Source organism: Ciconia boyciana, chromosome 3 (genome assembly GCF_034638445.1).
Source record: "Ciconia boyciana chromosome 3, ASM3463844v1, whole genome shotgun sequence".
Lineage (NCBI taxonomy): Eukaryota > Metazoa > Chordata > Aves > Ciconiiformes > Ciconiidae > Ciconia > Ciconia boyciana.
In genome coordinates, this window is record NC_132936.1 from 4,166,708 (window position 1) to 4,237,194 (window position 70,487).

A 70,487-nucleotide genomic window follows, 5' to 3' on the forward strand; every position below is an offset into this window, starting at 1 on the left:
TTCCACCTTCCCTGATTGAAATTTGGCTGGCCAACAGGTCCAAAATGTATAGGGGGCAGAAGGCCCAGCAAGTGGCAGGGAGATTTACAACGTGAGCTACATGACCCCGTATGTTTCACTCTCTTAGGAAACCAGGCTATAAATATGGTGGCTAAGTGTCCCCCAGATAAGAGGCATGAATCACGAACTTTGTGGACGGATGTGAGAAATAAACTGCTTTATTTGGAAAGGCGCCTTGATTTAAAAGCCTGCCTGTGCTATACGCGTACATCAACGTGCGTCGGAGAGCTAGGCTGGATCTGGGGAGGAATTTGGCTCTGGGTTCAGCCCCGTCTCTGTTTTCAGTGGCGGTTCCCAAGCCAACAGCTGGCCCTGGGTAATCCGGCTCTCCTGATGGTTCATCCAACTGCAGGGGATCTCCAGGGGAGCGCTGGCGTCTCCCTGCATGCGTTGGTGTCCCGGACCGTGTTGTGATAACCCAAGGAGAATAGCTGGGCTGCTCACGGGAGAATGGAGTCACTCAGATGAATTAATTGTTGGACCTCTGGCGATGGGTCCTGACCCTGGTGAGGTCAATGGGAATTTTCCTGTTTGATTCATCACAGCAAGAATTTCATCTCCCAGGGAGGACTTTTCCCTGGCTCTGACCAACACCTCGGCTAATTGGCATAGCTCTCTCATTACATCATTGTTTTCTTGCTTTCACAGAAACGATTGGCCCGGAGAGAAATATTTTACCTGGAAAGGGAGACCAAGAGCAAACTGACAAAGGCAGGGGGGTGTCAACATTTCATGCTGAAAGAACACAGAAGGGCTAAGAGTGGATCTGGACAGCTACTGGATGTAGGCTGATGCAGCTCATAGGCAGAAAGCTGTTAGGTGCAAACAGGCTAATTGCTTTGGGATTATTGCTGGGTGGTTACAGAGGAAAGGAGGAGCACCAGAAATGCATTCCATGGATGAGGAGAACAGCCTGTCAAGGGCATTGGTACACAACTTTCAGATCCCTTCCCCACCACGTTTAAAACAAGCAAGACTGGGCTCTTCCTTGGTCTTGCTGCATTGTGGAAGAGGGACGAACCTGGGACAGCCCTGCTGGGCTTTGCATTTTCTGGTCTAGGTGGTGGCTGATGGACAGCACATTCCTGCTATGAACCTCATGGGCAAAGGGGTCTGTATGCATGTGGGGAATCCCTGCTCCTTTTCTGTGCCTTCTTTCTCTGGCCAGCCCTTTCCAGTGCCTGTAAGAACCTGGCACAGCCTGGAAAGGAAGGGTAGGTATGGAGGGGCTTGCCTGAGAAACACAGACCACACTTGCCTTTATGTCAAACCGGTTAGCTTTTGCACCAAAAGTGATGGAAAAAAGGCTGCCCCGATTGCAATTGTTTTCTCTGGGAAGGGAAATAAAGGGACAGAGCCACCCTGCTCTGCTGGGATGGTGTGGGCTGCTGCGTTCGCTCCTGGTCAGTGGGAGAGTGTGCATCCCACCACCGGCAGCTTTGCTGAGAATCAGCAGGAGTCACAGGCAGGCACTTGCTGTTCTGTTAAACGTCAGGTTTATTGCTTTCAGGTAAGAGGAAAGGCAATTTCTCATGTGTGTGACAGGTAACAACCAGATGCCAAAAGGGGCAATACATAGTCTGGGTGGCCCCAATTTCTTCTTGTCACAGTGTTTCCTAGAAAGTCACAGCAAAAGCAAAAAGCAACAGGTTCAGAAGTCCACGAGTGAATCCACAGCCATGTTCTCCTAGGGGAGCAGCAGTCACAGAAAGGCACAACATTTCCTTCCCAACCACAGCCTGTTCTTTGTTAGTGGAGCCTGCAGCTCTCCATGTGCTGCAGTTTGCTCCTTTGGAAATCTTCAGCTCTTTGCAGTAGTGGGGGATAAACTTTTACAACAGAGAATGATGGGTTCAAAGCAGTACCGAGCCAGATATTCACCAGGAATGCAGTTTCCAACTCGGCATAAGCCCCCTTCATGGTTACAGCTGTCTGGTCCATGAGCATCTCCTGTACAAAGAAGCAGCAAGTTGGTGGGTAAAATGTGTGGGGCTTCCTCTGGCACCATGTGCATGGCCAGCCAAGCCAGCACTGCGAGTGTGCATGGAGCCTGGGCATGCACGGCTGCAAAGAGCACACCGGGGATCCCTGTCCCAAAGGACAGCTTCAGACATCTGTTAAAAAACCCCAGTTGCAGAGCCAACCTCACTCAAGGAACATTTTATCATGCGGGGTTTTTTTCAGGACGTTGGCAAAGACCGTGCACGGGAGGTCAGAGCGGTTGTTCTCGCCCTACCAAGGAGGCAACTGCAGCCTGAGAAAAGGCAGAAACATTTTCCCAGAGCACAGGACATCTCCTGTAGGGCTTCTCCAACCAGTCTGCTCCTAGAAAGCCAGGGAGGTGCCCCATTTTCACAGCTTCTTCCCTGCTCATTTTTGCATTACCCCAAGGGTAAATCATGCATTTTGCCAGTGTCCCACTCACCCACTATCTCATCCAGAAACCTGAGGACACCTTTCCCCCTCGGTACCTATAATATTTTTATTTGATCATACAGCAAGGAAAGATTATTCCTGTTCCCAGATACCTCTGTTTACCACCCTCGGCCTTCCTGGTCTTACCGTGACTGGTCAGGGAGACGAAGATTAAAATGAACCAAAAGATCCCCATTGCTTTGGTCCTGCTGGAAAGTCACAGGGCTCAGCGTGAGATTTTGCAGAAGCCTCTGCGTGCTGCTGGCATGCTGGATGGCATCCGGGAAGAGGGAGGGAGTAGGCAGGAGTTAATTATATTCCAGTCTCGGGAGTAACATTTACTGCTGAGAAACCCTCTGTGTCGTTCTGACCCAGTGCTGTGGCTCCAAACAATGTTGACTTGCTTCACGTTTGCTGGTTATCGGCGTCCCTGATTCCTCTCCCTGGCAGCTGGCATTTTGGATGGGTAGATTGCCAGTTGCAGGCAGCTCCGTGGAAAAAGAGGCTCAGGGGGATCCTCTGCCCTTCACCTGCAGACAGCAAAGTCCCCAGGGAGCTGATGGGTGGGAGGGTGGCAACCTGCAAGGAAAGACTCCTGAGGAGCTGCAAGGAGGAGAACTGTGCAGGCTAGGAGTGATTCATTTTTTTATATGAGCTCGTGTGAATATTTTCTCCAGCTGAAACCTGGGTGTGATTTTTTCCTGCCAAAAAGGCCATTCCAGCTTTGGCTTCCGAGGAATTTGGGAGGCTTCATTCCTGAGCGTGATGAGCACACAACACTGGTGGAGGAGGTAGCTGGTTAGCTCAGCAATGCACCACTTGGTGGTAATTATGCGAGAGATATGCAGCTTTTGCTGTAAAATCAGCCTGTGATATTCCAGCTACCCTCGCCTGGCTGCTGCCCCTGCCTGGTCCTGCTGTTTGCTGTCCCTTCAGCTGTGTTAATATAACAGTTCGTGTGTATACATCCAAACAGGATAGTTGAAAGATGGAGGTTAAAAATTCCCTTCCCCCTCAAAAAATGTAGTTTGGATGCACTCGGTAGAGTCAAAGTTTGCTGTCCTGGATCAGCAGGCATGAAAAGCTTGATTTATGTCCCTCGAGATGCCTAGGTATTGGGGATTTCTGCATCAGTGACAGTGGCAGACAAGACACTCTGGAAGGTCAGCATGGTACCCTGGGTCATCTCAAGTGACACCAATGTCCAGCTGTGGGCAACTGAGTCTGGGCCTAAAGCCAAGAAGGACAAAAGACAGATTTCATCTGTCTCTAGGCTCAGATGGGTTAAAGCATCTTGTTCAAAGACTGACCAGTCGTAACCTAGGGCAGTCAAGTGCTGGCAAACCCCTCATTTTCCTTGTCCACTTATTATTCTCATTACTCCATTACTCCATGGTCTCCTGCTGGACCACAAACAGGTCCAACCACCCTCTCGGAGTGAGAACTAGTCCCTTAGGAGTGGGACTGTTCCCTTGGGTCTACACGGCAAGGAGCTGGTCTGTTGTGTAAACCTTTACACAACTGTTTGCACATCGTAGCGTTTGGACTTGCCCCTCTGGGCTATGTGGTGGGCAAACCTGCAAGGCAGGTCTGGCAAAAGAGCTCGCAGCTCTGGACCGTTCCGTGCTAGAGAGATACTGATCTCAGAGGAAGAGCAGAGTCAGCAGACTGCCTGCTGCAGTCTGATAATCATTTCCAAGTCGGCCTGCTCAGGTTTTGCAAAGGAGAGGATTTTTCTACCTGCTCTCCCCAGGTCATTTTTCTGGATGTGTTGCTTTTTCAGTGCATTTCCACTCCAACAGAGTGGTGTGGGCTTGATTTTTCCCTGTAGCCCCCTCCCAAGCAACATTGCTCCCCTCTCCTCATCCTCTTCACGCCTTATAACTGATGGCAAAGCTTGGCTGGTCCCACACGTCGCTGTGTGCTGTATCCTCATCTCCCTTGTGCGAGGGTGAGATGTACCCTCTCCTGTTGTAGGACTGCTTGCTGCTCCTTGCTGTCTCTGAGACTGGAAGGTGCATGGTAGGTCAAGGACCTTTGCGTGCTGCCTCACATGCTAGTCCACTCACTAAAGATGCAGGGAAGTGAAACACCCCTGGAGCTGAAAGAGCTTTCTTGCCTGTGGCCCATGACCGTGTGGATCAGGGCAGCCTTGCAAAGACAGTTTGGAGGGTCTTGTTTGATCTAAAGAGGGTGCACATCTGGACATCTTTTGTGCCTGAATGATGGGGCAAGAGCTTGCATGGAAGGGGCGGGATATATTGTAGTCTTGCCAAAAATGAACGCCTCACCTCTTTCTTTTTGCCTGTGTGAAATAATTTGCTTTTTGAGACAGCAGTTCCCAAAAGGGACTTGTCCCACTGATAGCACACACATACCCGCAGCTTGTTAGAATCAGTTAAAAATCAGGTTTGAGAGGACTTCTACAGTCCGTCTCCCTGCCTAAAGTGTGGCCACCTTAAAATCTGCATTATCCCTAGGACATGTACACTATCGATTTACAGTGCACCATGCATACACTATACACCTGTGGATATCTAAGTACTATCGCTGTTAATAGCATCTTCTCTGTGTTCCCTGGGCCAAGTGGTGTGGACAGGCTCATCCCCACGGCGTGTGATTCTGCGTGTGGCTCTCCATACACAAGCACACAGCTGGTTCATTCCAGAGTGGGAATGGGGTGTAAATGGTTATGAATGCAGTACAGACAATCCAGTGCCCAACGTCTCCATACAAAGCAAGGGGTGGACCAATGTGTTAGTACAGATGTACTGTTGTGTTAACTCCAGGGGCTACTAATGCTAAATTTTGTAGCTGGACTGGGGAGAAACATTTCTTCATGAAAACAGGAGCAGCAAAGGCAGGATACTCAGCGCCAGGGTTTTGAGGGCAGTAAGTCTTCACTTACATGGATAAGCAAGATCCTTTCCACCTCTTTGGCACAGTTGGGGTATACACCTCAACTAGCTCCTTCTCCTGCCCCCAGACAACCCCGGTCCATGGAGAACAACCAGCAATGGCTGTGTGTGTCTTAGGAAGGCTGGAGGAACATGGTGCTGGCTTTAAAACCACCTCATGACATAGCAGTCAGTGGATGCACACCATCTGCAAATCTGAGCGCAGCCCTTTTCATTTGGCATTGACCCAGGATCTTCTGAGAAATGATAAACACTTGACTGGACAGCTGCAGCCGCTGGGACCTTGTCCTCCACCAGTCTATGTGGCTACTGAGCCATGGGTCTCTTTCACACCCCAAGGTCACCCCATGTTTCAGGTTTGCAATGTGGCTTTGTGGGTGGGTGAATTGCTTTCATGGGACAGTTTTTATCCATGGTTATGGTGACCTCGGTGAGTCCCTCGATGAGTTTCTTTGGGAAATGTGCAGACCATGTACTCTTTCCTGCATGCTTTATCTGCACATAAGCCTCAATTTGGGGCTAATAGCAGGCTCTTTATTCTTTGCTGACTTATATCTGATGGCACCTCAGTGAAATCTTCTAGCAAGCCATTAACTTGCTAGTTACAGTGCCTCTTCCCCCTGTACTAAGTTGAGCATTGCCCTCCTTCATGACTCAAGGAAGCTGAGATCTTGAATAAATTAGCAAACAACTACAAATTGCCACTACCCAACCAAAATCAGCTAAAACTAATGGAAATAAAGTGAGGAGAAGAAAGCAAATGAAAGTAAGGCTCAATGGTGAGAGTCCATATGTAAGACATAGGAAGTCTTACGTCCTACTTCTGATCTAAACTTTCTGGATGCCTCTGTACTGTCCTCTGGAACCAGTGTCCTGGTTCATCAGTGTCCTGGTTCACCAGTGTCCTGGACCGGTGTGAGGACAGTGTCCTCATATTACCTCACATTACCTCTGGAAGAACCTTCATGCTCAACATGGGAGTAAATCACACTTTGATCAACATCAATTCACCTCCAAGTCTCAGATGAAAAAGCATGCTTTAGAAATGAATGAGAGGCAAGCAAGACGTGCCAAAGTAAGAAAGCAATTTCATTATCACTGGCATTATGTTGATTATGGACAAAGGAACATTTATTGAAGAAGATCTGAGGTTCCCATGGCTGCCATACATGCTGGAACGGGACATTTTCAGGACACCACACCTTCTACAGTTCCTCCTAATATATATATACCAGCAGCAGAGCATGGTGTAACCTTGGCCAATCCTTATCTATTGTTGTGCAGGACCACAGTCACAGTGTTGACATATCCTACCTCTCACCAGGCACCCAAGCATAGACCGAGTTCTGCATGGGCACATCAGGTGGGAAACAGGCCTACAGAGGCACCAGCCGTGTGTCAGAGGAGCGGACAAGACAGGCGGACTCTGGTGTGGTAGTGGGGGTGTATTTACATGTGGGAAAACTCAGTGGGAGCAGAAACTAAAGCCCATTTATTGACTTAACTTAATTTCAGTGGGTCATGGGGTAGGCCATAAATCATGTTATTTCATGATTCAAAAAAAAAATATTTTTTTAATTCTAATTAGAAAAAGAATGTATTAATCTCCTCTCCTGCATTTTCCTTTTATCCGGGCTTGAACTCCTTGGATATATCTTTACTAGTAAACAAAACAAGGCAGGACACAAGCACTGGGATTTGATCATCCAAACTGTGAAATGCTTAGCATATCCCTGGAAATGTTTTTGTTCAGGCTAACTATTTCTCTCCCAAACAATTGCCAAGTGTGTCTGGGATCAGGGATTGCTTCCACCAGGCAGTCTGGATGTAGCCATCTGTTTCTGGAAGAGAAGAGAGGATGGACATGGCCAGATTATGATATTTGGCTTCAGGGCTAGGGAAGAGGCCCTGAGCCTGCTCAGTTTACTAGAACAGTTATAACAATCCAGATACTAAATGGGCATGAAAATGTACCAAGTTTTCTGAGAGTGAGTTGACAGTTTGGAAGATAAAAGGGTTGGGGAAGATAAAAGGGTTGCTCTTGGGCTTTGAAGTCATCAGGAAAAATCAGCAGCTTAGGGCTACACACATGCCCAAATGCTTTGGGAAAAGCAACACACAGTTGTTTGCCCAAGGGTACCTCTGTCCTCTGGTTATTTGTGCATCTGGGTTTGATTTGCAAATGATTTCCCTGCTATCTTCCCTCCCATCTTCTGTCTGATCTAAACATGTTCATCGATCCCCATCTTTCCAAAACACCCGCCCCCACTCCAAAAAAAGGATGGAGACAGCCAAAACCATGTCAAAGACCACACTGACAATTTACTAGCATGGACCATCCAGCTCCAACACCATAGCCTGGCTTTACTTATTTTACAAACACAACATAGCCTCAGAGACAGCCAGAGCAAGCCCAACATTTGCTTTGTGTCCACAGTTCAGTAAAGTGCCTGAGTGGTGCAATGCACGTCAGGACTTCGTCCTTGACATTTCCCAAAGGCTTGTCTGATGCCTGCACCTCTAGATTTTGAGTTGGATTTGTGCTGGGAAAAGACCACTGTGGATGTAGACATGGGGGGTCCCAAGGGGCAGTCAGTGTTGCGGTTACTCCTAGGCACACTGAGAGTCTTTCTGTTTGAAAGACGGTGAGATGTGCAGATGCTGGGTGGCCAGATAGAAACACCTAGGCTATTAAGATTTTAAAATAAATTCTTCCTGGAAAATAACTTGCAACGGCACAGGGGAGAGGCGGGGAACAGGGGATCAGAGAAGCAAAGCAGAAGGAGCTTTGTACCCAAAAATCCTTCTAGCAGGCATTTCTTCTAATGAAAACAGAACTACTGTTTTATCAAGCTCAATCTAAACTCTCAGGACAGCTCTCCAACAGGTAACTCCTTTGCTATCCCCGAATGTCTCTCTCTCTGTGCAGCATTTTAGTGCCTGTTGATAACGGGTGGCCATCTCATCTTCCCTGTAATAGCAATTACTCCTGAGGCTGCTGGACCAGCTATCCTGGTTGGGGCATGACCTGTAAACAGCTCAGCAGGGCACTCAGAGCCACCACTATTGATTAATTAAATATCACTTAAATACTCCTAGCCTGGAAAAGCCATGTAACTCATGGGGAGGAGTAGGCAGTGTTTGTGTCTGGCGTGGTGTATGAGGACGGACATCTGGATATCTGAATGCCTGAGTCAGTGGAGAGGTGGTTCCTGGCTCACTAAACTATCTGCTTTCCACAGACCATCAAGGATGTGTCAACAAGGTATTTTTCTCAACTTGCATCAACCTTTGGAAGAACCACTTCTGTTTCAGATCTGGATAAAGACTTTGTGTGCTGAAACCTGCCCAACTTTTCCAGCTGTGCCAGTTGGCTTTCTCTGCATATAGACCTTGTTTTGCTTGTGTCATTCAACCATAGTGAAATGGTGGAGTGACCTGAGAGCAGCCTCTCACCTGCAAACTCCCTCTGTGCTTCACTTCTTTATTAGCTGTTTCCTTCAATAAAAAAGGTTAATTGTCCTCAATCCTGTAAAGCAGACAAGTATAACAACAACATGATGCTGATAAGTAAGATTAGGCTCATCAAGAAGACTGCAACAGAGAGGTAGCTCTGCAAGTAGATGTTTCCTTTTGATGACTCCCCCCAAGGCACGATGTCTGGTATTGGGGTGAGGCAGAAAGCCAGGGCCAGCAGCTTCCTACAGACATAGTCACTGTCACAGTTTTCTCAAAAAAACTCAGTTTCTTATGAAATTAAAGAAAATTGGCTTCTCCTACCCACTTCTGAAGCAGACAAGCCATCTACAGCATTGCTTCTCTTTCCATGTCTTTCTGTTCTTGCTCATCCTGCTGAGACTCCTCCAGGAAGTGTTGTTGACACTAAAACCTCCTGAAATAACGCAGATCAACTGGTGTAGGCAGACCATAAGCCTGGGCTGGCATCTACTACATAATGCTTACATATTTGTGGGTTTTTTCCTCCCTTGAGATTTTTTTTCCCCTGTGTGTAGTTGCATAAATTACCCTCCCTCTTCTCTAGCAAAAAATATGAAGGACAGACAACAGTCAAAGCCAAAATGCTTAAAAAAATTCTCAAATAATTTCTAAATTTTTGAATTTTTCCCTAAAGGGGAAACCTTTCTTCCTGTTTAGTAATCCATCCTAGGTAAAAAATGTGGCTTCAGGAAGGGTTCTGCTGTTTCCAGCTACAAGCAGCGCACACCTGCCTGATTTGTGATACAAACTCGGGGAACACCTACATAAAATAGTCCTTGAACTACCAGCAATAGACATGGCAGAAAACACCCTCAGAGATATTAAAGGAGTGCAAAGAATTTTTTGCAGCATGAATATTCCTAGGAGAAAATGAATTAAATTAGTTTGAGCAACTGATTGGAGGTCTCACTTAAAGAGCGTTCATCTCCAGTTACTAAGAATCCCTGTTAAGCTCTTGGTTGGTTACATAGACGGTCACATGGAGCGGTGATTCTGCTACGGAAATAAAGTTTTCCCATTGGCAGAGGTCAATATCATTTTACACATCTTTAGAATGGAGGAAAAAAGTGTTAGACCAAGGTCATCTCACCTGTCTAAATGCTGGCTGACTAAGAGGGAGGTCACTCTTTGGTCAGTGAAGGATGAATGTGATGACGTTGCCAGTGGATCTATTCCTCTCTGTAGACCAGGAGAGCAGCCTAGGATGACTAGGATGATGGCTAACACACTGATTTAGAGAATGACCTTTCTGAAGTGTGTAGTGGGGATGTGAACAAGACATCTGCATTAGTTCAGGCCAGAGGAAAGGTTATCATCTCAGCTGTTGAGGAACAGGATGATGGAAGTTTTCTGCTGCAAGGGGCTTTCTGTCCTGTGTGGGAAGGGTTTGAAATCCTCCCATCCAAGGAAGGTGCCACAGCTTGTGCTCTGAGGGTCATTTTTAGGTGGCTGGGAGATGAATGCCACCCCTTCTCATTTTCCTCTGCAAAGATGTCCAGCTACTCAGCCTTCAGCTGAAGAAATTAGAAAGCCAGCAGTCATGACTGGGAGCTGCTGAGCACATGGAGATGACACTGGGAAGCAAACACTTTTTTGTCTACACTTTGAATGAAAGTTCTGCAGTTAATAAATTCAAACTTACCACAGAGGGAAGCACAGACTGCATAAAATGGTTTTAGATAGACGGTTTTAGATAGATTTGCCCAGTCACACATGAAGACTTCCCATAGGTGGTACCTGTGCTCAAGTGGGTGCGGTTTATTGATAGAAATAGGGAGGCAGGGAAGAGCAGTTGACTGGCATCCTGCTTTGGAGAGTGGGAGTTGAGTAATGTAGACATGGCCTGACCATGCCAGTTGGACAGTCCTTATTTCTATCACTTCAATAGAAGGAAAAGACATTATCTTTCCTTCTATTAGGAAGGAATGGAAGGAGGGAAGGAAGGAAGGAAGGAAGGAAGGAAGGAGGACAGACAGAAAAGAGAGGGAGGTGAGGTTTGGATTATGACAGGATGTGGTTTCCAAAGACATTACAGCAAAGTTTCTGTGGATTTCTGTGAGTGGGTGTAATAGAGAGACATTCTGCCTCTTTCCATACATATATGACTGTTATACCTGTTTATTTAGTATTTTTTGCCTTTGTTATATAAAGAAACATGTCACCTCTGGTTAATTATATGTTGCATGTTGAGAAAAACAGACATCTTCTCTGCAACGCTAGGAAGAAAACTTGTTTGTTTTCTTGTCCATGCATTTCTGTGGTTTTCTGCAATTCCATGAGGTCTTTATTACACTTCTGTGCAGCACTTCCATTCTCTGTGAGGGCAAAGTCCCACTTGTTCTTGCAGACATTTGATTTGTGGAGGTACACAATGACCTCCCTCGTCTTGACAAGTATGGAAGTTTGATGTCGTGTCTGCAATGAAGAGGATTTAAGACAAAACAGAAAACATTGCATCACCATCTGAACCAACTCATACGTAGACAGCGTCATGAAGTTCTGTTACTGTGTCTCCAGAAGCAAGGACACAAAGAAGGACTATGGGGGTCATCAGAGCACTTCTGTAAAAAGAGGAACTTGTGACCCACCAACTTGGATAAGAAACAACTGAAGGAGGGATATTGTAAAGGCATGAAGGAGGTGGATGCAGAATGACTACAGTTCATTTGCAGTACAGAAGTAGGTGGTACTGAATAAAATTATGAGGGTGAGGTTTTAAAACAAACAAGGAATTCCTAATCTAAGGGGGGAAAATCCAGTAAGGACTTTTAAACACAAAGATACTTAAATCTAAAAGTCCTGAGATGCAAATTCATGAAAGCCAGGAGAATATATAAGGAAGTGTAGTTATATTGTTCTAGTGTTCACTAATAGTCATTTTACACACACAGAGTAACTGTATAGAAACATCCGCTTCTGGCCACAGGCAGGTACAGGATGCTGGATCAGGTGAACCTTAGGTCTGATTAGCACAGTTGGCTATAAAGCATGTATTGACTTAATGATATATGTTGACTATTGAGGAGCTCCAAAAATAAGCAAGTGCAGAAGGTATTAGATAAATCTACAGGGAAGAGGTCAGCTGGCACCTATTAAACATAGCGGTGTGGATGCAGTAAGCAGTTCCCCAACAGATGATTATAGGAAGATAAATCAAGGAAGGAGGACTCTGTGCACCACAATTTTTGTTTTCTTTCCCCGGGCATCTGTTCTGTTGGAGACATGGTATTTGGCCAGCCCAAAATGGCAATTCTGGTCCTGTGCTCCATGCTGCCATTAATGGAAGAACAGCCAGGTCCATCTGTGTAGATGGGAGGAGGTGGCTTAGGCCATTTGGAGACAGAACAAGAGTGTGTTTTGCTGACTTTAGTAATCTCCTCTCCAAATGATGCCTGCCTGGGCAGGGTTTCCACACATACCTATGCAGCAGGTTTTCTGACGCCGAGAGCAAGTCCCAAACGCGGCAAATGGCTCTGGGCAGGATTTTGAATGGAAGCAGAAGCCATGGTATCCAACACAACGTAAGGTGTCTTTGGGCATGCTGAGACCTATAGGAAGAATGAGATTCCCAGCTGTGCTGCAGGACCAGTCCATTTCACATGGTCTTCCTCCTGCTGAAAACTCATGGGCCCCAATTAGGGGTCTGATACAAATACCCCCAAAGCCCAAGGCAGCTTTTCAAAAACTTTTGGGACCTCACAGGCCTCCAAGGAAGGCCTTTGTACGACTAGAGAAAAACATAGCTGTTGATGGCAAGTTTCTGAAAATGTCCTGGTCATGCATGTTGTAGTGGGTAGGGACAGCCCAGCCTTTGGATGCTTCTAAGCTCTAGGACTGCAATGCTGCAGGCTGGTCATGTAAGGAGCAGCATGGTGCTCATATGCCCTGAGATGTACCTATGACTTAAAAAAAATCAAAAGCTGGGATCTGCTCCAGTTAACAGGGACAAGAGGTTTGCCCAGTTCCTTCCTTCTCTGAAAGACTTACTCCAAGGTGGGGAGTTTCATTAAGCATGAAGAAAAGGTAGGCTAAAAGCACAATCAGTAAATGAATCAGTGCAGCAGAAGGGCTGAGGAAGGGGAACCAGCATATTCAGAGAGCTTTAGTAAAACTCACTGGTGTAGTTCAACTTGAGTAGTACAAGGGAACACCTCTGCCGTTCTTCTACCATAAATGAAGGAGACAATTTATGACCCTGGGGTAAGAAAAGGCAGATGATTTCCATGGTACCATCTTCCAATAGTGCCACAAAGTAGCATAAAGAGAATTCAAAGAGTCATAAGGAGCCAACACCTCGTAGTGGCTTCTGTGGGGAGGTTTTGATTTGACATCTGGTCACCATAGATTAATTTTTCACTTCTGCTTCTAGACTGAGAAATAAGGAATGGCTCTAATGGTAAGAGCTGAAGAGCATGGAGGAGTACAGTCTGCACCACTGCACAAGCTAGTTGTACCTCCTACACAGGCAGACCCCAGTTTGGGTCTTGTCCCTTACCTGGAACAGCCTGGAGGAGGAAGAGGAGAAGAGCCATGAGGCAGGAGAAGAGCTTCATGGTGGAAGGTCTCAGCTGCAGCATGGAGACAGGGCCGCAATGCCAGAACCTTTGAGTAAGGGAGGAGGGAGCACTCTTGCATTTATAAGGCTGTGGGAACAGACCTGGCTGTCCGGGGGACCTTGGCAGTGGTGAGTGTGGAAGGCAATGAGTACAGCTTGACCGCTGCACACGGCTAAACCTGAACAATGGCAGAGAGTCACAAAAGCAAGCGGAGAAGTAACTATACCTCCCTACCCGGCCACTGGGAAGGCTGCTTCTCAATACCAACTCACCCGGAGAGCATCGTTACTTGTTGACTTCAAAGATCAAGGTGGTTGGTAATGGACCACCCAGAGAAAATTAGCCATCATTCTGGTGGGAGAGAAGGCACCTGGGAATATCAGAAGACTGTCGATGATTTTGAGTATAGCAGAGGGTCCAAGGTGCTGCTGCAATATTTGCAGTCTCCATTCATCGGTGCAAAGAAATGATTTTTTGCCTCATTTCCCTAACTGAAAAGTAAAATTTGAACCAACTAAACAACCAATTTTCTTTCTGAAAATATGAGTTGGTTGATATTATGGACTCATTTCAGTTGCCCAAATATATAGACCTAACTCCTGTGGGCTGCCCTAGGGTATCCAAAGAATCTCATGGGACTACCTGGTAAGACGCAGGACCTCTGAGACAATCTGCATACGAATAGAGGGGCAAATGGATGGCCATGTGTATGGTCTAACTTATTTAAAATTGCACTGGACACTCATGTGTGGTCAAGTGACTGAAGCTTAATGGCGGTGGTCAGTGCTACACTCAGATACTGAGGTGTGAGCATCTACAATGGATGTGGCTGCATGGGCAGGAGATGTTTAATTAGTGGTTCTAGGACTAACGTCATCTGTTTGGCTATAGCAGGATCTTAGGAGCCAACACACATGGAGAAACCTGTGCTGTAGGTACTTGTACTTGGCTGGCCAAGTGCAGAGCTAAGACCATCTTCTGTCATTAAAGACGCCTTAGGGATCTCATCTGCCCTCCAGCTGCTGCTCCATGAGGGTGCAGATCCCCCGTAGCTCCTGTATGATATCTGCCAGTCCCAGGCAGACTATCTTTTTCTGCACCCTTGACCTTCTGAACCCAATTCTACCATCCTTCTAACTCATGCCCTAAACCACCAGAAATACAGCCCAAATTCTGTGCCCTTTACCTCCTCTACCCCCCTCTCTCCCCACCTATCATGACGCAGGCTTCCTATCTTGCAAGCCAAATCTGCCTTAGACCCTGATCTCCAGGCTGCAGTTGAAAGTACAGAACTCGTCAGTGGCTAGGTAACTATGTCTCCAGCATGCTGCACTTGCTCATTTTGCTTTCAAACACCCTCGGAAAATATCCAGACGGTTAATTAACCCATTCAGGTCAAGCTACCACAGACCATGGGTCAATTCCTATCTCCACTCTTAGGTCACGCAGAGCAAGCATCTGCATATTAAAGAACTGAGAAGAACTTAGACCTCAGAGGTAAAGTAACAGGTTATTAAGGAAAGCTGTGCAGATTAATTAAGGTTCTTCTCACATGGTTTCAGTTTGAATGGGTTGTTATCTTATGGAAAACATATAGGTTAGTCAGAATGCATCAACCTGCACTTCTGCAGGGAGCTCATTTGGTTTCGTAATGCATTTAAATAAAAGCATGTGGAAGTTGCCAGAAAGTCTTCCCAGGGCTGAGTCAGTATGTCCCACTGTTCTCCCATGCCTCAGTTCCTCAAATGTTAGTGCCTTACTCCAAGAACAAGGTGTTACAGCAGTCTGGAATTAACCCGCTTGGTTTGTGCTCAGGCTGCCAGGACTTCATTTCCATGAAACATACTGTATTATAAAAAATGCCATTTTTCTGCTTAAAAAGTAAGATCTTGCCATCTTAGAAGTGATCAGCACTGCAGGTTCCTGTACCTATTGCCTGAAGCCATTGTTCAACCCTCAAGTGCTCGTGCTGTTCTCTTAAACAGGATCAAATGCTTTCAGGTTGCCCATAACTAGAAATGAGTATTTGTCCACTTTCTGCTCCAGGGAGTCCTGAGGAAATGCTTTGTCACTTTTTTGGCTTTTCAAGGATAGTTTGACCAAAAAAAAGGACATTTTTTTCTTCAAAGCACCTTTCACAGAACAAAATAGAATTATTTGCTATGTCTATGGACGGATTGCCTATTACTCCTTATTGCTTTCTCTTGGGAACCAGTGTTGCATCGCAGGACATACAGCAGGGTCATACATGAGGTCCAGATTATCGCAGTTTGCAGATGTCATGAGCAGCACCCTCAGTTTTGCAGTGTACAAAGAGCAGAGGACAAATGAGATTCGTGATCCAGTTTCATAAGGATCTGTCTGTACAGTGTTTGAACTGTGCTATGGTCATACTGAAATGGCAGCTGACAGCACAGGTTCTCCTTCAGAGGAGAAAAAAACAGTGTCACTTATTTGAGCCCGCTTCTGTACATTATATTTACTGATGTTGTTCTGACCCAGTGGCCTTGACATCAACAACATAAACCTTCCCCTTAGTCAATGTGCATTGTTCTCTGCATTTCTGGTTTCTTTGTTAGCTTTTAATTTCAAATTTGCAGGTGTCATTGAGTGTCCCGTGCAGCCGTGTGGCAGGAGAGCTGTTCATGTCCATTTTCAGGCACTCCAGGGAAATGGATGAAACAAAGACCTTGACAAGAAAACTTCAGTTGGCTCAGGTTCCCACTGAAGCCAAGGGGAGTATCTCAGCTCTCAGACAGGGCCCAACATTGTACTTAGTCAGACTGGAGCAGGAACCCAGCTTTCTAATTCTGCAAAGTTATTTTTAAAATTGCAAAAAGTGGACCTGTTCTGTTTAATGATGGACTGGAAATGTTTGCCTTTTTTTTCATGGGAAGTGAAGGACAAATGCAACACCTCAAGTGTGTTAATAACCTGGCAGAAGAGGAGTGCTTGTCCAATAATCTTACATTCAAAATCCTTCCCTATAATTTCCAGCCATTGCACAGACAATGTTCTCACTGTCAGGCTATAAGCATTTATATGATCATTATTCCCTTCGAATTATAATAAAAAAAATTATCTCAGAAAAAAACCTTTGGATTTGGAGTGAAATTCACTTTGGTAAAGCGTTTCCCTCCAGAGTCCCTGTTCCTTGGAGCAGGTCGGATCACCTCTCCTGACTCAGATATGACCCTGTGATTGTTCAGGGAAAGTGATGCACAGAGGTGTTTGCTAGCAATTTTGGCCAAGGGTTGCACTATATACATTGAAGTAAAATCCCTGTTTCAAGTCCTTCTTGCTCCCAGAAGACCTATGAACACTGGAACTCTCTCACCACCTAGCAAAGAATTGCCATCTTATTCTGCTTTGGTGCCCCTGCATTTCATTTGCTCTTGTTTATTCTCCTCCTCCTCTCCCAAGTTATTCCAGGTAAGAGACGTGTTTTGTATGGATCACAGAAGAAATACTTACACAGGGGGAAAGCTCTGCCTCCTGCCTAATGACCAGTTCTGCAGCTGACCTACAGTCGGGGCTGGAGAAAGTCACCAACCCTCCATATAGTCAATAGCTTCCTCATGCTCAGTGTTGCAATGGTCACAGGAAAGACCTGTTCCCAGTTCATTCCAGTTTACCAGCAGACAGGACTGCTGGAGATTTTTTCATGCATTTCCATGCAGGGTATGAAAATGCAAACAACTGCAGAATTCTGAGCAGGGTTGTTTTAATCACTATTTTAGTCATTAGCATTACTAAGATGAGTCACCCATGGTATGGGATCTTCTGTTTTGTGGGTTTTGGTGGAGTTTGTCTCACATTAGATACATGAAAATTACAAGTGGGATTCCCCTCACCCCACTTGAGATGTCTACAGTTTAAAGCCTGCATTGGAGCCAGTCATGTAGCCAGTGTCACTTCTACAACATGATATTCTGGCAGACTCACCCAGTACTTGCTTCTCTCCGTTGACTATGAAGGAAATGCAGAAGACTAGTTCAGATGGAGGCATCTGTACTGTCAACCTCCAAAAGAGGTGGGATGAAACCCATCCCAGCTGTCTAGTCTAACACCATCTACTAGTTTCCCTTGGAGTCAATGGAGACACAAGGACTTGCAGAGGAGACTTCAACACTGTCTTGAGGTATGTGTCTGAGGCAGGTGAGATACACAGTCTTTGGGAGATGGTTGTTTCTCTTTCTTAATGTGGGGTATAGAGATAAACCCTTTAATGATCTTTCTGCTGTGGAGTAGATCTTGCTAACCTGACTTCCATAGCGATATAAAATGCCCATATAGTAGCGTCCCTACCCACCTCACCCAGTTAAATTAGCTAATTAAACAATAGCCTGAAAAATGTACTCTATGGGTATCAATCCCACCAGAAGGTGGGATTCACCAGAAGGTGGGATTCACCCTACGGGTATCAATCCCACCTTTTCTGATGGGTGCAAGGGAAACAACGAGTAGGTATTTACAGGTATTTTCAGAAGATGCCTGCATTCCTGCTGCAATTGGTGGGGAAGCGTGCAGCAGTATGAAATACAGGATGAAAACTGGGTGACCTAATGGATTGACTTCTCCTAAAGTTGCAGAGGGTCTGGCCACAGAAGAGCCCTCCAGTGCTGCAGCGAGTTCCTCAGCCATGGGCCTGACAGCCACAGACATCTCCACTAGACAGTTCTCAGCTTGAAATCACCATGATGGCTCCTGAGAAGTGTGTGCCAGGTGGAATCATTAGAGCTACATGTCCTCGAGTAGGGATATGCTGAAGAAGATGTAGATCCATCTGAGTGGCAGATAGCAATGAGGGAGAAGCTTCTACCATCGTGCGAAATGTCTGTTCTCTCCTTTCAGTAGGCTCAGAAAACTATGAATCTTTCCCTGGGACTCACATCCCAGGGCATGAGGGCATGAGGAAGGGAGTATGCATGAGAAAGGAGGACATCTCTTTAATTTAGAATTCGTTAGTGAATGGGCCTGAGCTAGCTCTGAAGTAACCCGGGACACTAAAATTGTGGGAAACATCTGCTTCCCCCAAGCACTTATACAGGTTTGTGTTATGGCAATGTAAATCAGAAGAATTTGACTGCAGTTGGGGTGCAGTGCTCCTCAAACTAGCTGAAAACCAGACCTTATTTATAACATTGTAAGGGGTTGGAAAGGGGTCTTGGGGGAGAAATGGGATGTTCTGCTGAGAAATTTGAAAATTTCAGTTCTATCAAACTCATATCGTACAGACATCGATATATTCTGCTTAAAAATAAAAATGAACACAGCAAAGCCAAGTGTCCAGAAATATCTCCTGCATCTCTTCAAGACATTTTATGGCCCTAGTAGTGTATCATCTGTCTAACACACAAATATACCCCTATGTGGAGACACCTGCTTTAATTGTCCAAATCTTTGAGCTGACTCCCACCCCCAGGAAGGATTTGGTTGCCTGAACATAGTATCGGTATAGATGTCCTGGAGCATCCAAGATATCTGCATGGGAAAGAGGTCTATGGGATACTCAGACGCTTCTGGAGAGGCAAATATAGACCAGGCAGCATGTCCCATAACACAACACTAGACGCGTGAATTTAGGCAGCTGAATCTCTCCCATTATGCCATGCAGTTGGAAACTAAGCAAGTACCAGAGTGGGATAGATGAGGAGAGATGCCACTGCGAGGTGGTTGGCGAGGAGCGGGCAGCAGGTGAAGCTCCCCGTGACCACATCTGAGGCTGCACTTCTAGAAAACTGTGTGCTGATGGTGGGGGGAAGTCTAGCAGAGACCAGTGGGACTGAATAGCTAAAAAAAATATGGGCTGTGGAGAAAGAACTGTATTTCCAGGAAGGAAACAAGCTGAATTTCCAGCCTGGCCTAGGGATGGATTGTCCTTCGCTGAGCAAAATGCATCTCCAGCCTGGCTTTGCAGCTTGTGGAGCCCATGAGCTAGTTCATGGCTCCCTCTTGTGGGAGGACATGCTGGAGGAGGAAGGGACAGCAAAGCCCTTCTTATGGGTTTGCTCGGATGGAAAGATAGGTGCCTGCTTCTTTGCTCCATCTTCAGCATTAATAATTCACAGAGTAAATACGTGACTACTGTTAATATGTCTGGACAGCAGGGATGGCTTTTGGTTGCAGACACCAAATTTTAGGGCCCACATTCAAGATAAGTGTATAACTATAAAGTTAGGCTTTTTCTAACTTCATATAATTTTATATAACTTCATAAAACTTTCTAACTATAGTAATAATCGGAGCTCTGCTGCCTAGGGCGCAAGCAGGCATCTTCCTTGTAGACACATTCAGGTGTCTAAAGCAGCATCCCTCCCCAGGAGACCTTCCCCTAGCACTTCATGCCTTGCTAATCAGTGCTACCTCGTACAGTTGGAGAGCAGTAACCACATGATGCCAGTTATTTCTTTTAAAAATAAAACTCGTTTCAAAAGCTTGAAAATGAAGGATTTCAGAAAGTCTTCTGCTGAGATTTCTCTTTTCACAAGTGAAGAACATTTCCATGTAGATAGGTACCCTACTGCTAGCCCAGGTGAGATTGCTGTGACTTACTTCCAAACAATTATCCACAAATAGAAATCTAATAAAGTTCAGCAGCGGACTTTGTCTCCAAATGAATATTGTGTATCATCTCATGTATTTGTATACAGTACACACATATGGTGAAGACGTCGCTCATTGGCTATGCAATTCAAGCAAACTGCCTTAAGTGTAGCTAGATAACTATATCCACTGAAGAAAAAAATGCATTTATTAAACTAGCACTTATGCCATTCCTCATTTGGTTGCTGTAGTTTTTATTTGCATTTGTTAATCATTTTCTCATTTTTTATTCTCATTTCTCAAGGATTTTCTGAAATTGATCATTCTTAATAATAACAATAAAGTCTGCTTTACATCACAAACTTCTATACTTATATTAAATAGTTTATTTTCTTTAAAAGGAAAGAGGCATATTAGTAATGGTGTCAGAGCTCCAATATTTTCAACATGAGCTCTGGGGCAAGGAGGAACTGAGTGCAAAGATGTCAGAATTTGTGACACTAGGAAGAAGGTAGAGTGGTGAGGATCAATGTCGGATGAAATGGTGGTGGAGGAAAGCAAAGATGGGTTGAGCAGGAAAAAAAAAATGCTCTGAAAGAGAAAGGGGATGGGACAGATGGAGGCGCAGCCAGGAGGAGTCCTGCAGGAGGTCCGGATGAAATGGGACATTCTTGAACAAGGTGTGACAACAGCTGTTTTTGAGAAAAATGCCTGATGGATTTCTGATAGAAAAATGTCTTATTGCTGGCAGAATACATGACAGAGCAAGGGAATAAGCCAGAGCCAGGGCAATACGCAAGGCTGGTTACTCACCACTTCCAGAAGGACACCAGGGCAGCCTGATTCCCATCACCTCCACCATGGCCAGGCTGTGGGCAGGGTTAGGTCAAGTCAGGCAGGACTCAGCCCTGCAGTCTCCTGCCGCATTGTTCATTGCACCACTGGCCCCAGCCCTTTGCCCATGTGGTGTCCCCACCATGTCCCTGCCGCAGCCAGCCTAGTACCCAGCAGACTTCCTCCAGCATGCTGGGGTGGGCATGGAGTTGGAGGGGAAGAAGGAAAGTTTAATCTCCTCTCTGACACCTTTGTCCATGACAACTTTGTACTAACCACCCATGGGGAAAGGACTGGGCAGCCAGAGCTGGCAGTGAACCTTGCCAGCACTGTTGGTGGACCTCGCCTGCACTGGTGAGATATCTTGCTGTCCTTGCAGAAGGTCCAGCTGCCATTCCCAGCCAAAACAGGGTTTGGTTACCTACATCAGGAGCTGTAGTGTCCATCTGTGACTGGGCTGAGCCCATGGTCTGTCTGCTCTTCACACTGTCCACCAGCATTTCTGGGTATGTACTCAGAGCCCACCTCAGGTTGTGCTGCAGGAGGGGACCTGGTCCCTTCTCTGTGTTCTGCCCTGGACAGTCATCCTCCCTCAAAGCATCCCTGAGCCTGCACTGACCCTGCAGATCACCCCGTCCCACCCTGCACGTTCATCCTCCAGCCTGGACTCCTCTCTGCAGCCAGGCCTTGGCCATTCTTCCCCTCCATAGCTGCAGCTGAGGGGTTCCTGGACACCCCGGGGGTGCTCACCATGGAGAAGACATCCCAACTGCCCAGGCTGGGGTCCATGCCAGGGAGCCATGTCCCTCCATCCCGACCTCGTGGCGCAAGGGCAGCGCGTCTGACTCCAGATCAGAAGGCTGTGTGTTCGAATCACACCGGGGTCAGCCATGGGGCACCACTGGCCACCTTCTGTATTGCCCCTGCTTTTCTCTGGGGCTGGTCTGGGTGAGGGGCAGGGCTCCGCAAGGCATTGGGCAACTATAGGTGGGCCCCTCAGGAACGGCTGGGCGGCAGGGAAACTGATGCCCAGAGCTTTCCTTTGAGCCAGGCTGTGCTGGTTGGAGGTTATGGGTCATGAGCAGAGTGGAAGCCATGCCCAAATGAAGGAAAGACATGAAAATGACTGGAAACAGTGATCATGGATTCACCAAAACCAAACCACTCTTGACCAGCGTGATAGGTTTCTTTGAAGGGATGATTTCCTTGGTGTTCAAGAGGAGGCCAAGGAACATCATTTAGCTTGACTATGATTTGCTCTCTGACAGGGTCTCCCAGACTTACCACTGTAGCAGGACACAGGCAGAGTGCCTAAGCTGAATCACAAGGCAAAGCAAAGCGGCTGGACCAGCGGGCCAGGGGGTTGCGGTCAGTGGCTGGCAGTCCAGCTGACGTTCCTCACTGCTTGATGCTGCATTGGATGTTACTTGGTGTCTTTGTGATGGGCGCAGAGCATGTTCTACAGAACGAAGGACATGGGCAGCCTGTCGGGGGCACGGGGCTGGTGAGGGGCTGGGGCCAGTGGCGCAATGGACAACGCGCCTGACTACGGATCAGGAGACTGCAGGTTCGACTCCTGCCTGGCTCAACACTTTTAGCCTGGTGGCAGCTCCTCCTGCTCCCTCCCTGAGGGCCTTTCTTCTCCTGCCCATCATCCATCCTCCTGGGTCTTCTGCAGGGCAAAAGTGCTGGGGCGTCCTCTTGCCCTGCAGGAAGGAAAGAGTTCCTCCAGACCTGTCAGTGGGGCTGGGCACCTTGTCTCATCTCTCTCCTCTACTCACTACTGACATCCCTCTATTCCTACTGCTTACTCATGTTCCACACTGGGAATACTGCACACAGCTTTGGGGCCCCCAGCTGACTGATCAACTGGACATTGATCAACTGGAACAAGTCCAGTGGAGGGCCACCAAAATTGCCTGGTGTTGGTTCCATGGCTTCTCCTCATACTCGCTGTATGAGGAGAAGCCATGTGAACTGGGTTTATTTCGCCTGGGGAAGAGGAGGTTTTAATGAGGACCTGATAGAAAACTTCCAGTACCTATGAGGAGGTCGTCAAGCCAGGCTCTTCACAGTGTTTCATGATGAAAGGATGAGACACAATAGCTATAAATTGAAATGGGATGTTCTGTCCAAATATGAGGTAAAAGTATTTTCCCAAATTTTTTGTCACTGATGAAGGTGGGAAGGAGAGAGGGATAGAGAGAGGGAGTGAAAAAGGGAGGGAGCTGCAGCCAAGGCATGGGAATGGGGACTCGGCAGATAAGTTTTCAGTTGGTGCAAAAGGTGCCTGGTGGGTGCCAGAGTTAATGACTGAGGCTGGGGAGACATCTCACTTGCCCCGCAGGAGGCTCAGCTGTAATGCCCAGCTTATCAGGGTTGGGGTCAGCCCTGGGTCTCCTGGGAGCTGTAGTGGCCAACTCTGGGGTGGTCCCCATGGAGAGCACATCCCCACCACCCAGGCTGGGTCCGTGCCTGGGGGCTGCATCCCTCCATATCGACCTTGTAGCACAAGGGCAGCACGTCTGACTCCAGATCAGGAGGTTGTGTAGTTGAATCACACCAGGGTAAAGGTTCCTCATTTCTTCAGGGTGCTGTTGGGGTGCTTCCTCCCCACGTGGCAGGACTTTACTTTTGTCCTCTGTAAGGTTCATGAGGTTCCTATCAGCCCATTTCTCCTGCCTCACAAGGCCCCTCTGAAGAGCAATCCTGCCCTCCAGCATATCAGCCTCTGCTCCCAATTTGATGTCATCCAGAAACTTTCTGAGTGTGCACCCCATCCTATCATGCAGACTGATGAAGACATTTAAGAGTACCAGTATGAGTATCAACACCTGCAAACTCCATTACTAACAGGACACTTGCTACATTTCTAACTGGTGATCCCAACACTGGGTCTGGTGGTCCAGACAGGTTTTCACCCACCTTCTTAGCCTCTCATTCAGTCCATATCTTTTCAATCTGGCTACAGGAAGAAGACTCAGAGACCCTATTTAAAAGTTAAGATAAACAAGTGTTTCTTTCCGAGGTTCCAGCAAAGCAGGCAGTTGGGTAGGTCAGGTAGGACCTTAGTAAATCTATGCTGGCAGTTTGCAACTACTTTTGTGTCCTTCATGTGTCCATTTTGCTCAAGTGATTCCTGACTTGATCATCCTCTGCCATGAATAATCCACTGCCATAGGCTCTGTCAGAAGGCAAAGGGACGTAAAGCTGAGAGCAGACCTCATGAATAAAGACAAAAGCAGAGAAGGCATTGAGTACCTCAGCCTGCTCCGTGTCTGCTGCTATTTCCCTCCCTCACTCAGAAGTGTTCCCACACTTCCTTTCAATTGTCTTTTGCTGCCGATGTGGTTCTAAAAGCCATTTTGTTGACCTTTCACATCCCTACCAATCTCATCTCCAGATGAGCTTTGGTTTTCCTGTGTCAGCAGCTAATTCTAGCCATCAGATTGAGGGAATGATTATCACCCTGTTTGACAGTTGTGGGACTACATCTGGAGTCTGTGTCCAGTTTTGGGATCTCCAGGACAAGAAAGACATTTACAAATTGCATTAAGTCCCAGAGATGGTCATCCAGGTGAGAAGGTGGTGGAGTGCCTGATGTGGAGCGGCCTAGAGAGCTAGGTTTCTATAATATGGAGAAGAAGAGGTCAAGGAAGGATTATAATCTTGTTTTATGCTCTGTGTGCCTACAGAGACAGTGGAGCCAGGCTTTTCTTGTGGACATAAAGGATGGAGCTCAACAAAACCAGATTACATCAAGGAAAATCTCTATTAAATGATAGGAAAAAAATTTCACACATCAGAGGTCACGCATTACAACAGGATCCCAGAGAAGTTTTGGAGTTCCCATCCTTGGAGACATTCAAAGCTCAACTAGCAAAATGACCTAATGTGAAAGACTTTTGTGCTCTAAGCAGGGGATTAGATCACTTGGCTTCCGGGGATCTCATAAAATCTAATTTTTTCTATACTTATCTAAGTCCTCTTGCATCTCCCTGCTCCCCTCACAAAGCCCATCCAGCGATGGGAAGCCCCCAGAGCTCCAGGAGGACCAGGGCCAGTGGCGCAATGGACAACGCGCCTGACTACGAATCAGGAGATTGCAGGTTCGACTCCTGCCTGGCTCGCCATTTTCCTGCCCACAGCCTGGCTGTGGTACTGATGGCGACAGGGGACCTCTTTCTCCATGGTGGCCTGCCTTTGCCTGGAGTTTCTCCCTTCTTGCTGGGCTTCCTGCACAGCAAAAGCTTCCTTCGCATCACGGGAGGCTCTGACTGGATATACTGGCAAAAAAATGTCACTGTGAGGTGGTAAATCACTGAGAGAGGAGCCCAGAGAGGCTGTGGACTCTCCATCTTCGGAGTTATTCAGAGTTCAAGCAGGCAAGGCACTGATCTGAGTGTCATAAGTTGAACAGAAATTTGGACTCGAGACCTCCACATGTCATTTCCAGCCTGAATCACTCTATTATTCAATAGGAAGTTCCTGCTTCCATGTTCTTTTGCTGCTCCATCCCACGTTGGCAGGCTTATGGGCTTGTCACCACCTTTGTGGTACCTTCACCCTGCATGTGGCTTGGACAAGGAAGGTCAAAGATGCCCGTGTACAGGCTAGCCCATACCAATTGGCCATCAAGCAAGATCTCACTAGCCACAGCTCACCTGCTCTGCCCTCTGTCATCAGGCAGGAGTAAGTGGAGGACAAAACAGGTGGCCTTGGGCTGAGCTCAACCCTCAGCTATACACCACGGCTCCAGAGACCCCTGGGCTGCCCCAAACTCTGCGTTGGCTGGGAATTGTAGCCACACCTCCCATGGGGCAGGCAAGATGTCATCTCCAACCCACCAGAGCCGCTGAGGGGTTGAAGGCCACCATCTGCCCTTGCTTCCTGGCATCCCTGGGGGGGGACTCAGCACAGGCACCACTTCTCCTGGGTGGTAGGACCAGGGGGACCAATACTGACCTCTCCCTCATAGGTGAGTAGGGCAAGGCTGTCATGGATGAGGCAGGAGGGAGCTAGGTGAGATCTTGCCACTTCCCGTTGACCACCAACACATCCAGGTGGCACGGTGGAGGCACAGGGTGGGACCAGAGGCTGGGGCCAGTGGCGCAATGGACAACGCGCCTGACTACGGATCAGGAGATTGCAGGTTCGACTCCTGCCTGGCTCGCCCTGAAACTGCTTGGAGGTCACAGGGGACAGCTGTCTTCATGAGGTCCTTCCCCTTCCAGGCTTTTTTCCCATCTCTCTGACATCAGCTTCACAGGAACATCATCTTGCGAAACACTTCGTCAAAGCTGCGAACATGCCACCTGCTTGAAGAGCCACCACTCCTCAAGTCCTTTTTGGCCTGGCCTGCTGACCTCTAGACTGCTGAGCAGCAGGATTGCTTCTCAGGTCTCTGAGTGTGTGTTTTCCTCGTTAGCCCTGTGCAGATCTGTCTGCCTCCCTGAGCACTACTGGGTGAAAGCTGGCTGAAGCCTCACTAGTAACAACTGTGGGTAAGGGGTGGGTGGAAAGTGGGCTGGGACGTTGGGCTTGAAGGATTGTGGTCAGGGGCTGGAAGTGTGAATGGTGGTTAATTGCTCCTAGTGCTCCTCAGGGGTCAATGCTGCCACTGATACTATTGAGTATCTTCACTGACATACTCAGTAATGGGATAGGATCCTATGTGAGTTCATGGATGGCACCAGTGGGGAGGGGAGCAGCTGACACTGGCAGGGATGATGTGATGGTGTGCTCCCCCCGCCCCCCAGACCTTTATCTCCTGCAACCCTGCTTAGGTGATAACCACCAGTGGTGATTGTAATGGATGCATCTGGTCACGGTGGCTGCATCATCTCAAAGTGGCTTCAGGAGACAGATAACACCACGATAGCCTAGGGCTATTGTGCAATGCACCCACCGAAGAAACTAAAATCTGTGGTCGGTATGCAAATATGACTACAGGTCAATCATCTTACCCCCATAAATAGTGAGCAGCCCAAGAGCCCTTTGAGCTCTCCTGCATGGCAGCGGGCTGCACGCCAGGATCTCCCCTTGAGCAGGGACGCCTCTCAAGGTTACTCCTCGAGGCTGAGAGTTTCCTTGCCGCAACAGATCCTCGGTAAGTGACTAATAGCATGCTAAACTTTGAAATCTTAGCTGAGTGATATAAAGGATTGATTGCGCATATATAATCCTTTAGACATAAACCGTTGACCAAGTCTGGGACTAGGACTGGATCCAGCCGCACCTAGACTCCTCTCTGAGAAGGAGTTTAGAAAGCAAGGGGATCCTTTCCGAACCTCATGACTCAACGGGAGGGTCTCCCTGACAGTTTTGTCTGACCCTGTCCTCTATGCAGTAAATAATCAAGTGTGCCTCGCCATCAAATCTTGTTAAACCACTGTCACATTGAACTTTGTTAACTCCCTATTCTGTATCAATAAACTATATTTTTACTTCTCTCTTGCGAGTGAAGTGCACTCTCACTCCATCCGCAACAGACGGCTGTCATTCACAGTGACCTGGGCAGGGTGAAGGAAGTTCAGCAAAGGTAAACAACATGTCCTGCCTCTGGGTCGGGATAAGCCCATGCAGCACTACAGACTGTCAAGAAAACAGCTGTGCAGAAAAGGGCATAGGGGGTCCTGGAGAACAACAACTTGGGCAAGAGTTAGCAGCGGGTCCTTGCACCCATGAAGGCCAACTGCATGCTGGGCTATCCTACCAAAAACATAGCTACCAGCTCAAGAGGAAGGATTATTGCTCTCCATCCAGCACTTCTGAGGCCATGGTTGGGGCACTGTGTTCAAGACTAACCTCCTCAGTGCAAACAAGACACTGACAACATGGAGCAAGTCTAGCTTTGTCCTTTTCCATACTTCTCCACACCTCTTTGAGCTTTTCCCCCAGTTAAAGTTTTTTAAGGCCATACTTTTGCCTCTTCCTGTCTGATATACCTTGTAGTCTCCTGAGTAATCCTAATTCCTAAAATAAGATTGCAAAGTTATAAATATTAGGGTTCTGAGATGTGTGGGTGCTGCACGCCTCCACCCAGACCTTGTGGCACAAGGGCAGCCTGTCTACAACTGGATCACAAGGTTGGGTGTCTGAATCACGCTGAGGCCAGGCTTGGGACAGTGCTGTGGGCAGGTGGCCTGTCCATGCTTTCATGGGGCTCATCAATTTGCATGCATAATTTCGCAAGGCATTGACAAATTGCAACAAGACCGATGTGGGACTCAAAGGTAGTTGGGGACCAAAGCACTCGATCTGCCAGGACAGCCTGAGAGTGATGGGTCTGTCTAGCCTACGGGGGAGCCATTGAGGAGGCATCTTCATCCTGCTGTGGCATTTGCTCTGGTGCCCCTGGCTGAGGTGTGGGCCCCAGCTCTGCCCATTTTGGGGTGCCCAGCCCCACTGACAGGTCTGGAGGAACTCTTTCCTTCCTGCAGGGCAAGAGGACGCCCCAGCACTTTTGCCCTGCAGAAGACCCAGGAGGATGGATGATGGGCAGGAGAAGAAAGGCCCTCAGGGAGGGAGCAGGAGGAGCTGCCACCAGGCTAAAAGTGTTGAGCCAGGCAGGAGTCGAACCTGCAGTCTCCTGATCCGTAGTCAGGCGCGTTGTCCATTGCGCCACTGGCCCCAGCCCCTCACCAGCCCCGTGCCCCCGACAGGCTGCCCATGTCCTTCGTTCTGTAGAACATGCTCTGCGCCCATCACAAAGACACCAAGTAACATCCAATGCAGCATCAAGCAGTGAGGAACGTCAGCTGGACTGCCAGCCACTGACCGCAACCCCCTGGCCCGCTGGTCCAGCCGCTTTGCTTTGCCTTGTGATTCAGCTTAGGCACTCTGCCTGTGTCCTGCTACAGTGGTAAGTCTGGGAGACCCTGTCAGAGAGCAAATCATAGTCAAGCTAAATGATGTTCCTTGGCCTCCTCTTGAACACCAAGGAAATCATCCCTTCAAAGAAACCTATCACGCTGGTCAAGAGCGGTTTGGTTTTGGTGAATCCATGATCACTGTTTCCAGTCATTTTCATGTCTTTCCTTCATTTGGGCATGGCTTCCACTCTGCTCATGACCCATAACCTCCAACCAGCACAGCCTGGCTCAAAGGAAAGCTCTGGGCATCAGTTTCCCTGCCGCCCAGCCGTTCCTGAGGGGCCCACCTATAGTTGGCCAATGCCTTGCGGAGCCCTGCCCCTCACCCAGACCAGCCCCAGAGAAAAGCAGGGGCAATACAGAAGGTGGCCAGTGGTGCCCCATGGCTGACCCCGGTGTGATTCGAACACACAGCCTTCTGATCTGGAGTCAGACGCGCTGCCCTTGCGCCACGAGGTCGGGATGGAGGGACATGGCTCCCTGGCACGGACCCCAGCCTGGGCAGTGGGGATGTCATCTCCACCAGGACCACTCCAGGGGCATCTGGGCCACCACAAGAGAAGGGCTATGGGAAGTGGAGAGGACAGGACCACCCCTTGAGGAGATGACGGCCAAGTCCTGCCCACAGCATGGTGACCAGGCTGGAGGGTGAAAGTCCAGGGAGGGATGGGGCAGAGGTGCAGAGGGAACAGCATAGGAGCAGGATATGTGGGGGCAGCTGAGCTCCAGGACACTCCATCCTCCCGTAGGGAGGAAGGTGACCCCAGCCAGGCCATGCAAAAGATGTGAGGGTCCCTCCTGCCACAGGGCTTGAGGTGGTGGTTGTGCATCTGCCAGGCGAGTGGGGCCTCTCTCCCCAGAGAGGTGGTGGGCCACCATTCCTCCTGTCCCTCTGGAGACACCACACTCAGGAGCTTGTTTCTCCTGGGAGAGACCCTGCAGGGCTGCTCTGGGCAATGGTCATGTTTAGGCCTTCCTCCTCTGAAGTACCTCATTTAGAGCCCTCCTCGCAGGCTTAGCAAGGCAGCTGGCAAAGATGCTCCCACTCCTTTGTCAGATGAATTAAAAGTCCCCTTCCTTCAAAGAACAGCCCATGCCATAAAGTCCAGGATGACATTTTGTCAAAGTGTCCCCCAGCCCTGACCTCGTGGCGCAATGGTAGCGCGTCTGACTCCAGATCAGAAGGCTGTGTGTTCAAATCACACCGGGGTCAGGATGTCCCACCTCCATGCAGTAGCACTGTGAGATGGGCAACTCCCAGGCAACTTGTTTTTGCCCTCCCACTCTGTACCCCACAGCCCTGGTGAAGGGCAGTAAATGAGCCATGGCAGAATGATCTTTCCTTGCTGGACCAGTGTTGGGAAGTATCTGGAGATCTTCAGCCTTCCCTTGTCCTATGTGTACAAAGGAGACAGAATTAGTGGACATCCCAGCTGTGACTCCACATCTGGGTACCACTTCTCCTGGTCCCAATCCCCCTCCAGAATGGCAAGGGCATCTGACTCCAGATGAGGATTTCTGCAAAAAGCCAGCCTGCAGCCTACCAATCCATAGCAGGGTATACTATCCATTGCAGCACTGGTCCTTGCAAGCCTGGCACCCTGTGGCAACATGTTGTCTTGTTGCTATTTGTGTTTTTTGCCTCCCATCTTATCACTGTGCACTTTGAGAAAATCTACACCCATCTACTCCATACACTGCTGTGAGGTGGTTGAAGGTTGGGGTAAGATCCCTTTGTGTATTCTTCCTCAGGTTGAATAAATCCAATTCTTTCCACCTGTCCTCACATCTCAAGTACCCAAGTCCACCACCACCTTGGTAGCTCTCACTGGACTTGCTCCACTATGTCAGTGTCTTTCTTTTGATTCTGTTGAAACACCTGGCTGTGAGGAACTGAAACCCTGCTGCCAGGACTAGTCATCAGGATCTTTGACACTCTACTTACTCTCTTCCTGCTGTCCCCTGCATTTCTTGGTGAGATGGACAGAGGGGATGGAGGTCTGGGAAAAAAGGAGACTCAAAGCTATGGGAATGACCTTCTAGGAGCTTTACTTCATTAAAAGTAGATGAACTCTTTTAAGGTGTCCTGGTTTTGGCTGGGATAGAGTTAATTTTCTTCCTAGTAGCTGGTATAGTGCTGTGCTTTGGATTTAGTATCAGAATAATGTTGATAACACGCTGATGTTTCAGTTGTTGCTAAGTAGTGCTTACACTAAATCAAGGACTTTTCAGCTTCCCATGCTCTGCCAGGTGCAGAAGAAGCTGGGAGGGGACACAGCCAGGACAGCTGACCCCAACTGGCCAAAGGACTATTCCATAGCATGTGATGTTATGCTCAGTATAGAAACTGGGGGGAGTTGGTCGGGGGGGGCAGCAAATGCTGCTCAGGGACTGGCTGGGTGTCTGTCAGCAAGTGGTGAGTGGTTGCATCACTGTTTTTTTGTTTCCCCCTGAGTTTTGTTCCTCTCTCTCTCATTATTTTCCTTTTCATTACAATTTATTATTGTTGTTGTTGTTGTTATTATTATATTTCAATTATTAAACTGTTCTTATCTCAGCCCACGAGTTTTCTTACTTGTGCTTTTCTGATTCTCTCCCCCATCCCACCCTCCCCCACCGGGAAGGGGGAAGGTGAGCGAGTGGCTGCATGGTGCTTAGTTGCCAACCAGGGTTAAACCATGACATGAGGGCTCTTTAAAGGTGAATTTTAAAAGACATAAACAGGGGGCATAATGAAAAGAGGCAATGGAGAAATGAGAAAGGCAAGAAAAGAGTAGGAGGAAAAAAAAAAAGTAACTTCTCCAGCTGTGCCCACATCAGGGGTGCACCCTCCCGCAGGAGGTCCAGGCTGCTCTGCCTGTGCCAGAATCAGGCATTTAGCAGGAAGAAAAGTCCCACAGTTCTGCATCCTGCTCACAGAGGAGGACATTGATCCAAAAGTCCGTGAGAACAACACAAGTGTGGGACTCACGTAACAAGGCAGCCTTGAGGTCACACCTCCAACGAACTCAGGCATGTTCCTGATGTTTGGACAACAGCTGAATGGTGATATCTGAGCATAGTACTGGACTAACATCTTCAGAAGCTCATGTAGCCACCCAAATGTTATTTAGCCAGTGAGGAAGATCAGCTAAGGGTATCTGGTAGATGGAGCATCTCAAAAAGGTCATTTCCGTGGAGTCATGGGTGGTGGGATTGCATGTGGGCTTTGGCAATGCTGCTGGCCTGAAAATGCAAGGGCTTAATCTACCTGGACACAGGCTGTCCTGTTCAACCACCTAGCCCTGGAAGACCCCCTTTCTGCCCATAGCTTGCCTCGCACCATCCACAAGTGTCTTGGGGGACGGAGACAGAGGCAAAAATAAACAACCCCTGCGGTCAGACCACGCCACAGCTCTACAGAGCCCTGTGGATGCCCTAAGCCTGACATTGCCTGGAAATCACAGCCACAGACAGAAGGCAGAAGAATCTGATGAACAAAGGAGGGCAAGGTCCTTCAGGGTGCTTCCACTGTTCCTAACCCTGTACCAACAAACTAAGTGTGGGTTCTTCCGTGACTGCCATTCTCACTTATCTGATGAACATAGACCTAAGGGCAGTAGAAACTGATGTCTCCCATGTCCCAAAACTCCTGGTGTGTCACCCATGAGTTGAGTGAGCAGAAGATTTCATTAGTAGCTGTCCTCCAGATGTCGCTACCTCACTGTTGTTTAATGCCCTTGGCTCTTCCAAACGCAAATAAGCAAGGGGAGCACCCAAAGGCAGGGGAGATGTGGACCAAATGCCCATAGCTGTGACATGGGGAAAACATTGCAGCTGGAATCTGTACATGCCAAATCCTGTATGTGCTGAGTGCATTCACTCAGCTGCGATAGCTGCGGAACCAGGGGCAAGATTTATACCACCACTCTGTCTCTGTAATGTGATTTTTCTGTCCCTTTAACTTCTCTGAATGGAAGGAAACTCAGGTATCTCCTTTTGCAGATCTTCCACAGCTGAAAAAAACCCAATATAGTACAGGTTACTGGATGCTTTTGCTGGGAGTGCTAGCACACTCTTGAAAGAATGGTATCTGGTGAGAAGTATTATTCTGGTATACTTCTAGTTAGAAGTATTATTTTCACTGCAGCCAATGGGAACAGTTTTTACATTTCATAAAAAATGCTGAGATTTACAATTATTCTCACTCTTCAACTGGCTGAACTTTTAAGACTTTTTAAAGTCTTTTTTTTTTAAAAGCAGGAGTGACTTGAGTCACAATATAGGCAAGAGCTGGCTGGTGATGAGGTTTAATCAAAGGGACAGTTTACCAGGCAGCAGAAATTGATGTCTCCCATGCAAGGGAAGTTGTCATAGGTTACTTAATAACCAAATTATTTAATAATCTTGAGGCTTTTTGAATTTTTCTAGTTAAAACACTACCTTGCATAAACAAGGAATTTTTGAGGCCATATCAGATAGGGAAGTGTGAGGGAGAAAGGCTTAAAAATATTTGATAAAGTTGTAAATCCTCGTAACAAATGCTGTCTCAAATATATCTTTATTTTCCAATGAAAATCCAGTTCTCAGAAAATTGCAATCAGTCCTATTGAGGTCCATTATACAAAACAGTTTACTCTCAACATTGACATACTATGAGCTTGACCAGAGGAGGACATGAAGCCTGTGAGCACAAGCCCAGCTTTCCTGAGTTGTGACCCCTGCTTACAGCACTAGATAGGGTCCAGCTCTGGTTTCTGTGTCTGGTGAAAATAATTACGGATACTTTAAATATGTTGTCAGGCAGCAAAAATTTTTTCTGGCTGTATAAGCATCTGTGCCACTCCTGTGTCACTGGGCTATGGTCACTTCTAGCACGATCCCACGACTGCACTGAAGTTTCATTTTCATTTCCCTCTACCCTGTTGACTCAAGACTCAGCGTCTAAGTTGAGGACAAGGTCGCATCTCCCTGTTAGTGATCAAGGTAAGGTCATTTTTGTTTTGCTGGACCTTTTTTAAGGATAAAGATCCTCCCATTTGTGGAGGAAGGCTAACTGCTAGGCACTGGTTCCAATAACAGGGTCTTAAGCCTCTTTTTCCCTCAGTACCCGAATCACCAATGAAGCGGCTGCTGGAGAAGTGATGGAGTCTATTAAGATCTAAATCCCAAGCTTTGGGTCTCTTGTTTTCTCTGGTCAGGCCTCTCCCTGGAGACTCTCATCCCTATCCCTATTTACATCTAAGGCTCACCCAGGATGGAGGTGCCACGGCTGTGACTGCCGGTCATCCATGGGGTGCCCCAATCTTCAGTGTGTGGATGAATTTCTATAAATATCTTCAGCAATGACATGGAAAAAGAAGCAAAGAGTGAAATCTCCTGGTCTGCAATTTTTATTTCAGATACTTAAAAGCTGTGCCAGTTGCAAGGAACTTCATAAAATGGAATGAGTATGAAAATAGATTATAGAAGTGCTTCAGTACATTACATCTAGGGGAAAATAACCCAGACTGTCACACTGGACTGGCAGTTACAACCCAGGAAAGATATCTTGACATTTGCAGACAGCAAACTTGTCGACCTTGCTGCCATGGGAGGCTGTGAAGATAGACAGTACCAGCAAGGTCAAAAGGTCTAGACGTAGATGGCCCAATAGGGCATTGCTTTGTTCTTATGTTATAATGTGAGGTCAAGGTTGCCCCAGCAGAGAGTTGTTGGGGTTTATTTCTTTCCTAATATATATATTTTGGTGATAGCATGTGGCTGATATCAGGAGGCAGAACGGCTTTCAGATAATACACTGATATCTTTAAAATGAGACCATAAACCAGATGTGGCATGAGATGGATTATCTGCCAAGACATCCACAAGAAATGGAATACATTCCATTTCTTTGGAATGATTTCAGGGCAAAACGTCAATAAAAAGGACTCGAAGCAATTTCTTATATCTACCTCTGTTGCAATCCCCAAACCTGAAAACACACACACACACAAACTCATGGTTGCACCTTTCTCTTAGATAGGGGTTTTTTTGAGCCAAAAGGGTCTAATTTTTTTATTCCACTATTTCCACTAAATCTTCAAATCTCTTTGTGACACCAGGTTCAAGACCTGCATTCATAATGATTTTTTTTAACCTCTCTTTGCTATTTTTCAGTTGTTTTTCCAGGTGCAGACCCAGCATATACTCCTAAATGAAAATCAAGTTGTGTCCTTAGGAACTGGACAAATGTCAGAACAAAGTCCAAAAAGACCTAGGCAGAGCACAAGGACCACCCTTGGGAGCAGCCACCAATGCTGATAGTGAGGTGCAATCAAGAGTAAAGTTTTTAAATGGATAAATGTCTAAATGAGAGGGATACACATAGAGCTCATCAGTGTGAAGGTAACTCTTCTTCTAATAGTATTCCCTGCTCTATCACAGTTCACTGAGTTTTCAAAGCCCCAGAAGCCTGCCAGACACTTTTCATGCCTTATGGTTGCAGTAAAGAAGTCATTATGTGAATTTCTCCTGAGAAAGAAAGTGCCACGATGCAGCTGGAGCACATGACCCTGCTCAGCACATCATTCCCCTTCTCTCAAGGTTGATAGAGGAATAATACCAAAGAGTTCTTTTCCTTACAGCATCTCAGATGTATTGGCGTCCCCTGGGACAACAGAGCGTTGTCACCATTCATACATTAATTCTTACAATACCCCTGGGAAGGAGGAGAGAGAAAACCTTCTCCTGGTTTTACCAACATGGGGATGGAAAGACTTTCTTGGGAACAGGCTGTTGAAGCAAGGAATCAAATTTCTGTCTTTGGAGGCTCCACATGTGGCTCACCATGCCACCCCTGAAAGGCTCTGCCCTGACCAACCTTCTGTGAGATCTTAGGCAAGTCATCTCATATGAAAGTTAGGAAAGGTTGTGCCGAGTTGTTCCACATCTACTCCAGGGTCCTGTCTCTTAGAGAGGCCCAGATGTCTACAGAAAAGATTAAGAAAAAGAAAGGCAGAGCCTCATATTTTCCTTGATAGACTCTCTGAGCTTCCCCTTGACACTTACTTCCAGAAATGGGACGGGTTTGTGTGTTTACCACCCTTCCAGGGTGTTTTCCTGGGAATTTGCCTGATCATTTTCAAATATACGAACTGCCAGAAAGAGGATTGTGAACAATTTTTCTCATTGCTCAGGAGAGAAAAGGACACACAGATGATGGTGCCAGAGTAGCTCAGATACCTCTTCTGTCGCTGTCCCAAATGATTTAAATTTCCTGTAAGGATCAATTAGTTGCACAATTACCCAGAAAACCAAGTTCAGCTGCCACTGAATCATGTGCAATATTTTAACAAGACTCAGCAGATTCCTGGCTGCTCTCCCCTCCTCTGCCTGCTTCTCTGTGTGCCTCTATTTCCCTTTCCAGTTGGTGACTTCCCGCTAGGGGAAGGGCTTGTCCAGGTACCAGGTGGGGTACAACAGAGACTACCAAATTCCAGTGCAAAGGAAATCATGATTAACAAGGCATGGAGAGCTGTCTATAAAAATCTCACTGTTCCAGCCTACAATACATTTATTTACGTGTTTACACCAGGAAAAAAGGCAAAATCCACTGCTTATCCATTTCCCCAGCAGGGTGAGCTCCTTACTTTGTACAGCTGAAGAAAGGCAGGGGGAAAGCCATGCAGATGCAGCGTACCTGGGTAACTTTTATTCCCCCATCTGAAAGAGCTGACAGACCTGGCAGACCTTCTCACCTTGCTATTATCAGTATACTTCTCATAGGTGCCTGATCTCATGGCCATGTTGTTCTCTCAGCACACCCTTTTCACAAGGTTTGTGTCAGTGGAAGATGAACAACTGTTTCTTAGCCTTTTGTGCATGGAAAATCAACCAAATTTTCTTTCCTTTGTATGAACTTTTCCCTGGGATTTTGTCACTTATGCAAGAACAGGAGCTGGCTGCCAGATGAGAGTTAGTGCCACAGCTTGCTTGCTTGCTAGCTTACTTGCTTGCTCCCTTCCTTCCTTCCTTTATGCTTCTGAGATTTTAAATCATATTCCTGTGCTCAAAACTATTCTTGCAACTAAATCACTATGCAAGACCTATGTCCTTTATACTGGTGAAATGGCTGATCAATGAAAGAACTGTTGTAATCAAAAGGGCCAATTAGTTTGTAGGGGAAAAGCCAGAGGTTTCACTTATTTGTGGTGTGATTGCAGCAGCTTTGGTCCAAATAGTATACCAGCATAACTGATGAGTGTTTTGGGCAGGAGGAGTGAGTGGAGGGGAAGGGGAGAGGAAAGGGCTCTATTACCCTCTCCTGGGAGAACATCCATAATAAAATTCCCTGGGGCAGCATCATGTCCATGTTGGCAAGTAAACCAGTGTAGGGGCAGAGGTACAGGACCATGTATCTATAATATCAGCTAACCTGGACACAATTTGGGCCCAGGCCAACTAACACCGACCCAAACTATTCCTGGGCACAGCTGGGGATTGGCATGGGCCAGGGACCATTCCCAATAGATAGTTTTAATTCAGCCACCTTGTTCTGGAGGGTGAAAGAGTTTAACAGTATGGATGTGGTCAGCCATCCTAGTTGCCTTAGGAATGGTCCCCGTCATGTTTAGTTGCATGGCTGACACAACTCTCCTTCCCGTTCATCCTCTGACAACTTCCTTCCACCCACTGTTGGACTGGCTCCACTGTCACCCATCACCAGACTCCATCAGCACACAGGAAGGTATGCCAAAATAACTTCTGGCATACCAAAATTTCCCTGTTTGTCATCTATCCTTCTGCCCCAACCCAATGGAAGGAGTTAAACAGAACAGAAAACCCAGATTTTAAGGCCAAATATGTACCTATTCACAATCAGCTTCAGATGATCTGTCTAGGCCACCAGAGGACTCTGCCTTGCAGGTCCTACCTAAAGAGCAGTGATCTGTGAGGTTTGCCTGTGAAGAGGTGACACATTTTTGCATTGATAAGGAGTTAAGCTTTTTGCTATGTTTTTATAATTCCTTACCAAGGCCAAACCTTTACATATGCTCTTTGAACCAACACCCACAAAACCATACACAGTGCCCCTCTGAAGGGCTGGAGATAACGGTGAAGGCTGGGTGAAACTGTGTTTTACACCCCCAGCAAAGACGTGGGCGTGAAAAGTGTACAGAGGACTCTTGAGAAACACAGCCCATAACTCTGCTAGAAAGTCTTGGCCTTTCCAAAGGTCATTTGCCTGGCAATGTCTGGCTCATTACCCAGGAGGAATCCCACCCTGGGGGGGTGGGGATTGAGGTGCTGACATTAAAGGCATGTTTTCCCAGCAAAGTCATGCACAGGGGAATGGGAGCTATTAGCTGTGGGTGGCTCTGTGGAGACCTTTATGCAGAAGGCTGGAAGTGATCCTCTTAGCTGCTGCAGGGTTGGGTCCCTGCAAACAGCCTTTAGCATTTTGTTAACTTCAGCAGATGAAAATCAGGTTGGCTTATGCCCTATGGGTGTGTCTGTGAACAATGGAGTTAAAAAATTAACAGCTCAGTGGCTTCCCTTTCCTTTTCAGGGACTCTTTCAGGCTGGCCTCTGCAGATGTTGCAGTATCAGTCCTGCTCCCAGCTAAGACTGGACCAAGCCTCATCCCCCAGCATGGGCACAAGAGTGGTGGGGAAACACCATCCGTGGATGGGGAGATGAAATAAGGAGAGAGGCAGAGAGCAGATTTACATGGTGCTGCCAGTGGCTCACCTGATAGGTGCTTATCTGTCCTTATCCTCAAGGAGATATTTAAGGGACGCAGACAGCAGGTATCAAGGAGATGCTTAGTGTCCTGTCTCTGACCTCTAAGAAACGGCATAGTCATATATTGAGGTGTTTTCAACCCACAAAGGGCACAGTTCCAGGAAGAAAATTAACTGAAACTTGTCTTAAACTAGAAATTGGGAAGCAAATATTTTGGCGATGAAAGCACAAGGAAAGAGCTCTTGGTCCCCAGCCAGGCACTGCCCCTTCTCTTCCCATCTCCAGCAAACGTAGCCCACTGGCTGGTAGAAAGCAAATACCAAATTCACCTCCAGCCCCTGTGTGCATTACACAATGCACTGATTAGTTCATTGGAAATTGATTACGTACTTGATTACGTCATGGTTTACATAACCAGGTTTTGCCTGTGATATTGACCTCAGAAGATGTGAGCTGCTTTCCAGAGGGCTAGAAATGAAGAACTAAGTAAATTGAAGTAACTAGGTGTTTATTATAAGGGAGTCTTCCAGGTGGCTTGTTTTCTTTGTTCTTTAAAGGGTTGTATTTCAAGGCATCTTTTATAACTCCATGGACATATTTTGTTTGTTAGATTGGTGATACATTTGCTTTTAGTATTACCCCCCACCATGTGTCATCTGTCCAAGCAGAGCTCTGTAATGGCTGACTTCCAACGTGGGATTTAGATGTCACTCACAAGCACCTAATCACTGTGACAGGCATGGGGAGAAAACCCTGTAGAATTCCAAACCTTAACCAGGACACCGATCTGTGTAGAAAATAGTTATCTTAATCCCAAATTGTTTATAGCACAGGAAAGATTGCTAGCAGCAGGACAAAGAGGTGTTCAAGACAGGTGGGCCATGGGTAGAGGGAAGGGAGGTGGTTGCTCGAGCACCTTGTTAAAGACTCCTTTGCAATTGGTGCAAAACCAGACAAATATGGATACCTGTAATATGATCAGTTGCAAATACAGACTGGAAAGCTATGCTTCTGTACTCGTAACAGTGCCTTTCTCTAGGTCCTGAGATCCTATGGCATGGTGTGACCATACCCTATTGTGCAACTGTCTTAGCCTCCAAAACAAGGTTACCACACCAGACTGCCTACTGGAATAGTTCCCAGCCAGGACTAATCATTGAAACAGCCTGGTAATTTTTGGCAGAGAGCTAGCAGAGGCCAAAACTGCCAGGGCTGTTCTAATAACTTAATATTATGGATGATCAAGTTTCAGTGATCATGTCCTGGCACTTTTTAATCTGTTTGTAGAGACACAGAGAGGTCAGCTGAATTACCGTTCAGACTCTGCTACCTGTGTTAGCTACAACTTGACAGGTTATAATGAGATTTTGGATGTAGCAGACACAATAGACTTGTCTATTACACATGAAAATGAGCATGCGTATGCGGGTGAAGGTCAATGCCACACTGACCTGTCTGATATATATATGACTCCAATTCTTGTTGCTGCAACATTAGCAGCTTCCTACCTAACAAGAGCCATGGGAGCTCCGGTGATTTTATTTTTGATGATGACAGTACCAGAGTCAACAGAAATCCACCCAATACACCACAGGAGTAGGCATTTTGGTGCTGCACAGAGAGAAACATGTAGACACTGCTCACTGTCTAATGAAACACTTCCGGTGTTTCAGTTCATAGCCAACTGCACAGTAATTCTTCAAAATTAAAGCTTCTGTGCTATTTCATCTGATACCATCCACACAGAAGCCTCAGCCCCTTCCAGGAAAAGCATCACTCCAGCAACATTAGCGCCCTGTGACAGGTCAGGAAACTCATCATGCAAGACCAGAGAAGTACTAGTCTTTTCTCCATAACATACAGGAGATCCTGCCTCCCAGCCTTCCTCTCAAACTGGTTATTATTTAATGTTGATTCACTGTATGGATTGCAATGTGAGGCCACGTGCAATTGAGATCAAAGCAACCAAGGGCAGGTAATAATTGACTAGGTTCCCAGACCTCAGCATTGCAGCATCCCTGAACCTTACGTGCACAGAGGGTCTGCAGCCTCCTCTTCTGCCCACCTCAGATTTGTGCCTTTTCAGTGATGTTAGCAAGTCTCTTGCACATCAGGATTCCTTAACTGCTCTTTGCTGTACTTTTCTTCCTCTAAAAGGTTTAAGGAGTTTCTCTAATAGAGGACCATTCTAGCTCTCACAAGCACAGTGAGGACTGATAGAAGAACAGAGGTGAAACATGACTGATGGTCTTTGCTTTGAGCCTTGTGCACCCATTTAGCCCACGTGAAATGGCATAAACCACTCTACTGACAAGTCACATGCAGGAATATTTGCAGAAGAGCCAAGTGTATCTATTAGAGAATTTCCGCTAATATAGCTCCATGGATGAAGCAACATCAGCCCTCATGTTCCCATTCTCATTGTGCCCTTAGCAAGATGACGCCAAAGGATACCTCATGGGATGGCAAGTTAATAAATGGATGTGGCAGTGGTTGAGACTACACATGGATTTGCAGACTGATTGGTCTGAGCTGCTCCTTCCCTGAACTATGACTGATATGCCCATGTGTCAAGAGATGTAAGATGCAATGGAGAAGCAAGTTGGATGCCAGCTTCTCCAAGAGAGGTGCAAAGAGTGCAACATCTCTTACCACCAGGTATCTGCAGTCAGCTGTGGGAGAGAACCACCCCATTACTTACACTGCAAAGAAAAGAGCTGTAAATTTGATTGACATTGATTTCCCACATAGAAAACTGTAAAAGCAGACTAGCCAGCTACAAAAGTAGGAAAACCCAAATGTCTTTGTTAAAATTGCCCTGTGCGTACACGATAATGGTGATAAAATTAATGTAAGATTTCAGTCTATGTTCTTTTATCTTGTTTGCTAAAACTTGGAAGCATCAGACAAAGGGCACAATTAAAGAACATATTATTATCATAATTAACTTATTGGTGACTAATGGAAGATGAAGCACTGAAAACATAAATCACTCTGCATGTATAGTAAGGATTCATGCCATAATTAGGAAAGCCAGGAGAATACTGAATGCTAACATGAACTTGGTTTTCATGGGGCGTAAGCATATGCTTGCATAAATAACCACGTGCCTATGTGGTTTTAAAGGCATATTTATAGTTAAAATGGCAAAATCAAGTCTTACCAGTGTACAAATATATGCACCCCATTATAAATAACCATTCTCAAAAGTATAATAGTTTTTAAACTCTAAAAAACACTCTTCTCAACATTTTATTAGCCATTAGCAGTTAAGTTGTGCTTGAGAGAACTTCTTTGAGAAAATGTTGATGCCGAAAGCAATCTACACCATATATGATGCTTATTATGAACTTTTATGGGAGGCAGTTTGTCAACCAAGAAGGGAAGAAGAGAAGAAACATGTCTGCCTTGCAGAAGACTGAGAAATCTACTCAGTCATTGTGTGCTCCTTTATCAACCAGAAGGAGGTGATGTTTGCAAGGGCTGGCCCCACTCAGCATTTCAGATTTTGCTTGCAATATCACCTTTGGAAAGCTGTGCTGCTAAGGCAAAATTCAGCAAAATTGGATTGCAAACATCAAAACATAAATATCTATTCATACCTTACAGATTTACAAAATAGAGAGAAATAAGGGGAGCACCATTCTGAGATATTGTGTCCTTCATGATCATCCAGAGATCTCTGCTGATGTACCAAGTTCTTCTTTGGAAACAGCTGTTGGAGCACAGGCAAGGGAGCTTCTGCTATTATAAGCTGGCCATTTCTTCCTGACCTCAAAGGCAAAATTAAATGTCTTTTGAGTGTCATGCGTGTCTTCCCTTTCTCTCATTTGCTGTTCTCATGGAATCTTTTATGTCGTATTTGCATTGCAGTATTCTTGCATAAGGTGCTTTAAGTAAAGTCCTCCTAACACCTGTTTGCTTAGAGAGCTTGATTTCTCTGGGGTAGGTACCTACAACACCTTGAGTTCCCAGCTCATGTCTGGAAGTTAACATTCAACAGAGATCTCCAGGAGTCCTTCCTGGCCCTGACTGCTGTGGGACACAGCTCCATGCACACTGTTATGTTCCAGACCCGGGTCACTGCTGTGCTGCACAAATTGCTCTGCTCTTCAGGCGTTTTATACAAGTTTGGCCTGGTTTTAAGCAACCAGCTTGCACCTATCTGTTTTTACTAGGAGCCAAAGTCATGGAATTTTCCTATTGCTCTGAATGACATTTTCAGTCTGCCTGTGTTAGCAGGGCTTAAAATGTTGCTCACTTTCCTAGAGGGCTGCTTTCCTTCTGCAAGAAATAAGGTTGTTCAGCAAAATCTATGAATGCTATGGCAATTTACATCACTGCAATTTAAATAATTTGACTCTGATAATAGATTTATAGTGTTCCACAGGTGGGAAACAGTACAGCCCTGAAAGCAAGCGGAGCTTGTTCAAATACTGCACGTGACAGCAAAGAGTAGTCACCACATTCCCCAGTGCCACATTCTGATTTTATCTGGGGAAAACCTGACTCCTCCCTAACATGAACTTCTTCAGGGAGCAATGAGTGCTCAAAAAACACAATTCTGTGTGCAAAACGTCACAACACTGTTGTCCTGTCTAAATGAAACGCAGATGGGGGAAATATATATTTCAATGGGTCTTCCAATGCACGCAGCATGGGCAACAAGCAGGAGGAGTTGGAAGCCACTGTACATCAGGAAAACTATGATATGGTTGCCATCACAGAAACACGGTGGGATGACTCGCACAACTGGAGTGCGGCGATGGATGGCTATAAACTCTTCAGGAGGGATAGGCGAGGCAGGAGAGGTGGTGGGGTAGCCCTATACGTCAGGGAGTGTCTGGATAGTTCAGAGCTTGATGATGGTGATGATAGGGTGGAGTGTCTATGGGTAAGAATCAGGGGGAAGGCCAACAAGGCAGATATTGTGGTGGGAGTCTGTTACAGACCACCCAACCAGGATGAGGAGACTGACGAACTATTCTATAAGCAGCTGGGAGAAGCCTCACGATCGCCAGCCCTTGTTCTTGTGGGGGACTTCAACCTGCCAGATGTCTGCTGGAAATACAATACAGCAGAGAGGAAACAGTCTAGGAGGTTCCTGGAGCGTGTGGCAGAGACCTTCCTGACACAGCTGGTGAGGGAGCCAACTAGGGAAGATGTCCCGCTGGACCTCTTGTTCACGAACAGAGAAGGACTTGTGAGCCATGTGATGGTTGGAGGCCGTCTTGGGCAGAGTGATCACGAAATTATAGAGTTTTTGATACATGGAGAAGCAGCAAGGGGGGTCAGCAGAACTGCCACCTTAGACTTCCAGAGGGCAGACTTCGGCCTGTTTAGGAGACTGGTCGACAGAGTCCCCTGGGAGGCAGCCCTAATGGGCAAAGGAGTCCAGGAAGGCTGGACATTCTTTAAGGAGGAAGTCCTAAAGGCACAAGAGCAGGCTGTCCCCAGGTGCCGAAAGACAAGCCTGCCGGGAAGAAGACTGCCCTGGCTGACTAGAGAGCTCTGGCTCGAACTCAGGAAAAAGAGGAGAGTCTACGACCTCTGGAAGAAGGGGCAGGCAACTCAGGAGGACTACAAAGGTGTAGCGAGGCTGTGCAGGGAGAAAATTAGAAAGGCCAAAGCTGAGCTAGAGCTCAATCTGGCTGCTGCTGTAAAAGACAACAAAAAATACTTCTTCAAATACATTAGCAGCAAAAGGAGAGCTAAGGAGAATCTCCAGCCCCTAGTAGACGGGGGAGGGAACACAGTGACCAAGGATGAGGAAAAGGCTGAGGTACTTAATGCCTTCTCTGCCTCAGTCTTTAATAGCAGGGCCAATTGTTCTCTGGGTACCCAGCCCCCGGAGTTGGAAGATAGGGTCAGGGACCAGAATGGAGCCCCCATAATCCAGGGGGAAATGGTTAGTGACCTGCTGCACCACTTAGACACTCACAAGTCTATGGGGCCTGATGAGATCCACCCGAGAGTACTGAAGGAACTGGCAGAAGTGCTCACCAAGCCCCTTTCCATCATTTACCAGCAGTCCTGGCTAACTGGGGAGGTCCCAGCTGACTGGAGATTAGCTAATGTGACACCCATCTTCAAGAAGGGCCGGAAGGAGGACCCAGGGAACTACAGGCCTGTCAGCCTGACCTCGGTACCGGGGAAGCTGATGGAGCAGATCATCCCAAGTGCTATCACATGGCATGTAGAGAATAACCAAGGGATCAAGCCCAGCCAGCATGGGTTCAGGAAAGGCAGGTCCTGCTTGACCAACCTGATTTCCTTCTACGACAAGGTGACCCTCTTAGTGGATGAGGGGAAGGCTGTGGATGTTGTCTATCTAGACTTCAGTAAAGCCTTTGACACAGTTTCCCACAGCATTCTCCTGGAGAAACTGGCTGCTCATGGCTTGGATGGGTGTACTCTTCGCTGGGTAAAGAACTGGCTGGATGGCCAGGCCCAAAGAGTGGTGGGGAATGGAGTTTATTCCAGTTGGCGGCCGGTCACAAGCGGTGTTCCCCAGGGCTCTGTGTTGGGGCCAGTCCTGTTTAATATCTTTATCAATGATCTGGATGAAGGGATCGAGTGCACCCTCAGTAAGTTTGCAGATGACACCAAGTTGTGCGGGAGTGTTGATCTGCTTGAGGGTAGGAAGGCTCTGCAGAGGGACCTGGACAGGCTGGATCGATGGGCCGAGGTCAATTGTATGAGGTTCAACAAGGCCAAGTGCAAGGTCCTGCACTTGGGTCACAACAACCCCATGCAACGCTACAGGCTTGGGGAAGAGTGGCTGGAAAGCTGCCAGGCAGAAAAGGACCTGGGCGTGTTGGTTGACAGCTGCCTGAATATGAGCCAGCAGTGTGCCCAGGTGGCCAAGAAAGCCAATGGCATCCTGGCTTGTATCAAAAATAGTGTGGACAGCAGGACTAGGGAAGTGATTGTCCCCCTGTACTCAGCACTGGTGAGGCCGCACCACGAATACTGTGTTCAGTTTTGGGCCCCTCACTACAGGAGAGACATTGAGGGGCTGGAGCGTGTCCAGAGAAGGGCAACGAAGCTGGTGAAGAGCACAAGGCTGATGGGGAGCGGCTGAGGGAACTGGGGTTGTTTAGGCTGAAGAAAAGGAGGCTGAGGGGAGACCTCATCGCTCTCTACAACTGCCTGAAAGGAGGCTGTAGGGAGGTGGGGGTCGGTCTCTTCTCCCAGGTAACAAGTGATAGGACAAGAGGAAATGGCCTCAAGTTGCACCAGGGGAGGTTTAGGCTGGATATTAGGAAATATTACTTCACTGAAAGGGTTATCAAGCATTGGAACACGCTGCCCAGGGAAGTGGTTGAGTCGCCATCCCTGGAGGTATCTAAAAGACGTTTGGATGAGGTGCTTAGGGACATGGTGTAGGGGTGGTCTTGGTAGTGTTAGGTTTATGGTTGGACTCGATGATCTTAAAGGTCTTTTCCAACCTATACGATTCTGTGATTCTGTGATTCTGTGATTCGTAAAAACAAAAGGGTTTTGTTTCCTGGTTTCTTCACATTCATGTTGCAGATCAGGTGTCTGTCTCTCTGTCAGGGTGTCCCACTGACAACTCACTGAAAGAGAAAAGAGATGAGTGACAAATCAGCTCTCCTTTCCATTAGAAATGGGGAAAGCTGGAGAGTTGCTAGCAAAAAAAGAGATAATTTCCAAAGCAATGGTACAAAAAAGGACATTCTGAAGCACTTGGCATTTGCTGGTTAATTAGATTTTATGGGTGGAAGAGGGAAATCAGTGTTTTTCTTACTGTTATTCACTGCATAAACACTTAAGTAACTCACGTTGTTGCTACTTTCCCAGTCGCTTAAGCTTGCCTGTTAGTATGTAGATTAAACATAAACATCGGTAATGTTTTCATCCTACTAATAATTCTTAGAACAAAAATACCATTAACTCCCAGTTAAATATAGTAAACGAGGTAATAAGGAAGCAAACTGCTGAACCAGAATGCCAGAGCTAGGAACGGCAGAAATGTCTGGGCTTTGACAGAGATTAACCTGTTTATTATGTGTGACAGTATTTGGGGAAAAGGGATGATTCCCATGGGTGACATCTACAAGCCAGGATTTCATGAAGAAGAACCTTCAGTGTTTTGGTCCCCTAACCAATGCTTCTCAGAAAATTCACAGCCACAGGGATCATGCTCTGAAGTGAAGCCCAAGAAGACATCGCACTTCAAGGTATTATGTCTGCCCAGCCATTTCAGCCAAACTCAGTCTTTCAAAAATCAGTCACAGGTCTGCACCTCACATGCTGCAAACTCAACTCTGCCAGGGCTAAAATGAGCCACTGAAAGGTCCTCCAGGAACTCAGGATTGGTTGTTACCATTTCACTTTGAATCTGGAAATCACCTTGTCTTTGCTGGAAGGAGAGCCATCACACTCGTAATCACAATACAATTTCATAAATTCTTATGGAATCAGCCCATTCTCCCAACCTTTTGGGGCAATATGAGGAGAAACAAAAAGGGGACATCAAAAGCTGCTAAGAATGCAAAGAACTCAAGGGGGCATATAAGTGAGAATTAAAGGAGGGAGAGAGCTTTGTGTCAGCCCTCTGTAGTGGGTGAGGATGTCCGGAAAGCTGTTTAAGAGGTGAGAAAGCAAAGTTGCATCGAGTCAAATGTTTCCCAATGCTTTCCTCTGCCTTTGACATCATCCACCTGGTGACAGGGATGGGGAGACGGAGACAAAATGTTATGTGACTTGTTAGTGAGTGACGGACCCAGGGTCAACACTGGGACCAGATTCCAACAGTGACTAACTCCTGAGTCCTCTGCCTGACCCATCCCCACGCCTGTTTTGGAAACAGGTCTGCAAAAGCCATGTGAATTGGTGCAGCTCAGTGGGGCTTGGCTGATGGTCACATTATATAACTGACACGGTCAGTGGAAATTCACCCTTGGGGATTGCAACATGTTCGTTGCACATTTCATTGCAACCTGCGATAAGGGGGATAACCAGTCCGCTTTCCAGAAGGTTGGTTGCAGTTACTTATTGACAAAGCACTCAGCCGTCAAACTTGCACAACCCCATGGGCCCTATAAATACCAGGTACCTTTCCGAGCCTCTTCCTCAAACAAACTTCATCCTCCATTGATCTTTCAGGTGCTTTGCACAGGCACACAGTCCACAACCAACTGGCAACCATGAGGATCCTGTACCTGCTCTTTGCTGTTCTCCTCCTCCTCTTCCAGGCTGCTCCAGGTGAGAAGCAAAGTAAATCCTACAAAGAACAAAAGTGCTTGTAATCAGAAGTGTGTGCATAGGAGGAAAAAAGCAACCATCAACTGACAGGCAAAATCTGATGCTGTCAGGATGGTGCTATGCAGTGGATGGGACCAAGAACGTTTGTGCTCATTGTGGCTGTCTTCCTAAAAATGTAACACATGATTTATTGCATAATTATCCATCATAATTTTAGACTGAAAACTGATATTTTAATGTCTTCCCCTTCACACAGGTTCTGCAGATCCTATTTTTGCTGACACCATAGAGTGCAGGAACCAGGGAAATTTCTGCCGTGTTGGGGCATGCCCACCCACCTTCGCTGTCTCAGGGTCTTGCCACGCGGGGCTGCTGAATTGCTGTTCAAAGTAAGTGCCGCAGGACTGAAGGGCATCAGAGGGCATTTTTGTTCTGCCATTTTATCTACCCTTTCTTTGAATAATATGCACAGCTCCATGGGGCTTGCAGGGCAGCTGTTCGTGAGAAAGTCCAGATGGAGGATGAACATGTATACATCGTAGACGTGTGTTTAAGGAGACAATTCATTGTGATGGAAGTCATGTATGAAAGTAAAAGTTCAGGAGGGTCAAATTTTCCCATAATTCAACATTTTTCTCTTTATTTTGAATTTTGATGGGGAAAAAAAAGATTTTTTTCCAATAAATTATTAGGAAAATATCTCACAGTATTTTCACCCATCGAGGGAAAAGTCTCCTCCCTTCCTCTGTTCTTTTCATTTCCAAAATGACCTAGAAAATTAAATTTTAAAGGAGGAAAAATGTTCACAGAACTCTGCTTCTCATTCTCTTCTTCCTCCTACCACTGTGCAACCTGTAGAAAGGTGAAGGAGAGTGAATTTGTTAGTGACCTGAGACAACTGAGTGTGCATTTCACTATCGACTTTGGAGACCATTTTCTGATAATGTCTGGATAGCAGACATTTCCCTGATAGCAACACTTCTTCTTTCCTTGAGGTTTTAGGGGAACACACTTTAGCTTAGGATAACACATTCTCCTCAGGCATTTAGTTCTTACAATAGTTTTGTTCAACAGATTACCATGTGATTATCGTTGCCATCTGCAGCAACTGTCTATTACATACACTAAATTTAGTGGCGAATTAGGAGAGGTTCCTGTGTCTTTTGATGAAAAGGACAGGTGTGATGACAACTCATCCCAACAGGAGATGTTCAGGCAGATCCTCAGCCATTGATGTGACTGGACAGAGCCCCGTTCAAAATAAAGGAAGGACTCAGATCTGTATTTTCTGAATTTTCCAGAACTCCTTATTCTATTACTTATAGACTTGCCAGGGTTTAAAGATTCCCAGAAACTGAAGGAAGTGTGATGATATGGCTCTAGGGAAGAGGTTTCATAGCATTTGTTCAGCACATGGGGATCCTCAGTCAGACAGTGGCTTCAGGAAACCCAAGTCATACCAATATTAGGACATGTCTGTTGTCAGGAGATTAAGATACTAAGGAAGCATCTGCTTAGGAACTCAGGAAAGTAAATGGTATAGAAGCAACATGATATTGGATGATTTTATAAAGGGATGACTCTATCCCTCAGTCTCTGTGAATGATCATTCTCTTTAGGAAGCAATTTCTACTGATAGCGAACAGACTGGTAGGAGCAAATGGCAGATCTCCAACACCAAACTTCTGGAACAACATCTGTTGGGCCTGATCAGAGAACTGGGGCTGGGAAAGGAGCAAGACCTCTTGAGTTTGGTTCCAGGTGTTAATTTTTCTACAGAAATACTCTTTCTCAGAAGAATGTACCCATATGTGATATTGATGGATGCTAATGTTCAGGATTAAAACTCTTCCTATTGGATTGTTAGATTTTCAGTTGGGTTGATCAATACAGCAATAGAAGTTGAAACCAACAGGGTATTCTGAAGTAAAATATAAATTTTTTTCCAGCTAAGGATTCAACCTACTGAGTTGGTAGCAAAGAAATCTTTGAAATTGGACACAAAGAGTTTGATTAAGTAAGCTACACTGAGATGTTTAGTGGCATATGAGGTGCCCTGGAGTATTTAAACCATATGTACAGGTCTGGCTGAGATAGCTCACGACCTATGGGAAAACACTGCTTTTCAGAAAAGATGGCTGGAGTCCAAGCAGATACCCCAGAGCTCTTCAAATGGCACTGGACTTGTGTGATTTAAGTAATTAAACCAGATCTCTGATCTTTATTTTGGGGTGAGCTGAATCAAAATTTTATTACTAGTGGTAATACAACTACTTTGCCAGTGACCATACTTCATGTGGACTGGCTGTCTGCAGACCTAGACACCCAGCACACATGTAAGTATATAAATATAGGTTTTTAAAACTGCAGGCTGAACCCACCCTGTACATTTATTCTGAAAGGCAGCAGGTATTGAGGTTTTTAGAGATTGAGCTTAGACTACACTTCAGCAAAATAACAAGACCTTTTGTATCCTTACAGGGTTTCGACACGGTAAGAGAAGGCTTTCCTGGGTCAGTGCCCTTATACCAGCAACATTTCCACTGCCTTGAGGAGGTGATTTTGATGGATTCCTCCTCTATCTAAACCCTCCTGCAAATGAGCATTAAAAGAAGCTTCCAGAGGGCATGTCCTGTTAGCACACCGCTTCTGGAGATCCAGGTTTTTCCTCGCTGAAGTCACTCCCTTTTTTGCTTTTAACACACAAGCCACTTTGGCACCTTGGCCGCCTATTCCAGCCTACCTCACAGGGATGTTTGGATGTTCAATCAATTCAGGTTCATGCAGCTCTTGGAGGATGTGAAGCAATATATATATATTATTTTATTCACACACAAAAATAAATGTCTTCTTAAACCAATAACTGTGATCTTTCATTGTTACTAACAGTAATTTTCTCTGTGGTTTTGACTCAAGACTCATTGAGTCATGCAATCTTTTTAAACAAGTAAGTCTGTGCAGTCCCACATATTCCCAAGTGACTTGGAAAAGGGAATGGCAAAAACAGCAACCAGTTTTGATGATGATACTAAAGTATTCAGGATGACAAGACTGAACACTGAGTGTAAAGAACTGTACAAGCAACTCGATAGTGAGTGATTGGATGACAAAATGACAACCAATAAACACCTCCAGTATTGCAAACTTTATACCTGACTTCATAAACACAGTGATGGGGTCTGAACTATTCTCTACCTAGAAACAAGATTTGGGGTGATATATAGACTGTTTTTGAAAACATCAGACCTGTGTTCAGTAGCAGTCATTAAAGTAAATTAAATGTCCTGTTTTATTCAGTAGTACAGATATAGTCATGAGTTCTATAGCGCTAAAAATGCAAAACCAAAATGTTTTTCGTTGTTTCCTCCAACAGTTACAGATGCACAATCAATTTCTTTTCTCCCATCACAACTAATCATGAAGGCGAGAAGTCAATTTTTTTGAGTCAATTTCCTACATCTATCTTGAAAAGATGTTAGGGCAACACAGGGTTATTTTCATCCAGGTGCATTAGAAAAAACCTAGGAGTTTCCCCATGGCACTGGAGCCTGTTTTTAAGCAATTTAATTGATCTTCATGTCTCTGAATTTGGAGCTGTATCAAGCTAAAGAAAGAGATGGTCCTTCCCCACAACTGTAGCCTTTTTTTGTGTCTAAAGAGTCTAAAAAGAATCCCAATCAAAACCACAAAGGAAATGCAGATATCAAAAAAGTCAAATTAACACAGAGGTTGGGTAGCATTTTATTTCCTTCTTGTCTTAACTTCCCCATTAAAAGCTTGACAATGTTCCTTCCTTGTTAGTCTGAAGAGGACATGTCCGAATTTTCCCTCTTATTTTGGAAATATCCTGCACAAGGTTTCTATAAGCCATATTTGTGCAAGATAAAAAAATCTCTTGACTTCTGCAGCTTTGGATCTGTCAAATGAGACTAGATCACTTTCTTCTGAATCAACATCTACAACAGGACCATACTCTGTAAGTGTTAAATGACACCAAAGGGCCACATATTCCACCTATTTCTGTGGCTTCTTAGACAGAAAAGGCCTGAGGATATAGCAGTAACCCATGTTTGAAGCCTCCTTGAGTAACCTGCCTGACTGGAGTAATCTTACATTTATATCAGCAACTAAAAAGTCCAGGGACAGTTTTCTGGTGAAATGGAAGACTACTCACCAGATCTCTTGGCCTCCAAAAGAAGATGGTTGCGTTCAAGATGTGTACCAAGAACCTGGTCTATGCTAACCTCTGAACCATGCCCAAGATATGTTCAGGAGATGGCTAGCTGACCCATTCCTAAGCTACACCAAAGATCCTGATAACATTTAAACAACACACTAACCATTTAGCAAGCATGTCTCACTGCCCATAAACTGGTCATGTTCAACTTACTACTACAGACGTGGATCATCTGTTTTCCATCCCTCAAGTTTCTGCTGGAAAAAATCTCTGGTATTGTCTGGATAAATTCAGGACAGACCGAGCCTCAGATTTCCCTCCTGTCCCAACAAAACACGTCTAGTGTGTAAGTCATAGAGGTCTTACTGCAAACAGGGTTATCTCCACCTCTGTTTCCAGATGCCACACCTCATGTCCATCAAGGTCTTTCGTTTCACCCCAGCAGCCATCCTCACTGCAATACATGGGTAACTTCAGGCTCTTTCTCCCATTTTTGCCCAATTTCTACGGAGCCCCTTGAGTCTCTATCTCACCTCTGCACTTCCCATGTCCCCTGAGTGGAGCATGGGGTTGGCCTCATGCAGGACTGCTTACACAGCTCTCCTGTGTTGATGGCCCTACAGGGACCTGCTTCTCCCATACCAGTTGCCTAGCCTGTCTCTCTCATGCACTGACCACTGAGAGTTCTTCCCAAGAAGCTCCTCATCGCATGTCTAGTGAGAACTTCCCTCCTACCATTATTTTTTTCCCTTGGACGACTGGCAGGGAGGCAGCTGGAACCAAACTCTTTAATAGTGCAGCTCAAGCTATGGGAGAAAAGAGACCTCTTGGTTGATGTACACCTTCCGAAGCTAATGCAGGACCTCAGAAAACCTCCTCCTTGATCACCTGAAGAATGGATCAGTTTTCAAAATGGTGATTGGGATATGGACTTTCCAAAAATTTGCTGATCAGTGGCTTTTTCCCCTCACAGCTCTCTTCCATGGCAGGGAGCCAGATTGGAGATGGTCCCATAGCTGATCTTGGACAGGCACTTCAGTCACTAGGACTGGAGTTCCCCCACTGAAACCTAGTTTCATGCATGAGCAGCCTCTATCAAGTGATCCATCAAGGGGAACAAACATCTTGTACCTTCCACCCACTGTCACCTAGTTTCATGCATGAGCAGCCTCTATCAAGTGCTCCATCACGGGGAACCAACATCGTATACCTTCCACCCACTGTCATCTTCACTGTGTCTGTAAACGTCTGTGCCTCTCACTGTCATTTTTTCTTTGCACTTAACTTTGGGACAGGGGAACTCAACACCACTGCTTGCTGCCACCTGTTTATTTACTCCTAGACCACAGGACATTTTCACTAAATTAATTCTTCCCTTCTGTTCTGGCAGATTAGTTGCTCATCAGTTGTAGTTAAAAGCAGGGATTCTCCTTCAGGTCCAAAGACATTCGCTCTCCTTGCCCCGCAGCCCAGAAAGAAGATGACAAGTGGCAATTTCCCAAGCTGAAAAGGCAAAAAACAAACCAACAAGCTCCCTGAAGGAACAGTGAGCCAAAGAGATGGATTTATTGCCATTTCTTCACAAGGACAGGTCCCATACAAAATCCCCTCTCCACTCCTTTGCTACCAGATCAAATATTAACTCCAATGGGCACCTCAAGATCAACAGCTTCCCATCAATAACAGCCGTACTGCTTTCTCTGCATGCTGGAGACTGTTTGCCAGCATCCTCTCCTGGTGCTCAAGGAGAAGGAAGAAGTGGGGCACCTTGCCCAGGCTCCCTTTCCCCAGTGCCAAGCAGTCTTCAAGGGGGCTGTTATTGCCCCAGGTGTATTTACCTTTCAATTGAGGGAGCCTAGACCAGGACAAGCATTGCTGCTGCTCTCCAGCTGGAGCTGGGGGAGGGAGGTGAGGAGGATGGAGCTGCTCCCCCTTTCCTTCCCTCTCCCTGACGTTGTTTGGTTCCAAAGAGCATTGAACAACGTGTGATCCTGTGGGCAGACCCTGGCAGGGTTTGCTCAAGAGCCTCACTCCCCAAAACAAACACCCCTGCCCCTCATGCCACCTGGGACAGGCAGGAGGAGAATTATGCAAGGAGTAGACAAACGCATTTTCCATCCCCATTAAATCCTGTTGTTTTAGCAAGCAGCTTCACCCTTAATGGCTTCCCTAATGCTGGCCATGTTTTATGATCACGGACTGCCCCTTTCTTACCCTCTTTCTGGCCATGCTCTGTTTTCAGAAATGAAGATGAGGGTGCATGTGAATGGGGTGCTTTTCTGAAACCTTGAGCAGGTGCACAGAGTGTTTTGAGTTGTGGGGTTGTGTCTACATCCTAGCTCACAGATCAGAGAGCTGGTCAATGTTCCCTATGGCTTGCTTAAAAAAAAATCCAGCACACACACACACAGTGTTTTAACATAAAAGACTGACTCCTCAAAACTTCTTTTCCCATGTTCAGGAGGAAACAGAGAAGAGATGACAGAGGATTCCTTCCTCATCCCCTGCCTGAAGCAAAAGAAGGAGGCAACACAGTACAGAACACAATGGGGTGCAAATGATTTCACCCCATCTCCATGGATGGGGTTGGTGAAGACACCAGCTATTTAAGAAACTGTGCCTCTGCCTCAGCCACTGCTCTGGACAAAGTGTACGAAAATACATGGCCTTTCCCTAGACCATCACTGCCCACCCCAGTTCTCACAGATCCCTGGCAGAGGTCTGAAGCTCCGTTTTCTCATCACGTTCCCCAGGAACTTTATCACATATTGGATCAACCCACCACTGGGAGTTTGGGAGATGCAAAGGGAGGCAGATGTGGGCTTGATACCACCAAGCATCTCCTGGATATTGTGCCCATCACATGAGACAGACAGATATGAGGCTTCCCCTCCTTCCCTTGGACCTCAGGGGGCCATGGCAATGCTGCCAGTTCTATCTGTCCTGCCAGCATTGCATAGTTTCCCAACCTGCTGATTAGGGACAACAGTTCGTGAAGCAAGGAGGGGAATTTGTCTGCTTTGCCACCTACCTCCTCTTGCCCCTCCTCAACCTCTTTATTTGCCCTCCACTGTGAAGAAGATTTTTGCTTGTTTCTAAAATCCTAGTCCTAACAGAGTGAGCTAATGTATTTTTTCACAAACTGAAGCACACACTTCATGCCCTACACCCAATTTTTTGCAGTTGGTTTACCAGAAGCAGACCTCTCTGCCCTCTGCGCACAGACGTAGCTCACCTCCTGCTGTTATTCTCCATTGCTTCAGTTTGCTGCTCTCACCGAAGCTGTAAAAAATTAAGCACCTTCATGACTTGGTTTCATTAATGATTCTTGGCTTATACTGTTTGTCGGCAAACAAAAATGTACTTGCAGTTCTCATATGTCTCAGGAGTGGCATTTCTTGGAGACAAGCACAAGTATTAAGAGTGTTGTTCAAAGCCCTGGTGACACTTCCTCTTGTCCATCATATACATGGCTGGTCCTTCACACGCATGAAAAAAAGATATAACTTTTTTTTTCAGAAACAGGAAAAGGTTCCAAGGTGATAACAGATGTGGAGACATTACACACAAGTAGATTTGACATGTTGAATCTAAGAAATCAGAAAGAGAGATGTGATTCTCTTCATAACCACATCAGGGAGGTGACTAGCAGCAAGGGAAAATGTTATTAAACTGAGGTCATTTTGGGCAGAGAATGAGTAGGTTTAGACTCTCCACAAAGGCTAGACACTGGAAGAAGGTTCAAACCATCAGAGTGGGGTAAGAGAATTCAGTGCCTGTAGCAGCAGTGAGACACACAACCTCACTGTTTTCAGGACAGAGCTTAGCTGATAGCTGAAAGGGAATTGGGATGCAGTCTCCTATGACAGTGTGGCAGAACACACAGTGGTGTCCAGTCATTTCTGTCTAATGACTTCTTCTTCAAGATTTGGTACAAATCCATGGCTAAAATCCCAAATATAAGATGCAGAGAGTAATTGAGCTCTGAACTATATTAGAAGAACATCTGGGAGAAGGAGCTACTCCCATGTCTGCAGATTTCATAGCTAGGAGGGGGAATGTCCACAGCCCTTTCACCCCTACTCTGCCTTCTTCAGCTGCAGACCTACAACTCTGATCCAAGCAAGGACTGAAGCCCTGATCCATTCCTGCACCCAAGGAGGAGGGTCTGTTGCCTCCTTGTTTCACGCAGCCTTTCAGGCCAGCTGCCCAGCCTTTGCTATGCTTACTGTGCCTGGTGGCTGGGGGGAGGACAGCCTGTCACAAGACCATGGCCAAGAGCCATGGGGCATCAGCAGATCTGCATGGTTTACAGTATTGCAGGTCACAGGAACCCACCTCCCTCATCCTCCAATCCTGTGTCCTCCTTGGGTGCAACCCACCAGCTGGCACAGGGCATGCGAGCACAGAGTGATTTGGCCACTCAGGTCAGCTAGCATGATTTGGTCATTGCTCAGGTCAGGCATCTTCAAATGTGTTAGGTTGCAACATCTTCATACATCACCAGTCTCTATAGTAATAGGGCAATGAACTTGCTGTTCTTCAGACAGCCACTCCTCCGCCCCCCTAGTTGTCTGCACTGCTCCATCCCAAAGCCTTTATAAGTACAGGGACGAGCCGTCTTCTGCCTCGAACATCAACTTCTGTTCATCTTCAAGTATCTTCAGACCTGCAAAGAGCATCCCACTACCAGCTGGCAGTCATGAGAATCCTTTTCTTCCTTGTTGCTGTTCTCTTCTTCCTCTTCCAGGCCACTCCAGGTAAGATAGAAAATAGATGAGATGGAGGCTAAAAGGATGCATGTGCAGAGAAGTCCATTAGAGCCCAGTGCTGAGGTTCAGATTACCTCTGTGCTCTCAGGCTCTGTGACTTTCATATTAGAAGTCCCCTTTCCAGTCATAGTCCTGATCTTTAAGCTATTGAGTCAAGGTCCTTGATAGTCTTACTGATGGTGTCTTTCTAGCCCTATGCATTTTGCATTCCAGTCGCATGATGACATGATGGAAAAAAGATGCTCCTGTGTATTCAGGTAATTCTTAGGCTAATACTTAAGACACCATCCTGCAATGTGAGAGCTTTCTCTTCTTCCATTAGCACCCCTACCTCCTGACTGTGTATTGTACATTAGACCTCCTATATTTTTGGAAAAAAGCTGTTATGACCGTGGAGCTTTGCCTGAACTCTGTACTGTCCATGTGCATTAAGTGGGTTTGGAGCACATGCATCATTCCAGGCTGTCTGGGGAACTTCAGAGAAGTTTAAGCTAACTTCATCCCTGCTTTAGTTTGCAGTAGACTCAAATTTGCACTTACTTTCAGTGAATGTACTTACTACTCAATGAACAAATGGAGAACTACTTAGACCAAAAGCAAGCACCTGTAGGAGCTTTAGGCAAAGCCTGTACTGCGTGCTTCCGGATTGCTTTCTTGGACTTTTCCTATTTTATACATTACAAAAAAATATTCTCAATTTCAAAGTAAACTGTGACCCCTGAGACAGCTGTAGGGATGGTGCAATTCCAGAAGAGGCTCTGGGAAAGGGCAACAAGTTATTTTATATCTCTTCATAAAGACTCGCACATAGAAAAGACCCATAACACTATAGGGCTTTTTAATTTAGGAGACAAGGGAAACCAAGGTCTAATGATGTCTTTAAAATCAGCTGAGTTAAATCAGCAACACACAAACCTTGAATGATATGTGATTAAGAGTTCAGCACCACTAGGACAAATTGGTTGAAATGTGGTAGATCTAATTTAGAATAAAGCTTGCATGCCTTTCAAATTAAGGATAGAGTCCAATTTGATGACAGATGTAGATTGAGCTAGGCACAGAAAGTACTGGGTGAAATGATTGGGCTTGTGCTTAGCAAGAAGTTGGGGCAGCTGATAAGGGCCTCTTCTGCCTTTTAAGTACACAGGTATGTACGCGGGTATACAAGGCTCCAGGTGATATAAGAGATCCATTTAAATCATACAAAAATACCACAATTTGAATCTCAGGCTGAACATCCCAGTGGGAACAAGTAATGTTTAGCCTGGAAATACTCCGAACCCAGACTTGGGGCTGGCTTTTCAGCTGGGATAAGCCCAGGCAGTTCCCCTGATGATGATGGATCTGCAGTCTTTGCCACGACCTGATGATTTGGCCCTTCAGTTCTGAACGTACCAGCATGGTAAAACCAGCATAGCATCTAGCTAAACCATACACAGTACTAGTGACAATAGTCACTGACTTTATTTTATAGTGTATACTTTAGTGTATAAAATATTTTAGTGGGACAAGCGTTAGTCGCATTGATTTGGCTGTGATTAAGAATTATCTTTTGTGAAGTTTTATGCCCTCTGTGTTAGCCTCACCATGTTTTACGTGGTAACACAGTGCACAGGTTTCCTGTGAGCATGCTGCTTGTGCTCACAATGCTCAATGCTTCCTATGAGGAAGCTATTCAAAGTAGGAGGTAAAGGTTATGCATCATAAATATGTTTTACATTTGCTGAAACTGGAACTGAAAGCTTCAAGTAGTTTAGTTAAGATATTTATATTTGACTATCATCACTTTTTTCCTGAGAGTAATGTGAGATTAATTTTAAAAATACACTTTTCTGTGTTTCCTGTGGCTTTTTCACATAACATAATATTTCTGTGTGTAACTGGAATGACAAGCACGTGTCTCCAGGAGAGATGCTGAGGAAGCAGACAGTTATCTTTGTGTCACTATTAATCAGGCAGACTGTCTCTCCATGCTAGCATTACAGCCTGCTCTTCTGGTTAGTTTGCATTTCATATGGATGTAAAGACCTTAAGAAGGTGTGATCAGGTTACCCCAATCACAGACCAGGCACTGTGGCAGGAAACTACATACAGCACCATTTAGTCCAATTCCACAATTCTCCAATCCCCCGCCTTGACAAAGGAACATGAATTTTCCCTTGGTTTTTTTTGCAGCTTACAGCCAAGAACCTGCTGACACCCTAGCATGCCGGCAAAACCGGGGCTCCTGCTCGTTTGTCGCATGCTCTGCTCCTCTGGTTGACATTGGGACCTGCCGCAATGGGAAGCTGAAATGCTGCAAATGGTAAGACGAAGACTCCGGAGAAATGCCACTGCACCAAGAACAAAGAGCCTTACTGGCCTTTTCCCCCTTTTGGGACACAACACAACGTCTCCAGCCTCCTACACCTTCCAAAAAAACCCTCTAATTGCTGAGTTTTGTGGCCGGTAACAAAAGGGCAGAGCCTTGTGGTGTCAAAAATGCCAGTCTGCTTTCTCTGAAAAACCACAGGGAGAATTTGGTGTTGAGCAGGGAGGGTCCTGGAGTTTGCAGTTGAAGGAGCCAGGGCTGGCTGTCTTTGCAGCAAGGGAGCCGTTTTCTCCATAAGCTCCCTGAGACTATACATCAGCTGTGACACTCATGCAGGTTTGAGCTCACACTCAAGCCTACAGCCTTTGAATCTCTCTATCACTAATAACGTCTAATATCACTAATAACATATCACATATCACTAATAACTTCTTCCAGCATGAGTCTGGTACCAGGGCAGAACCAGCTCATGCTCAAACTCTGCCTCTACTAAGCAGGGTGGGCACAACTGATTTGAGACAGCTCTGAGGACTCCACCTCAATCCACACAGGCAGCAGCATGGAGCTTCGCTTTACCAAAAAAAAAAAGTTTATTGGCACAGAATAACCATTGAGCAAGCCAGGACTAATACCAGGGATGCAGTTCTCCATCTGGGTTACTTTATCTGGTGCAAAGTGCCAGATATTAGACCAAAGTGCCATGGGACATTTTCCACCCTCTAGGAATAAAACATTTTTTCATCAGCACCAGTGAGAAAGCACCTGCATCTCTAGGAGATATCCCATGCAGAGTGATACTGTAATATGCCACAATCCAGCTCTGCAATTGGTGACATTTCATACCAAAGGAGCTGTAACAGATCTACCCCTTTTTGGACTCCATACATCTTTCTTTTCTTTTTTTTTTTTTTTTTAATTATTTGCATTTATATTTAATCTAATTGGATTTCTGTGAAACATAATGCTGAAGGATGCAAAAAAAGGGAGAAGCCTTGTCACCTTTTTCATAGAAAAAAGGCATGGAGGGCACGGAGGAAAGCGAGAGGATCAGCCACTTTCTCCAGTGCAGCTCTTTATTCCTAAGCCAGTTTTATTCTTAAACTATATCCTGGCAGGTATTCTGGGTCAGCAGCAGCTGCAGCCGAGTAGCTGTGGTGTGTGCTGAGTGGTAATATCCACATCCTCCATTTTGTCTGTGTTGTCTTATGGCCAGAAACACAGGTCAGTGGTCCAGATCACAAGGATCTCCAGTATTCTTTAACCCTATGTGTTACCTTATGTCTATGGTAGTCTGAGATGGCAAGGTATAATTGACTTTTTGGATGGAGATAGATGAACTAGCTAACACCTGATTTTTCTTTGCAGGACACCCAGTTCCTAAAACTGACACCTCACTGACCACATAGACAAGAGCTCTGGGCATCTGAGACATCTCCCATTTTTGACATCAATGGATCCCAGCCTCGGTGCAAGCCTGGGGAGCCTTTCCCATGGGGGTGAAGACCCTTAGGAGCACAAGAAGATCTGAGGAGGAGTTCTTGTACCCTGATAAAGAGATTTTTAGCTTCAATTCTAATAAAAGCAAGTCACTGTGAAACCACATTGCTGACATTTGCTCATGTATGTCAGGATGGTTTTTGCTGTTCTTATTGTCTATAAAAATCAACCTGTAAATGCAGTTTATTTAACTAAATTAAGTTAATTTAAGTGCATGTGTCATTGAGTCCTGTTAAATCGTCCTGCAGAGTGTCTGGATTGCAGCCATTTGTGTGGCAACATATTTATTAATAAATCAAGAAGGACTAGAGCCCATTCCCTCTGCCATCCCAGTCCAGGGCACCAGGCTGGGGTTCAGGAGACAGGCTCACTCCTCCACTCCCCTGCAGGGTTGCATCTGCTAGCCCAACCTGAAGTTCTGGGAATGGCAACGCAGAGAAACCCAAGGGTGGCAGAAGACCAACTTCTTTAGGTCTTGAAACCGCCTCGCCACATTCACATCATTCTGCTCCTGCTGCCTCTATTTAGTCTAGACCAGCGTTGCGTCAATGGGGTTTTACTTCTCTGGATCCTAGACCAGTAAAAATATTTATCAGTGCACTATGCTGTCTGGAAGCAGTGGGTTGCATGTCCATCAGCCTGGAGTCTTGGCACCTACTGTTATGAGGTATAGACATATCCCCTGCTTCCCTTCCCCATCCCTAACATCCCAGAGTGCTAATGCAAAGGCCAAAAGGATTTGAGATAAGGGATGACTAAAAGTATCCATGCTCTCCATGCCACCAACTGCTATGGATGGTTTTAGGACTGCCACGGGCCCTGAACATGGTCACTTTGTGCCAGCTTTCTGTTTGCCTTATCACAGTAGGTTTGGAGGAGTTATTCTTGACTGTTACTGCTCAACCTAATAATGAATAGGACCAGGCCATATTCCTGTCCGTACGTGGGTTGGGTTTCTTTTCCTCTTCTTGGAGAAGTTTACTGCAAGGCATATGTCACACTGACCCTGGGTGAGATGAAAGCCAGATCTTCCAGCAAAAACACACACCAAGACAATTCCTCACAGGTATAAGGATTAGACCCAAGGTCTTCTGGAGCAAGTTTATTAAAATTTATGGAGATATGTAGACTATGAAATATGAACACCCCAACTGAGCATTCAGTGTCTCCTGGAGACTTTGTCTTCTAATGCTAATAACATTATTGCTAACTCTAAAAGGAAAAGAAAATATTGAGTATCTATTCTGAGGAATAAAGGAAGAACCTGCCCTGCATACTTTCATGAGGACAGACTTCTGCATGTTGGTGATCTGCCCTCTGGGATAGATGTTGGTGGCCACAATATAATTTCAACAGAAAAACATTTTAAGAAAATGAGAAGTATTGGTCTTTTCTGGGTGGTTCAAGAATTGCTTTGGAGTTTCTTCAGGTCATCAAGTTTGTTTGTGGAGGAGTTTGTTTCCTTCCAGTTGTTGTTCGTGTTTTGGTGTGTGCATGTGTGTGTGTTAAATGCGTATTTTCAGCTCAAAATTCCAGATTTTCCGATGGGATGATGCATGTCCTAAATTGCCAGAAGCTCTGCTCAGCCAGTCTGAGATGCCAACAGTCACTAATCATACTGAAAAAAAAGGAAAGAAACTTTCAGATTTTGTACTTATAACCAGGAAAAGATTTGAATAAGAAGCACAGAAGGGATTGAATGAACACGGAGAGCTAATATTCCTGGATAACAGTTCTTAGTAGGATATTCATAGTCCTGCCACTGATGATTTTTAAACATTAATTGTCTTTCTATTTTATTTAATAATGAATTGCCAGGTCTCTGTACCTGAAACTTCCTTCTCACCTTAAAATCTCTGGTATGGAGAGGAATTTCCCTATATACATCTGCTGCTCATGCTTTGTTTTTAACATCTCTGCTATTAATATTGAACAAGGTGTAAATAAGAGCCTCCAAAAATAAGACTAGCTACAGCATCATACAGCAAAAAGGAACAGAAAATGAAATATTAGAATCATTGTGGATATTTGTTTCTGCAGTTTCAGGTTGGAGTAAAGATACAGGCTGAACTTTAGGATTCTAGTAAGGCATTCAAGAAAAATTAAGATTATATGTTTTGTTTTTGTCTAAAAGGGGAGAATTATGAAACTGGAGAAAACATCTAGCAGAACAACATGACTTTCAGGTTGTTCTCCTGACTGTGAGACCTGGCAGACTGTTCAGTGTGGAACATGCAGGTTTCCTATGAACCTGACCCAAATGTCCCAGGTCTCCAGACAGGGTGCACGTTGAGAGACGTGTCCTTTGAAGCCGGTACTACTCATCATGAACAGTTTGAACTAGCTAATGGGAACAGCAGAGAAAAGAGTTCATTTCTAGCTAATTACTTATCTCTGCCAAAGAGATTTGACTGTGGTCTTTCCCATGAGGCACTCGAGATATATCATTAATGGTACACGGGGAACTAGTGAGGAAATCCTCAGGAAATCCTATATCTGAGTGTACAGAGTCTCTGCTCCCTTGTCGGCTTGCACTAGAGGAGTTTCGCGTCTAAAAGGCAGACTGGATGTGTGAAAGTGAGTAATGAACCCATTCCCCCAAAAAACACCTGAACTTCATCACATCCATAACTCACCACAGACCGACAGCAAGGGACCCCTTCCTGGCAACGTCCGAAGAGCCTCATACTGGGTAGACAGTGGTCGGTGGAACAGGTACCCCCAGCCTGCTTGCATTGCACATCGTTATTAGGTGCACGCATGAAACCTGCACAAAAAAAACCCCCACAGCCTTGATTTTCCTTCCCAAAGAAGACTAAGAACAAGTTAGGGTTATAGCATGACAGCAATATTCCAGTCTGCCTGCAGGCTGCCCACATCCATACCATTAAATTCCCTTATTTTCCAAAGCAGGAGGGTTCAGTGCATCCAATGGACTCACATGGTGTCTGTATACTCTAAAGTCTGCCCAACATGCTGGCAGTGCTAGTTGGCCATGGGCAAAAGGGACTAAAACCCATTTTATTTCTATTTCTATTTGAGGTACTCCATACTCACAATATTCCCTCTGCATTTCCTTTGATTTTATGTAACTCTTACCTAAAGTGCCTTGGAGCATTAAGAGGAGAACAGCAAAGAAAAGGGAAAAGATCTTCATGTCCAAATTCAGTGACACCAGTTACAACAGCCACTAAGAAAAAAACAGAACAAGGTCATGCATTTGTCCTGCATTTGTGATTACCCGATCCAAATACTATTTATGACATATAAGCCACAAGTTGTTGATAAAAAATGTCATTTATGCAATAGAGTAAATGTTCTAGAATAAATCTAGTGAAATACTACTTTTTGAGGAAAGACATCTTTGAAAGCACATTGCATAAGATCAAGAAAATGTATTTATGCCTTTAAAATGTAAAAGAATGAGATTAATATTGTGATTTTCTTTCCATCAACTGCAAAGATAGCCTATACCAGCTCCAGTGAAGTGACTAGACTGTGGCGTCTATATTTGAATCCCATACACCCGGGATGTTAGAACTCTAAAAAAAAGTAACAAATATAATTAATTTCCTCCAAATTTTATCCAAGTCTTACAAAATAAACAAGATTTTCTTAAGTCCCTTTTATAACTTATAGGTAATATTGCTACTTGCACAAAATCATCAACACTTCCATTTAGAATTTTATCCATTTTTATTTGAACTGGGTCTGGCTGGAATGGAGTTAACTTTGTTCATGGCAACCTATATGGTGCGGTGCTTCATGTTTGTAGCAAGTCGCTTAATGACTAAAATGTCCATTTCATTTAATTATCACATATTTTGCTTCAGATATGTGTAGATAATGAATAAGCCTTTCTAACTTCTCTGGATAAGAAACACTCAGAAACTTTAATTATTTGAATAATGGTCATTTTTGTAGCTTACAAGCCAGTAGTAATTCCTGGAAAATGTCTTTACAGAAAAATCTAAGGAGCCATCTACCTCTATAATGTGTGCCAGCTGAAAGCCTCAAAGTATCTCTCCACCATTATTTCTTGCTGCAGATTCCAATTAACTTTTGAAAATAATCCAAACTACTATAATAATTCAGAATCACCATTATTGACTATAATAATCAACCAAATGCATTACTGAAGTACCAAACATTGTACATTTCAGTTGTTTATGAGGATTTAATTAAGCTGCAACATTATGCATCTTGGAATGATTAATTTCTTTCTAGAGAAGCAAAGAATATAATCCAAAAAATATGTATTTTTATCCTTATCAGTTGAGACTGGTGTGGAAACTACACCTTCAGCTCACCCTAGAGGACTTCGGACATCAGTAGGTAGCGGGTGGAGAGGTGGCACGGTGGCCAGTCTGTCCTACCTGGTTCCTCTCAATGGGGAGCTTCAGAGAGTGAAGTCTTGCCCCAAAACAACTGTCTTTATATATTCCTGTTGATGACAGAGCTGCCACAGACCAGCTGGCCAAGGACATGGGCTTCTCACAGCGATTCCCAGCAGCTGAAATGCCACTTCCCAGCAGCCGATGAGAAATGGTGACCGCTCGTGAACTCCCTCCCCTTTCTCTGGCACATGAGTTGGCTCTTCCGAAAAGCACCTTACACCACCCTGGTTTGTGTACAACACATTGATCCATCGTGGGCTGTGAAAAAACATCCTGGGACATACACTGACAACTCCTGGTTTGGCTCTAGCGGGGACCAAATTCTACAGGGCTGTCCCATGGCCATGGTGCCTGGTGCTGACTGCAGAAAGGTCCTCCCTGAAGCCTGGAGATACCTACCACGGCACCTAAACAGCTACATTAGGGAAGCTCAGTTTTTGCACAAGACTTTAAAAAAAAAATAATCTCCTGACAGGTCTTGTGCGCTGTAGACAATGTCTGGAAGAGCAGAGAGGAGTTGAGCACCCAGCCTAGTTCGAGCAATCCTTTTGCAGCAGCGCAATCACACAGACAAGCATGCTTATCTGTGCACCAAGAATATTTTCATTTTCATGCATTTACCACATCTGTATTCTACCTGTTGCAGAGGAAATAACTATTGTTTGAATAATAAAAGTTTCAGGGAGGCACCCAGTTCCACACACCCACTTGCTAGGTGGCCAAAGGAAACAACCTCCACAAAACATGTTTTGGTCATGTGCCCCCAGAAGATTTTGGACCAGAGAGACTGATGGCAGCACTGGTGTCTCCTGGACCCTGGAGGCACCCAGGTGAGCCCAGAAAAAGATGTTGTGTTTTGATTGTCTTACTGCTAAGAGTCTGCAAAAAAACCCAACATCCTTGTACTCCAAACAGACATCCAAACAGCATCCATCTACCCAGGTCACCTGCCTCCCAGAAGAGGGCAAAGAAGAGCTAATACTGAAATTTCTCTCCAGCAGCCTTCTTCAGTCAAGAGTACGTAGATTATTCTGACAGCAGGGTTTTATGGATTTTCTTCTTAATTATACTGATGTCTTCTGATTCCCAGCATTGATATGTTAGTGAATTATGTTTTCTGGCAGCCCAGCCTCAAAGCCCTCAGTGTTTTGCAGTCTGCTGTGGACTCCTGCAAGAAGCCAGTCCTTGCTCTGAAAATCATATTGAACCTAACAGGTAACAGAGGCAGGTCCAGGGAGAAGGCATGTGGGATTTGTTTTGTCTCGGCAGCTGGAGACAGCCAACGATGAGCGCGATGAGGGGAGGGGGGACACATTTGCTTGCTTTAGAAATCATCAGTCTCTGTGTCACAGGAACCCAAAATCCCGTTTACTTAGGACCAAGTGATGTGATAGGAAAAATCCAAACAGGTGCTTTAACCGCCCAGAAAGAGCTATTTTAAATCCCATTCCTGTATAATTTAATTGATAGAACATGTATATGTGCTTTACAGTAGGCAGGAGAATATTTTTCTTTTGTTTGTTTTTTTTATTATTTTTTAAAAAAATTACTTAAACAGTCAAATGATGAAATGTAAAGAGGCAGAAATAAACACTGTGAATATTAAATCCATAAATGTGTTCCTAGAGGCACAGAGTTCTAAACTGAGCTTTTGGGGTCTGAGAATCAGTCGCCTCCTGAAAAGGACCTTGAAATAGGATAAAATGACTCTTTCCTCCTGTTTCCCACTTTGTGCCTGTGCCACCTGCCCAAGGTGGTACAAAGCAGATCAAAGCTCAAATATGAATCAAGACTGGAATAAGATCTTCAACTAATTAATTATATCTGTCGTTATACTTGATGGTGAACTTACTTTAAATTTCTTAAATATGGTAATTAAACAATCTGTTATTTTAATTACAGCATACTACAATTGACTGTAAATATTGTTTTGGCTACTCAAGCTCACGAAAGTGATATACTTCCCTAACCTGTTTCTTGGCAATTAAACATGTGTAATAAAAGAATGAATATTGCATATCAACTAATATTGTATACTGAAAGCATTTTGACAGCTGAATGTCTTATTCAGTTTCCTTTCTCTGCAGTACTGCAAAGGGTGCTGTGTGGAGCCCTAAAAATCATGTTCTTCTTTTATACAGAGAACATATGCAAGCACATATATATATGTGTGTGTGTGTGTGTATATTTGTATACTTATGTATATGTATGTCTATATTCATAAAATATAAATGTTCTAAGAGAAATAAAGGTTGAATTTTCTAAACTGCTTTATATTTTATCTTAGCTGAAGAACGTATGAATAGAAAAGAATAATCCAGATATTCTAATCTGTGATTTACTCAGGAATACTCAGGATATTAATTTAAGTAATTGTTTATTTGAAGTTACACATATTCTATAATGATGACTTTTCTTACTCTCCCATTTATCTACAGTCCTCCTAGCAAATCCACACTAACATATATATATTTATATATAAAATGTTGTTAATATGAACATCTGGAAGGACTCTTCTAAATCCCAGCGGGCTTTTTATCACTCAGCATGCCACAGACTCCTGTCCTCTGTGAATATCAAGGTCTCAATTCTTCTGCTCCCACTATAGCCAAGTGCCACCTGAGGTGCCCCTGTGTCCCACCTGGCCTCCCCGGCTGCTCCAGCAAGGCTTGGTTTCCTCTCTCCTGACCCTTGCCCACTAGCCCCAGGTGGAGAACTCAGTCCAGAGCACCTCAAATTGCTCTAGATGCTGGTGTGAAGGCAACTGGGTTAAACCCTGTGTGTCTATCTATCACCTCCATCGTGCCTCAGCTTACCTCTGATGATGGGATGTCCTCAGCCAACTTGAAGCCATAAGGATCCTTCACCTTCTCTCTGCCATTCTCTTCCTCCAGTGTCCTCTGTGCAAATGACAGCAAGGGATGACAGACCTTTGGTACAATTGCCCAATGCTTGTCCTCACGGCACGGCCACAAATTGCAAAAAACGGCATGAAATCCAGCGGGGGAACAGCCCTGCTGTCCATTCAGTGGCCTTGGCCAGCCACGTGGAAACCTGCCCAGACCTGACTTGGCCAAAACTTGCCTGGAAATCACCGCTGCTGCCCGGAGTTTTGTGCAGCAGCGCAGGGTGAGCTGTCCCCTGCACCCTCTGGGCACGGCAGCTGGGATGCACCTCTCCCACCCGAAGAGACCCTCGAGCTCAGAGAAGACACAAGCAAAGAGAGAGCTTGCCAGCTGCTTCCAAAGCCCTTGAAATATGAGGGCAAATGTGCTGCTCGGGGAACCAGAGAGCAGAAATTCAGCTTTACATCTACAGAGCAGCAGTAATATTTATCTGTGCTTCACTGACTGCATTGCAAAGCCAGGCTTTATGCCCCATGGAGAGTTTACCCAGCTGGGACCAAAACATGGGTTTAAATAACTTGAAGGTGTACATCTGAGCTGCCTTTCCATTGAGGGCACTCAAGTAACTACAAAGCTGATAGCTGATCTTGAGGAAGATATTCCCAGCACTGAGATTTCTTAAAATCATCCACATAGAGTCCCACACAGAGAAACAGCCTGTCCAGACACCTTCCTCACCCCAGTGTGGCATCCCTCCTGGGCAGCCAGGTTTATGGTCCTCCTGGTTACGTGGTCCAGAAGATCTATAAAGCACCATAGCAGTCACCAGGGGAAGTTGACGACACAGCCAGTGACACCTATTCTGTTACACATTTATTTTTATTACAGCGGGACATCATCTCATGGACACAGTTGTTGTAAAGGGAAAATTCAGGACTCTGAGACATCATAAAAGTTTTAGGTTCCTCCTCTTCCTTTTGTCCAAGGTGATTTAAAGCATTTTTACACATCTGGCCCAATTTAAGAGCAGCAACAGCTCATGCAAGTTTTGGGCTGCTGCGGTACTGGGTTGACTGAATCAGGAATCTTCGCAGCATCTTTTAAGGCAATCCTAGTTTTTTCTTTACATAAAGAAGCCATAACCAGGCAGTCCCTGGGCACTCCTGCTCCAGCCCAACATCACCAGTGCAATTAACGTCCATGAAACCTGGTGCCACTCATCTCCCATCTCCAGCACCAGTCCAGAAAATTACCATTCTACCCTGTGTAAGCAAGTCCATGTTGCTTTTTTCAAGCCACACACTTTTCCAAAGGGAATAAGGTAGACACAGCTGTGTAACTGTCAATAGGGAAAACAACAGGAATGAAAATGAATAAAGTATCCGGGAGAGAGATGGGGAGTGCTGCTTCTTCGGGTCATGCTGCGAAACTCAGCGGGGAGCATCCTTCGAATGCTGCAGTTTGTTATTTGAAAAAGAATACCATATGTGTTTTGTACAAGTGAGCACTGCGGTACAGGAAAGGAAGAAGGAAATAATTCAGTGTTATTTTCCTACAGCTTTTACTCCTGTCTCTCTGTAAATCCCTCTGTAAGCTTCTACTGCAGCCCGGGTTTCAGCTCTCCATGACCCGCTGCTCAGCCCTGCTCCAGCCCAGCTGCACAGTGGGGCCAGGGATGCTGAGTAACTGAGCAAGCTGGGTTTAAGAGCTGTGATAAATTAACCTCTCTGTTAATCCTCTCTTTGCACACCTAAAGATGCCTGGGGGGGAAAAAAAGACAAATGGGGATTTATGCAAACATGAGGCATTGCACAGCTGGGATGCCATTGATGATCTGTCTCATGTCCTGTCAAACCTCTGGTTACCGCTGTGCATCCACAGCTTCCTCCCACCTCTCCCGTTTATAACACCAGATGCATAAGCATTGCACAGCCCAGCTGCAAGGCAGCAACCTCCAGACGACGGCACCACAGATCCAGACCTCCTGCCTGGTGGGACACAGCACAGCCAAGTGTCTGACAGCCAAGCTGACAGCAGCTGCGTGCGTCTGGGTCTTCCCACCATCCTCCAAGTATGGAAATGAACTCCCCATGTCGTGGATTAACAAATCTGCTACTGCAAGGCATGGCTTGACTTTAAATTGTTGGCTCAGGGACAATTATTTGTTGGCAGTTTTTGGGGAGTAAAACTTCTGGAGCAGAGAGTGGGATAAGCAGAGACACATCCAGAAGAGATGGGGTAGCATGGGAGAGTGGGAAGGTTCCAAAGGAACGGGGACCAGGCATCTTGTCAGGATGGGGATAAGGAAAGGTGGAAAGAAAGGACATTTCTTGCGGTCACAGAAAGGGACTGTGTGGGGTTTATAATAACCAGAAAACCACATAAAGTTGCCAGACTAAAAATAAACCTGGAGGAAAGTTTTGCTCACCAGTAGATGCAGGCGATGGGGAGGTCTGCATTTTCTCCATGCCAAAAATCTCCTCATTTGACTCTGTGCTCCAATAAAATCAGTGTTGGAGATCCAAAGATTTTTTTTTAATGTGTTCCCTGTGAAAAAAATGCAGAAAATTCTTCCTCTGTGCCATGGCTGACATGGCCAGCTACATTGGTCGCTGCCATGGAAGAGGAGACAGCCTCAGCAGCTCTTCCTAACCGGGCTTTTCACACGTGCTACCCATCCTCCCTACCCTGGCCAATGCCATTTGCTGGATTATACAGAATAAACTGTCAATAAAGATGTCCTGACAGAGGATGGAGTTATTCGTAAGGTTTAGACTTAGAGCAGAAGCGCTTCAAAAATAAGAATTGCTACTTCTGTGTCCCAGAAAAGACTTAGGCTGAGTAATAGCA

General features: G+C 45.8%; 3 protein-coding genes and 7 non-coding genes across 11 annotated transcripts; 7 read left to right on the forward strand and 3 right to left on the reverse strand.

The window, feature by feature from the left end:
- Positions 1 to 343: 343 nt before the first annotated feature.
- On the reverse strand, positions 344 to 9,269 carry LOC140649917 (gallinacin-12-like). The gene is given in 3 exon segments (XM_072857756.1): positions 344 to 2,010; positions 2,623 to 3,054; positions 9,174 to 9,269. Coding segments are annotated over 2 exon segments (282 nt in total). The 5' UTR covers positions 2,756 to 3,054; positions 9,174 to 9,269; the 3' UTR covers positions 344 to 1,861.
- Positions 9,270 to 21,642: 12,373 nt separating this feature from the next.
- TRNAW-CCA (transfer RNA tryptophan (anticodon CCA)) lies at positions 21,643 to 21,714 on the forward strand. The gene has a single exon. It is a non-coding gene; the product is annotated as a tRNA-Trp (tRNA).
- Positions 21,715 to 22,342: 628 nt separating this feature from the next.
- TRNAR-ACG (transfer RNA arginine (anticodon ACG)) lies at positions 22,343 to 22,415 on the forward strand. Its single transcript has one exon. It is a non-coding gene; the product is annotated as a tRNA-Arg (tRNA).
- A 2,469-nt stretch (positions 22,416 to 24,884) lies between these two features.
- Positions 24,885 to 24,957, forward strand: TRNAR-ACG (transfer RNA arginine (anticodon ACG)). Its single transcript has one exon. It is a non-coding gene; the product is annotated as a tRNA-Arg (tRNA).
- Positions 24,958 to 25,927: 970 nt separating this feature from the next.
- TRNAR-ACG (transfer RNA arginine (anticodon ACG)) lies at positions 25,928 to 26,000 on the forward strand. Its single transcript has one exon. It is a non-coding gene; the product is annotated as a tRNA-Arg (tRNA).
- A 2,387-nt stretch (positions 26,001 to 28,387) lies between these two features.
- Positions 28,388 to 28,460, reverse strand: TRNAR-ACG (transfer RNA arginine (anticodon ACG)). The gene has a single exon. It is a non-coding gene; the product is annotated as a tRNA-Arg (tRNA).
- Positions 28,461 to 29,088: 628 nt separating this feature from the next.
- TRNAW-CCA (transfer RNA tryptophan (anticodon CCA)) lies at positions 29,089 to 29,160 on the reverse strand. Its single transcript has one exon. It is a non-coding gene; the product is annotated as a tRNA-Trp (tRNA).
- Positions 29,161 to 29,842: 682 nt separating this feature from the next.
- Positions 29,843 to 29,914, forward strand: TRNAW-CCA (transfer RNA tryptophan (anticodon CCA)). Its single transcript has one exon. It is a non-coding gene; the product is annotated as a tRNA-Trp (tRNA).
- A 17,602-nt stretch (positions 29,915 to 47,516) lies between these two features.
- On the forward strand, positions 47,517 to 48,030 carry LOC140649965 (gallinacin-10-like). The gene is made up of 2 exons (XM_072857822.1): positions 47,517 to 47,637; positions 47,894 to 48,030. Exons 1-2 carry the CDS (start codon positions 47,580 to 47,582, stop codon positions 48,028 to 48,030), a joined length of 195 nt encoding a protein of 64 aa, XP_072713923.1. The 5' UTR covers positions 47,517 to 47,579.
- Positions 48,031 to 56,460: 8,430 nt separating this feature from the next.
- LOC140649977 (gallinacin-9) lies at positions 56,461 to 60,395 on the forward strand. Of its 2 annotated transcripts, XM_072857840.1 has the most exons (3): positions 56,461 to 56,574; positions 58,762 to 58,891; positions 60,263 to 60,395. In XM_072857840.1, exons 1-3 carry the CDS (start codon positions 56,517 to 56,519, stop codon positions 60,276 to 60,278), a joined length of 204 nt encoding a protein of 67 aa, XP_072713941.1. In that variant the 5' UTR covers positions 56,461 to 56,516; the 3' UTR covers positions 60,279 to 60,395. The 2 variants fall into 2 exon arrangements, with proteins under 2 accessions (XP_072713941.1, XP_072713942.1); XM_072857841.1 differs by lacking the exon at positions 60,263 to 60,395 and having other exon boundaries at positions 58,762 to 58,895.
- Positions 60,396 to 70,487: the final 10,092 nt, after the last annotated feature.

What these genes read in the sequence shown, in the direction of transcription:
- LOC140649965 (XM_072857822.1), top strand. Translation starts at nt 47,580, where the DNA reads ATGAGGATCCTGTACCTGCTCTTTGCTGTTCTCCTCCTCCTCTTCCAG. An exon ending in CCTCTTCCAGGCTGCTCCAG is followed by an intron (nt 47,638 to 47,893) that starts GTGAGAAGCAAA and finishes CCCTTCACACAG; the next exon opens with GTTCTGCAGATCCTATTTTT.
- LOC140649977 (XM_072857840.1), top strand. Translation starts at nt 56,517, where the DNA reads ATGAGAATCCTTTTCTTCCTTGTTGCTGTTCTCTTCTTCCTCTTCCAG. An exon ending in CCTCTTCCAGGCCACTCCAG is followed by an intron (nt 56,575 to 58,761) that starts GTAAGATAGAAA and finishes TTTTTTTTGCAG; the next exon opens with CTTACAGCCAAGAACCTGCT.